This window comes from Ursus arctos, unplaced genomic scaffold (assembly GCF_023065955.2).
Source record: "Ursus arctos isolate Adak ecotype North America unplaced genomic scaffold, UrsArc2.0 scaffold_25, whole genome shotgun sequence".
In the NCBI taxonomy this organism is placed as follows: domain Eukaryota; kingdom Metazoa; phylum Chordata; class Mammalia; order Carnivora; family Ursidae; genus Ursus; species Ursus arctos.
In genome coordinates, this window is record NW_026622930.1 from 42,177,971 (window position 1) to 42,249,898 (window position 71,928).

The following is a 71,928-nucleotide window of genomic DNA, read 5'->3' on the forward strand; positions in this document are numbered from 1 at the left end:
TTTAAAGAACAAGATGAAATACGCAACTAATGAATCATCGAACTTTACATCGGAAACCGGGGATGTACTGTATGGTGACTAACATAATATAATAAAAAAAAAAAAAACATTAAAAAAAATAAAAAAGAAGATTAAGGCCAGCATGGCTCGGGTGTAGTGGGCTAGGAGAATAGGCCAAAATGAGTTCAGAGAAGTACGCAGCGGCTAGATCTGAGAGCTGCCCCCGATGGCAGAGGAAGTAAACTGTCCCCTCCTTGATGGCAGCAAAGCAAAGACGCATGCTTCTTGTGGGCCAGTATGAACCCTGAGGCAGGGAGCTAAACGGGGAACACAGCTCAAGACGCCAGTCTGCAGAAGTGAGGTGCCTGTGACCGAGCTGACGAGCAGAAGCCAAGAGCTGGGAGGGGTGTTTGTAAAGCCACTAGCCGTAGAAGACATGACCCATGTCAAAGGGCTTCCAGCCAAAATCCCCGGTGGGAATTGGCACGGAACTCACGGAAGCATGCAATGAGGAAGAAGAATTGAGACTTGACATCAGCCACAGCCCAGAGGGCACCCACTCCAGATTACATCTGTACCAGGTTAATGAGTTTTTTCCTGCTCCCTTACATTGCCCCCCTTCGCCAATCCCAGAGGGCCTAGAGACAACTAGTGAATGGGGGAGCAAGGCAGGAGGGCGATAATGAGGGACAGACCACACCCCATCCCCATCCCCATCCCCGTGGTGGGTTCCCAGCCTGAAGTGGATTTGATGGAAGCGGAGTGAGAGGAAAGAGGGAGATGAGGGAGGGAGCCTTAAACAAAGTAAGATATTGAAGTTTTGACATTTGACTAGACTGGAATTTTTATTACCTGCAAAAATGAGTGTAACTCCATTATTCTTTAGGGTGCCTAAAAAAGCTATGGGGTTGGAGAATTCCTCCACAGACGGGGAAAGAGATAACCAAAAACGTCCCAATGGATTTCTTGGGGCAGTAGACGTGTTCTTCCTGTTGCTTGTCTGTATTTTCTGATTTTTCTCTAATGACACTGGTTTAATAGAAGTTTTGTGGGTTTTTTCCTATATTTAGCTCAACTAACAATCGACTTCATGTTATAAATGGCATTTGAGGTAATTATTGAAGACTTGATTTTGACAGGCAGCACCCGCCTGGGGAGTGTGTTTGTGTCCGTAGGGATGAGGCCCAGAGCATGCTTGCATGAAAGAAGGGTGTTCAGTTAGGCCGGGGTATAAATGTAGGGGATGGTGGCAGGTGAAACCAGAGGTCCTACTAGAATTAGCTTCTCTGGCATGCAAGTAAACAGACATGTTCACATTAACTTAATTTCGGGGGGCGGGGGGTAGACATGCAGAGGAACCCAGAAAGCAACCAACCAGGCCTCAGAAAGAGGGAACTCTGAGGAGGGGCCCTGGGTCAGAGGAGGCCCTGGGAACCTACGGGGCGGGTGTGTGGCTCTTCAGCTTGGAGCTCCGCCTTTAGTGTGCTTCGGCTGCTGGGCATGCCTGCTTCTACTCGGCCCCAGCCCCCAGCCCCCATCTCCTCTCCCTCTTCTCCACCTCATGGCCTTCTTCCGAGCTCAGTTCCCACTTCATGACAACGGGCTCCTCTTTCCAACGTCAAGAACTGAACTGTGAAGTACCTCTTGGTGCCTGACACTGGGAGAGATGGGCCCAGCTCATTGTTTGGTACCAGTCGCAAACATCTTAGAGGAGAGGCTCTAGAGTTCAACCAGGGGGTGCTGGCAGCGAGGGTCCTGTGTGTATTGAGGCTGGGGAGGGGCTGAGGACGGGCAAGTACAGCCATGTGGGACAAATCATGGCGACCTAAAGGCCAAGGAGCAGTGGCTGGGGCATTTCTACCTAACAAAGGGCTGCATCACACCTGGGCTTGACTGTCCACCACAGGTGAGGAGTGGGCCAAGATGTTGAGGGCCTTACATTCTAGGAAGACAACCTGTGCTTAATTATGTAGGTGGTAGGGACAAGGAGCGTCTTGCTGGCGCACGCTCTCACACACACGCACATACACACGCTTTCTCTGGGGACTACAGCATGGCTTTTCGATGCAACACAGGCATTCTGCTCTTTCTTTCCTGTAACTGTACCATGTCACCTGGGGACAGATCTCAAAGAACAAGACGATGTGAAAACTCCCTGATGCTCAGCAGGAAGATCTTTAATCTACTTGGCTCCCCAACATAGCCAAAAATATTACCATAAAGGATCCAATATCCACTCAGGGTGTGTTCTCATGCGAATGAGAATGGGCCCGCCCTGTGACATTCAGTGGTTAGAAATGCTTTTTGCTGCTGAAAAGGACCAAAAAAAAAAAAAAATTTATATATAGATATAAAAAAATTTAGGACCTGGCTGTTTTGAATAGGTAAATGAACAAATTTGAGAAATAAGACATGTTTCCAAGCTCTGGCCAACTCTCCTTGTGAGATTCTTGAAGACAAGAAGGCAAGAAACTACTCCTTTCACAAACATGAACAAATCGTGACTTTTATCATGTACTCAATCACAAGAAGTGTATGGTAGACTCTAAAAATTAAGTAGTGGTGACTTGTATTCTTTCGATAGATAGCTATGAAACACAAATCACGCAGAATAGCCTAAAACAAAGGCAAGATGGTCTTCTATGGATGTTTAATAAACAGTGACATACTATATTCAATAAAAGATCCTTCAATTTGATTTCTTAGGAAGTACACAGCCCTTCTAACTTACGGTTTTCCCTTTGAGAGCAAGAGTTCATTTGAGATAATGCCCTCTGCCCCTACAAACAAATTATTTTAGCCTCAGAACAAGCTTGAGGAATTTTTATAATCTTGTTACATTCTCCCTCACCCAATCCTATCTTTGCCAAGTGATTCCTGTTTATTTTGCCTCTCAGTTTTTCCAGAGAAAATAAACTGCTGAATCCGTGTGGCTCACGCAAAGGCCACAATTGAGCCAGGCAGGTAACAGTAACTCCAAAAAGGGAGAGGAGGTGAGAAAAAAATGAAAAGCCAGAAGTCCTTTCATGTTAACATTTTATTTAAACCAGTACAAGCACCATGCTTAACAGAAGACTGTCCAAAGTAAACATGCAGAGTATGAACTAGCAGAGCCTGAAATCACAGCTTAAGAAGTTGGGCCAGTTGTTGAGTTTGTTAAATGAGGACAGGGAACTGTTAAAATTCACAAGACTAAACCATTACTGTTTCAAGCCTCCTGAATGAGATTCTGTTGGACCATCTAGATAAGCGGGAACTGCCCTGGCAAGTTAGTGATCTCAAACAACATTCAAGTAATATATGTGTATGAATTATATTCCAAAAAGCAAGAAAACACAGTTTCTATCACAACCTTAACACAGTTGTTTCGAATATTACAGGAACATGGTCACTGATTTGAAATGTCAAATGGCACAACAAGAAACAAATTTCTCAAGAATATTCAACTTGGGACCAGTGGTGTTAAGTGGCCTAAGAATATTTACATTCTTCCAGAAATACAAAATAAGATTTGTCCAGAAATGTTTGAGACACTTCTTCACATAAGTTGTAAAGGCTCAAATTCTATAGATTCCAGTATTATCAGTATATTGAACAAACTGGGAAAGCAACCATACTAAGAATATTTGAATTGATAGAATACAAGTTACTCTCTACTTCCACCGAATATCAGCATTTAAACTCTTATGAAAATATCTATTCATCACTAGTCCACGTTATGGATTAATGACATTGCTCAGGTCTTAAAGTAGTCCAAACATTTTTTAAAGTATACCTTCCTTACTATCTATATAGGTGGGTAATAAAGACAGCCAAATTTAATTTGGCAATAAACTCCTCTAAATGGAATTTTTTAGTTAAAAGTGTCAGACCAGGATACAGTTTATGGCTACCTTTGACTCCTGAAAATAGGAGATAAAAGGGGAGAGAAAAGTGCTGACAGACATTTTGCTACAAAGATGATTTAGTAATGATAATAAAAAATTTAGCAACACCCTCTTAAACAAGAGTATGTTTAACTGCACTAGGCATATGGTAAACTTTTTAGAAATAAGACAAGTTGAACATTTATTTTAGAAGTCAATTAAACAAAAACAATCTAACAACCTTTCTCCTAACATGACTGCTTCAATACCAAAACAAAGTGAAGACTATTCAAAACCCTGACATTTGGGGATTTCAGCATAGTAACCTGAGAACAGTTTTCTTCATATGTCATTTATGTTGCCACAAAAACCATACTAAAAACATGCTAGGATTACTAGTTGGCTCTATTGTGACAACATTAGATGCTATGCAGAACGTATCCAAGGCCAACAATTTCAAAACGAATGCTGACTTAGAAGACCATGAAGGAGGTTCCCAGGAAAAAAGCTGATGCCAAAAGGGAAAGATTAAGATATGAATGGGAATGGCTGCACCAGAAAGCTATGGAATGTAAAGACTGGAATTATCCAATCTGGAGTTACTATTTCAGAGAAGGCAGAAAAAGAGAGCAAACTGAACTTATACTTGAAAAGAACAGTGCAAAATTTGATTACTGGAAGGGAAATTTATATAAAAGTCTGAGAACACTCTAGAGCATAGGATTTGTAAATCTCCCAATAGGACAGAGGGAGTCGAAACATGTTCTCCTGATTCCCCAATCGTAATCTATTGTCTTGCAAGATACATGTTATTGATAAGGAGTCAAACAAGCTCAAAAAAGCATGATTTATCACAGCTCTTTGTCCCTGTTAGAGAACAGGGGAACTAAGTTCTGTTTATGGAAGTCAGTGTCATCTGACAATATGAAGGACTTTCAAATTTAAAAACAAAACAAAACAAAACATGCAAGACAAAATAAGGAACCTCATTAAAAAATACATTCTTGCAGCACTAGTTTCTCTTATTGCTGCAAACATGGTGACATGAAATCGCATTTCCTTCATTTAAAAACATTAAAAACACTCCGTGTTCACTTGGGTTATATTTGCATTTCCGTAGAATTATAAGCATTATTCTCCAATATCAAAATAGCTGTTTAAAGAATTTGTAAACTTCCTGGGTGAAGTTCTCTCTCTCTCTCTCTGGAAATTGGAATAAAGAATCCTTCCCATTCATTAACCAAAATAAATGCCCACTTCTAGCACTTCCTCATCTCCAACTAACTTCCTATTGCTTCCTGTTTTTTAAATTAGTGAAGCCAAACAGTGTTGGCAACAGAAGATTTAATATCATGAAAATTCCAACTATCTTTACCTCTTTATTAGTGTTGGCACAGAAACCTCAAAAAAATGCAAAGAATATATAAATGAAAAATATGCCAACATAAAATAATGCCTTTCTAGTTTTGAAATGACTAAGATATTCTTAATATAAGAATTTGCTCACCAAATTTGGTTAGTCTTTACAGTATCAAGACCTTTTGTCAAATTAATGTTAAACAGTTACTTATATGTTGTTCTTAAAGTACACTATAAATTAGAATCCTTGCTTTATGCCAAGGATGCCAACAAGACAGATATCCAGTTCAGAATATCTTCTGACGTTTAGGATATAAGATGCAATTTCTATTAATATGTTAACGTTATTAACTCTGGCCAAGGTTTTAAGATAAGTAATTTTTCCTATGGCACAAAGGTAATCATCATAAATACACCCCAAATTATAACTCTCGACTGCCATATATTCACCAATGCAAGCAGATAGTTGGAATTTTTAAAAATATGAAGTTGATTTTATTACAAATTTCAGATACACACATTAGAAAATTGTTTTACTTGGACCCTTTACAAAAGTATTAATTTCACCAAATCTGGAATACTGGCAGTGTAAAAGTCTTAAACTAACCTTAAAGCTAACAAATCAAAGGCACAGTATTAACACATTTAAAATAACTTGTGTTCACAGGACAACATTAAGAGGTGCTTTATAAATAAAGTGTTATTAACCTAGATCCAAAACTATCTAGCTATGACACAACCAGGAATGAAGCCCTTGATTAGTTCCAGCTTATCAATTTCCAAGACTAAGATGCTACTTTCTGTAAGGAGAAAACATAATAGTCATAACTACTATAAAATCTAACTCCCAGACCTTAAGAATGAATGACTGATGAACAAAGTTTCTGGACTTGATTAAAAAGATACAGGAAACCAAAAAAGGTATGGAATTGATGACAAGTATACTTGTAATGCAGCTTACACTAAATTATTTTTCATGGCTCTAAATTGGGTCATTCAAGTCTTTTACCCCAAATTAATTTTAAAGATTTGACAAGTGATAATATGCTATTTTCATATATAAACTGCTAATATCCAGTATTTGTCAAAAGGAGGCAACTGTTGTCTATCACAATCTAATACCCACTTTCCAATGGTGTCTGTAAATAGTAACAAATTCTGAACCGTAAGTTATAGAAATTAGTCACAAGAGTGCAAAAAGTCCCTGGAAAGAAGTAGTCCACCTAACAATTACAAATATAAGGAAACACTTTACAAAGTTTCATTACTATGAAGATGATTTCCCCTTTGTTCAAACTTTGAACAAATGAAGAATTTTTCTTTACTGCAGGAAACAAACTGTAAGTAACAGTGCATTTTTAGGCATAAGTATTTATGTCTGGTTCCAGTATGGTCAGGTTAATACATAAATACTTTAGAAACACAGAAGTTCACATTAGTGGAAAAATCCAAGTTTCTCACGTAACCATTCTTCAGTCAGGTCTTCAGTATTTCTTATTTCAAATACCTTAAGAAAGAAACCTTAGGTCATACTTTGACACTCTTAAAAAAAAAATCAGACACATTGTATATGTGAATATTACATACCAAATTCTCCTTCCTTTCATTCATGTTGGTCATGACGTATCTTTGTAAATTAGATATACCTTTACTTTTTTTAAATGCTAAGTACTGAGTTACCAAAGCTTAGCAATCAAGATGGCATAAAACCAGAACTCTCTTAAAACCTACGAATATTCTAAAAGAATCTACGAACCTACGAATCAAATCTACGAATATTCTAAAAGGACAGTTCTGTTACATCTTACCCACTAGAAGAGATACCCCCAGGTACACACAACTGAAATCAATCTAGTTAGTTAGGAAGTGGAGAACATATGCTGGTCTTCCATAGTTGGAGGAAATACGAGCTGTAGATTGTTTTGAAAAGGATGGACTACAGGTCCACAGCCACAAACCTCTGCAAGAATCTGTACACGCAGGCCCAGTAAGTATAACGGCTATCCAGAAACAACGTAACAGAGCAGAAAGGATGGGATTGAGGCCAATGTGGGTTTGAATCCTGGCTCTGTCACTAAGCAACCCGGGGCAAGTCTTTCATCTTCTGAACCTCAGTTCTCCCATCTATAGAATAGGAATATCACCATCAACCTCACAGGGTTGTGGTCAGGATTCAATGTGATTATCTGTTACTAGTAACTTATAAATTGTAATGCCTTAATTCCAGCACTTGATGGTGTGCTGTGGGATTAGAATGGAAATGAGGCTGTTAACAGAGCTCCCTCCTAGTCACCCAACCCTCTTAGAGCAACTCCAGGGTGTTCCTATACAAATGAGAAAAAGTAGTGTCTGTAAGTTGGTGGTGTCAATGACAATCACATGAGCTAAAGGGAAAAGGCAGAGGGCACTTAAAGACATCTCCTAGATTGATGGTTAAGCACCTAAGGGGAAAACACTGATGCTGTCCTTAAAACCTGAAAGGAAATGTTATTTAATATAGTTTTAGTGAATAATATTCCATTTCAAAACCTTAAAAGTATATACTTTTTCAACTCAAACTGTATAATACGTGGAAGTTAAATAAAGTTTGAGAGTTTACCATTTAACTTCAACAATGCCATAAAACAATGGGGACATGTTAAATCTTAAGTAAAGTGTCCCATATAAAACAGAATGATCTAGCTTAATAAAGCTAGTAAGTATTCTTAACAATTTCAGACTTGGGAACAAGACACAGTTAACTGCATAATATGGAATTCCTGCACAGAAGTTGGTTCATTTAGCCTATGGTAAAGAGCTCTGAGAAGCTTCAATGCTTTCTTTTATCTACTAGAAACTACATTGTGGAAGATGAAAAACTTTCAATGGATTGAATAGTGGCAGTGGATTTTCTAAAGCTGCCTATATTTTAAATGTGATTTCTTCTAATCAACTTATAATTTACATTCAAAAAAACACACTTTGATTAAAGACTCCTATCATTCTATTTCCAAACAGTAAAACTCTCTAAAATGTACTGCTCTGTTATATATAACTTTTACCTGCATAAAAAAAACTTAACTCTTCTGATGACTTTAGCTAATGCTCTAATAGTGTGGGAAAAATATTGTCTCAACAAGCAAGTAAAACACAGATACCACCTTGGTTAGTTCAGCTGTTTGGACTAGCTTATTCTTACTCCCAGCATACATCATCTGTTGTTCAGGCTTACACCCTGGAAAAGAGATTAGTATAGAAACGAGACTTAGATTTTGAAAAAGTGACGGGTTTTCGTTTTTTACTTCTAAAATGACATTTTTAGGATTTTCTTATCCAACAGGTTTACAAAAAACTTCAGTCCAACTGTGAATGGGTGTATTTCAAGAGTCTTACACTGCATACTGCCTACATGAAGCCACAGCTAAATGACAAACAAGTCCCTGGGGTCGATAAAAATAAATATGGCTAGATCTCTGTGTATCTTCTAGAACTCTGTAAATACTTAAGAACTTTTCAGTGCAATCTTAATTTTGACATCGGATATCAAGATCAATTTTATGGATGCCTCATATATAAAGGTTTGGGGATGGGGATGGATCAGTGTGGGGTGATCTGCCCTGAAAAAAAGTTACAGGCTGCTTACATATAAAGTTAAAAACGTACTGCAGTTATTTTAAGTGCTAAATAAATAATACAAATAATAAAGTTTAGAGAAGATTCAGGGAGTTTACGGTGGGCTTAAATGGTAGTGGTACTGGGAGTTCTGATGGTAATGGATATATCCTAAATAACAATAAGCCACTTCAATATCCAATGTAAGCTATTCTGGGACGATTCTTAAGGTTACAGGAACATTATCAAGTACTATTTTAAAGATAAACACAAATAAATATCATGATAATACATGAAGTTCACGTACTCATACACAAAACCTAAAAAGAAAATGTACGTTGGTGTTTTAAAATGTCACTACATATCAAATTCCATAAAATGCATGTATGATTTGACCAAACACTTACACTTCTAGAAATTTATCCTAAGAAAACAAGCAAGTTCTCAGAAAGGACGCTTTATAGCAACTCCTTTCTAGGGATGAATTCATGTGCACATATATACCTCTATTTAAGTTATTCAACACTTTACATCTTTAAAAGAAGCATAAAATGTCTCCTATAAAAATGGTTTAATTAGATCAAAACCAAATATGCACTATTTAAAGAAATTCACTCACCAACAGGACTGGAGAAAATAAAGCACAGAGGATATGAAACTCTTCCATCATCATGTTGGTATTTATAACTATACACAATGAAGGTTTTTCTCAAGTTAAAGAAACTAAAATTACTGCTATATTTGACTCAAGTACTTACCAACAAAGTTCTGAAAGAAAATACACACCTGGGGAGCTAGTGAGTGGTAAATTTCTGTCCTCTCCATTTGAGCCATACCTTTATTATCATTATCTTTCCACAAAAGTATACATGAGCCCCAAAGATAAGGTATAAAAACATATAAGCTCTCAAAAATAAACTTATTAAAAGTAAATGGATACAGTATGGATTTTTTTCTCTTCCTAAATTTTTACCTGTAAACACATAATAATAAAAGGAATTTTTTAAAAAGGAAATAATTCATCCCACTAGTATGTCAGCTTCCCATTTTTCTCAGTCCACGATGGGCATACATGTTTTGATTTTGATCATGGTGTAGGAGAAATTTTTGTAAAATACAGGGCTTTTAAAAATTGAAAAAAAAAAAAAAAAAACGGGGGCGCCTGGGTAGCGCAGTCGTTAAGCGTCTGCCTTTGGCTCAGGGCGTGATCCTGGCGTTCCGGGATCGAGTCCCACATCAGGCTCCTCCGCTGGGAGCCTGCTTCTTCCTCTCCCTCTCCCCTGCTGTGTTCCCTCTCTCACTGGCTGTCTCTCTGTCACATAAATAAATAAAATCTTTAAAAAAAAAAAAAATTGAAAAACACCAACTTCATAATAAAATTCTGACCACAAAAGAAAACACATCTTTTTAAAGCACTAAGAAAAGGATATCGAGGTTGTCGTTCGGGCAGTTCATCTTTAAGTTCATCCGGGGAAATGCCCTGGCACCATGAAGAAAAACAACTTTTAAGCATTTTCTGACCCATAAATCCTTAAGAGATATACCAAGCACGCATTCTACTAACAGACAGAAATTCATAACCATATAACACAACATAAAATCTTATGTTACTAAATTGTATATCACCTGAATTACTAAACCCTCAAACTACTGAATGCCCACTCAGTTTAGTTCCATTGATTAACAAAATAGTCGTGGCTCATGTTCCAGTTCAGGAAAAACTGAGTAAGATAATAAGCCACCCCTCAAAGGAAACATCAATGTCTAATTTAGGGTGAAAAAAGCGAATTTCTTTCCGGTCTAAATTAGTTACTTAATTTGACAAACTAAATGCTTAGGTCATAGCATTTTAGTTTTGCATTATCGGCCAAGCAATTTAGAAGTTACACTGGACATGTAGCCTTAACTTCTACCACTTATTACACTGGATTTCAGTAATGTTTTAAAGAAGGTGATTCAGTTAGCAAGACACTGTGCTACATAATAATTAGCACATGCTTTTCATGCATAATGAGCGTGTACTTAGACTCATTTTAAAAGTACATGTAACTAACATAGCATCTTTTAGGCAATAATAATTGCTTAACTATAGAAATGTACTTAGCTGTTGAAACAAACCTCAAGCTCTTCATCCAGTACCACCAGGCGTTTATCCTTATCAATTTTCACTAAAATAAAAATATAGTATAAGTAAACTGTGATTTTTTTTTTAATGTAAACTGTGATTCTAATGTGACCTTGATCTACCCAACCCACAGGGTCTCAGCCCTTTTCTTCTGGCATCTAAAATTAAAACATTAGGGACGCCTGGGTGGCTCAGTCGGTTAAGCATCTGCCTTCAGCTCAGGTATGATCTCAGGGTCCTGGGATCAAGTCCCGCATCCGGCTCCCTGCTCAGCAGGGAGCCTGCTTCTCCCTCTGCTCCTTGCCCCTTGCTTGTGCGCTCTCTCTCTCTGACAAATAAATAAATAAAATCTTAAAAAAAATAAAAATAAAATAAAAATTAAATTAAATTAAAACATTATGAAACAAACATAAAACTCATTTGCAGTTTAGTTTATGGTCTGTTAGCTAGCTGTGCTTTTCAAGCAGTCAGCATTTAAAGGCTTTTACCCACAATTCCCATCACATAACTTGCTTATTTAGAATTTTATGTCAACTCCTTACATTTTCCACGTATCCGAAGAATTGTGTAACTCATATGCAACTTTCTACATAATAAGGTCCGAAAGGGTGACTGTAAATGAGATTGGTCTATGTAACATGGTTAGAACTCCAAGGGAAAAGCAGACCAGGGGTTAAGATAGAACCACCACCACCAATTCCCAGCTTCTCCAGAGTCAAGATTTCATAGTGCAATAGATTATTATGAGATAGCAGAAAACCAACTGGCAGTGATATCTATATTTAAATATATGTAACATAATCCAAAGCCAAACTGAAATATGTTTAGATAATCTATGCCTTTATTCTTTTCCATTACTCTGAAAAGTTGGCCATTTTTGGTTTTACACTAATTTCATAGTAAATTCTGTAAGATATGGTAAGATCTCATACAGCTTTACCTTTTGCAGCACAATGGAACAGATACGAATTTTCACTTTTAAGAACTGTATGCCTATGTTGTAGTATTTATTTGTAATTGAACCAAAGCTCATTACAAGTTGTCACTACCTCGTTAATTCACATCTGCCAGATGCCTCTCTGTGAAGCACAGTCTATAGAGATCTATACTGTGACCCACCTGCCCTTCCTTCATCTTTCTAAGTCATCACCCACATATTAAATATTATTTAAGAATATAAAAGAAATCTGAATAACATCAGATAAGTTCACAGTGGAAGAAGTCATAGGCAAATCATTCTTTCCATTGTCAGAAGTCAGTGACGCTTAAAAGTACTCTCCATGAAACTGGGGTTCAAGTCTAGAATTGAAATAAGGTCCCAAATCACTGTGAAGACAATGCTGAACACTTTACCATTTTAGGTGCAGGGAAAGGTTTCTGGCTGAGATTGAATGACCGGTCAATTTTTAGTCTCCTGAGAAGTTAAAGGATGGAGCTGGATGGGTCACTACAATGACCAGGTGGCTAAGATCATCTTCTCCAGAGCTGTACAGGCAGCTGAGGAGGGAGGTAGGACACTCCACCTCTGTTCTAGGGTAACAGCTGTTACTTGTTTTTTAAAGTGATCTAAAAGCAAGGGGAAGGGACACCTGGGTGGCTCAGGTCATGATCTCAGGGTTCTGGGATGGAGTCTGTCCTATACCCCCACCCCTCGGTCAGCAGGGACCCTGCTTCTCTCTCTGCCTGCCACTTCCCCTGCTTCTGCACACATGCTCTCTCTCTGACAAATAAATAAATAAATAACATCTTTAAAATAAATAAATAAAAGTAAGGGGGAAGATTAAAACAGAAGGAGGCAAATTATTTCCTAACGGCCCAGTTTATTCAATGTAGCTATAAGATAAAAATCAACAAAGACCATGGAACTGAGGCAATCACATTTAGCTTACTTATAATGGCAGCATTATTCGTTTCTTTGCGAAAACGAAACTTTCTCAGCTTTTCCACTAAATCTTCAGCGACATCACAAACCACCAAAGACTCACTCTAGAAAAGAAAAAAAAATCATGTATAAAATGTCATGACTTCAATATGTGGACGTGTTAAAGTTATAAAACTTAATACCTTTAAAAACACACAATGACATCTATAAACGTCACGTCACAATTATGTGAGTTAACATGAAACACATGAATATTTAAAGAGCTTTTAAATCTACCAACCTTTGTATCTAGGTTAATTATACACATTTGTTCACATAGACTATATATATATATATATGGGCTACACTTTAACTTTCTCTTTGGCTAATAAGTATCTTAAAGAACTATCTAAACTAATGTGCTACTTCATCAGAACCGGAGAGGAGGAGAAGAATATAGGAAATTCAAGGATCGCTGTCTGCTGTCAGAAAGTCTAACATTTTTGCACTATGCAGGAAAGTAATCTTTATTAGAATTAATAAGACCTTAGTACATTTTTATGTCTCACAACTCTGAAAAAATACAAATCAAGTATGAAAGATAAACCACAAGAGTAAAGACCAGTAACATTTTATATCTTAATGAAATGACAATGGGAATTTTAAAAAAGAAGTTATCGGGGCGCCTGGGTGGCTCAGCCATTAAGCGTCTGCCTTCGGCTCAGGTCATGATCCCAGGGTCCTGGGATCGAGCCCCACATTGGGCTCCCTGCTCGGCGGGAAACCTGCTTCTCTCTCTCACACTCCCCTTGCTTGTGTTCCCTCTCTCGCTGTCTCTCCCTCTCTGTCAAATAAATACATAAAATCTTTTAAAAAAATAAAAAAATAAACATAAAAATAAAAAAAGAAGTTACTAAGAATTATGAAAGTGAGATGCCTGGCTGGCTCAGTCTGTAGAGCATATAACTCTTGATCTTGGGGTCATGAGTTCAAGACCCGCACTGGGTGCAGAGATTACTTAAAAAAAAAAAGAATTATGAAAGCAAAACCAGATGGAACAAATACAAAAACTAAAAGAACCTTTTATAAATTATGAAAAAATGTACGAGATTCTTCTCCAGAAATGTGGCAAGGAAATAACCAAAGGACTCTTCTCTTAGTAATGCAAATGTATTACTGATTGCAAACACAAGCATGGAAATGGTTATTTTTCCCTTTTTTTTTTAATGTGTAAAACTTTGAACACGTACTAAAGGAGGGAATAGTATAGTGGAACCCTATGCACCTATAGTTCAGCTTCAAACATTATTAACACACAGCCAATCTTATTACATCAACACTCTCAATACTGCCCAACGGACTGTCACACAGCAAAGGCCTGAAGTCATTTCAACTGTGAATATTTTAGTATGTCTCATTAAAATGACAGTTTGTGCCATTAAGAATATAAGGACAATAACATTATCTTACCTTAAAAAACTAACAATAATTCCAGTCTCAAATAATCAAACAATTCAAATTCCCCTCAATGTTTTTTGTTTTGTTTTCCCTGTTGTTGGTTTGATAGACTCAGGTACCAAATAAGGTCCACATGCTTTGATCTTTTCATACATAAGGTCCCCCCCTCCTTCAAGAGAATTAGAACAGTTCTGAGACCAATGCTAAATACACATTTCTCATTATAACCCAAAAAGATTAAGGTTTTCAATTTTAAGTTAAAACATAAATTTAATAAAAGCCTGCTTTGACCCCATGTTGGGTAAATGAGAGTGTAAGTTAAAGCAGGAAATAGCTGTCAATTTTAAATTGTCCTTTAAATTCAGAACACTGCTAATATGTAAGGTATGATATACCATAGGATATGCTATTTACAATTAGAAAGGACATCCCACCAATAAGTATTATCCAATGAATAAGGCTCCTGTAGGAGTCAGGTATATGCGTCCTATTAGTTCTCCTTAGAGAAAGAGATGCTAAGACAGTCATATGGAGTTTCCTGAAGGTAGTATTCAATCCTAGTTTATTTTTTTCTATCTTTCAAGAAAGGTAGAGTCAAAAAACTAGAATTTTCATTTTCTATTCAACAAAGGTAGAAACCATTAGTGAAACTAATAAATATTTTAGATTCCTCTTTAGGCAAAGACCAATTTATCACAAAAGTCTTATCTTCCAGCTCTGATACTCAGAGCTGCTTGTGCAATCCTGACATTCTAAGGACCAGGAACCAAGTGAAAAACATGCTGTGATTTAATTTATATAGCCTTTTGGGGGGCATTTTCACCCCTCCCAATACCATAATAAGGTCAAAAATTCCTTCCTACAAGAAAAGGGACCCAGGTTCAGTCAATTCTAATTGCTTACAGTTAGTAGAAGGATTTACGAATGAGTGTAACACCCTGCAAACAACTCCACCTGGGTAAATATTAACACACAGTTAAGTGGAGTGTTGAGCTCAAGTGTTCACTTACTGGTTTATCCATGTAAGGAACATTTAATGAGTGTAAGCACTGTGCTAAGTGCTAGGGATACAATCCTATAAAATAAATAAATAATATGGGCCTGCCCTCAGGAAGCTTCTAATATAGTCTAGTAGAGAACACACTTATAGAGAACAGACCTACATCAAAAGGAACAGGTAAGAAAACATACTTGTTTGCACCTGTGATAAGAACTAGACAGGAGAGACACAGCTGCTGTAAGAACTTAGGACTAGGGAAGAACACCATGGTCACAATAGGTCTGCCTGAAAAAGGTATTTGAAGGACCAAAACTGCCTATGCAAAGACCCTTTGAGTAAAGGGATCATGGCACATCTAAGTTAATGAAAGGCCACTGTGACTCAAGCACAAGCAGGAACATGGTATAACAGAAGGTTGGGTAGGGGCTGGACCACACAGGGCACAGCAGGTCATGCTTTGGTCTTTATCCTATGAGCAAAGGGAAGCCACTAAAGTGTTTTAAGCAGAGTGATGATGGGAAACGTGACCAGATTTGCATGCAGGAAACAGGCAGAGTGCCAAGAAGAATAGAGCAAGGCTAGTTAGTTGGCAAGCTTAGTACAAGGGAGAGATGAAAAGTAGCTTAGGCTGATGAAGATCAAAGAGAAGTAGGGAAATACTGCTAGTAACAGTTAACATGTATTAAACACTATGACAGAAACACGGTGCTATGTCCTTTACATACATCTCCCCTCATACTCAAAACAATCCCTTAGGATGAGTTTTTCTTATCCCCATTTTGCAAGAAACTAAGGCTTAGAGAGGTTGTTTCTTCCCCAAAGTTACACAACTAGTGAAGCCTGATCTCTAGCCACTCTCAACCACTACAAAGGCGGTAGTGACAAATTGGGTCTTAGAGGTGTGAGTTAGGAAAAAGGGTTCCAGATGACCCCAAAGCTTCTCACTTCGTGTTAACAGACTAAATGATACCTTTCACGGAGTTAAGAACCTGAGGAAGAACAGGTTTGCAGGGAAAAAGCATGAGTTCTATTTTGGACAAATTGAGGTGGCCTTAAGGCACCCAAGTGGGGAAAAGCTCCTAGAGGATAACTAAATAGTGGAATATACAGATCTGGACTGGATCTCAGAAGCAAGTGTAATAAAAATTCACAAGTCATCTCCTTACAGGCAGGAGGTAACTGAAGCGATGAGTGTTAAGAAAGGATGGAGAAAGTATACAGAATGGAAAACAAAGCATTAGATTGGAGCCTAGGACTCCTACATGTGATATCCAGGTAAGGAGAATAGTCTGCATGGGACACAAATGGGCCAACAGGAAAAGCAGGAGAAAAAACAGAACCCAAGGGGAAGGCATGTAGGAAGAGAAGCTTCAAAAAGGAGAGTAGTCAACTGCGTGGAATGCAGATGAAAAGTCAGGAAAGATGAGAATTGAAGGCAGTCCCTTGGTTCTGGTGACCATGACAAGATCTATTCGAGGGAGGTGGGTTGAGAAATGAGTGGGAGGTCAGAGATAGGACAGTGGGGGATTGTGTTTTGTTTCTAATTAAAGAAAAGAGTATATTTAAACACCCGATAGGAAAGATCCAGAAAATTCTTGTTAGGCAATTTACTTAATTCTTCACTTTATTTTTGAGCGAGGCGTTCAACTCATTCGAGTATGGAAGCCAAAGCCCCGAGAACAAACTAAAGCTTTTGACGGTCACTTTAAGGCTAAGGACCAAAACCTTAGGCCAAAAAGACTTCCAACTGCCGTAACTGGAAGAAAGCAAGAATACGGAAAAATCTTTAGAGGCAGGCTGGGGAAGGAGGAGGCAAAAGCTAAAGGCGAGGCCGCAAGAATGGAATCTGAAATTTCGAGCTCTCCCTGGAAAGGCCGCCAGGCGGAAGGTGCTCAGCGCCTGTCTGCCCCCTCAGGCCTGGCCCGGGTCCTGGCAAAGAAACCGGCGTTTGGGGCAGCCCTTCGCTGGGCCAGAACGCCGGCCCCTCCGACCCTGCAGTTCAGGAGCTGGAAGCCTCCATCCAGAAAGACCGAGAGAGAATGACCCAGCCGTACTGGCCGCACCCCAGTCCCTGGATCCACTGGGCGGATCGACCCCAGGGCCGCTTCGAGGATGCTGCCCTTAAGCGGGTTGGCAGCGGCGGCGGGGGGAGGCCAAGTCCCTGGCTGTGGGCACGCGCCAGCAGCCGGGACGGAAGCGGCCGCCGACCCACCCCGGGCGCTGCCCGCCGAGCCCGGCTCTGGCAAACGAGAGAGCCCGGCTGGCTGGCCCAGCCCTCCGGCCCCCGCCCTCCCGGCGGCAACTCACCATTTTCCTTCCGGCCGTCAGCGGCTCCTCGCCTTCCCTCGGGCCCCTTTAAGAATGGCACGGCTGCCGCCTCCCTTCCTGCCCCGGCGCCTGGCAGAGTCGCCCCCACCCATCAACGCGACCGGGGCGGGCCGGCACGTGACGGCGGACGGCGGGAGGCGCGGCTCAAAATTAGTCGAATCGCGAGCGCCTGCTGGTTCCTGTTCCTTTTAGGAAAGAAGGTTCTGCCCGTTTGAGAATGGGGCCATCTTGCAGAAATGCACTCTTAACATTCAAGCCCGTTCTTGCTCCTTTTTAACTTTACTCTGAGAGCATTTCATAGTGATATGATTAAGTCCATCATTTCAATGGCAAATATGTGCGTTGACCACGGTCTACCTTCCAAATGCAACTCTCCACTTTATTTTTGAGCGTGGAGTTCAACCCATTGGAGAAGTGAAACCAAAGCACCCAAGTCCCTCAAATGTCCCTCAAACCTAGGCACGCCTGCCTTTCCTCCCACCCTCTCTGAGCCCCCACACCCCCACCGCGGATCCCCACGACTTTCCAGGACTTGATGAATACATTCCTTTTCTCAATGGTGTTTATTTATTGAAGTATGAATGATGACTGCTATCTATATGGGTGTTACGAACTACTGCCTAAGGACACTTCTAGAAGTTTCTGTAGGCGGTGCAGACTTACTGGAGCAAGCTAATTTTTGAATGTGGTGAGGAAAGTAGTTTGGAAGAAGTAAAGTTTGAACTCTAGAATTCATACAGTTGCTTTCAATAAAGAAACTTCCTGGGGTAGGATATCATGGTGTTTACCGCGTAGTGCTAGCCTGGTGCCTGGTCCACAATAGGTGCTCAGTTAATATTTGCAGAATGAGTAAAAGAACCAAAGAAAAAGATAATTCCAGAACGTGCTCCCACTGCCGTTGTTCTTCATTAGTATTAAACTGAATTATTGGAATTTTTATTTTTTTAAAGATTTTTATTTATTTGAGAGAGAGAGAGCTGAAGTGCGCGACGGATGGGTGTAGGGAGGAGGGGTAGAGGGGGAGGAAGAGGAACGAGCAGACATCCCTTCTGAGGACCCTGTGATCCTGATCTGAGCTGAAATCAGGATTCCGTTGCTCAAGGACTGAAACACCAGGTGCCCCCCTGAATTATTAAAATTTTTAAAGTTTGTATTAATGTTTAAATTTAATGAATTGTTAGCATGTTAATAAATAACATTAAGTCAGGGTTCAAAATACAGAAACTAATTTGACACAATACCCACATTTGCGCAAAAATTAGAAAAATAAAAGTATTAGCTATAAGAAATTCCACAGCTCAACTACATTCTCATAGTGATCTGCCCCCATAAAACTTTTTGCTATGAGAAGGGGACTGTTAAGTTTGACCGATAGTACCATGTAATAAACGATGGAAGAGAAAATGATGTTAGTGGTCCATGAGCTTATATTTGACTTTAACATAGATTCTCCCCCCAACCCTCACTTTTTCCTGATCTCCTCTCTCCACCTATAGGAGGAATTGGAGGAAAAGGTGAAAAAATTAACATTAAGCTACATGACATCACACCTGATAAAGGGCAAATCCAATCCATTGTGGTTTTTCCCCCCTTTCATTCCATTTTTTTTTTCTTTAATGTTTCCCAAGTGTTATTGGCAATGAAATGGGCTGGCCTTATATTACACAGAAGAGAGGTTGGACTGGGTATACTGACAAGATAAGAACACTGGTGAAAATGTGATTTATTTTATTTTATGGGCAGTAAAAAATTAATGTAGACTATATACAGAAGCTTCAAACTCAGTCCTTAGAACATGTTTTACACACACAAAAAAAATATTATAGCTATTTTAAATGGGGTTTGGAAATGCCATCTGGCTTGGGTTATTCATGGAGCGGGGGCGGGGGGGTGGCGGCACAAAGTTCTGGAAGGTTTTCGAAAACTTTCTGCCTGACTAACCTGTATAAAAAAGTCAAGAACCTATCAATACTACGCTGTATTGAAGTCACTGAAATGTGTTTTATCCCTGGGAAGCATTTGACATGAAGACAAGATCAGGGTCAATAGTAAAGAAGTATTCTAAGTAAAAATTGATGGAAGATCAGAGCTAGAATAATCTTTTCTGGCCTGAATTTCTTCTAAGTCTTTTTTTCTCTATAACACACCCTTGCTATAGTGCATTTGTATTATTTATATATTCCCACCTGTTTACTCCACCAATAAATATTTACTGAGGGCCCATTATCCAAAACAGATTAAAAATCCCCACCATCCTGGAACTAACATTCTAATAGGGAGGACGAGGTAACAGACAATAAGAATAATAAATTAGTAAACAATATTGTATGTTAGAAGGTGATTAGTGGGGGCGGGGATACGAAAAGAGAGATTGGGAGTGCAGGGGTGAGGGATTTGTGATTTTAAATTGGGTAGTAGTCCTAGTCTCATTACGAAGGTCATCTCTGAACAAAGATTTGAAGCTGTGGAGATTAGCCACGTCTGGAGGAACATTTCACACAGAGGATACAACACTGCAAAGGCCCAGAGGCAGAAGCATACATGTTGTTACAGGGGACAAAAAAAGCAATCAAATGACTGGAGTGGATGAGCTGGGGTGAGTCATAGAGGGGTTGGAGGGCTGGATCCTAAGTCTCGTAAATGATCATAAAGACTCTGGCTTTTACAGAGTCAAAATATAGTGTTGGAGTGTTGGAGAGATTGAGCTGGGGAATGATGCGGTCTGTTACGCATTTTAGCAGGCTCATTCTGACTTCAGCGTCCTTTTAAGAAGATGCTTCTGCTGTTGTGTTAGACTGCAGGGACAGAAGGACTTCCAGAGCCAGCCAAGATACAGTAACCAAGCCGTAGTCTCTCTCACCGATTACAACTAAAAGCTCTGGGCAGAATATAAACAGAACTACCTGAGGACTCTAAAGAGTAAATAAAACAAAATAGCCAGTGACTTGAAGAAGGAAATGTTTTGGTGGCCTCCTCTTCGTCCTGTTTGGGAAGGAGGGATTCCTGTCCTAGGGTTGTGGGGAGAGCCAAACACATAACACTCAACACTAGACAGATGAAACTGATAGCAGTTTTTTAGTCATATATACTCACAGTCCAGGGAGGGGGGGACACCAAATGCCATGCAGGGCCAGGGAGTTGCCCTTGGGAACCCAGTGAACAACTAGAGGCTGTGTGAGGCAGGCTTAAAGCGGGTGTAGTGCCCAGGCTGGTGGGGACCTGAAACCTGCCACTGAAGAATAAGCAGGGACTGGGCCTGGTCCCCATGACGAGAGTTGTAGGGTTAGAGGACCTTATCCATGCGAGCAGAGTAGGGAGCCGGCACTTCAGTCATGCCCAATGTCACCAAATGTCATGGCAGCACATAATATGAGACCTTAATTTTAGGCCTTCCACCACAAGAAGGTAGAACCTGAAGAATGACCAGTAGGGTACCAGTGAATTTTCTTGTTCTTTTTTCCTCTTCTACTGCCTGACAGGAGAGCAGGCTGGATCAGGGAGGAGTGTGGAACAGGAGAATGTGGAAGGAATTGCCCCCCCCTTCCCCCTTTATTCTCTCCTCGCCCTGCCCCAAGGGCAACACCATCCACCACAATTGTTAGCTCTGTCTCAGCAGGGCAGGAGCACAGGCACCTAAAACCTGAGAGAAAAGCTATCTTTCTATGAGGAATTTGGAAAGCAGCCCTGTTGTGCATAGAGTGAAGGAGGTATGCCAGTTACTTTTTTTTCTTCCTTTTCTCTTGCTATCTCACCTGAAGGATAGGCTCAGTCACACAGAACTGCACAACAGGGTAGAATGGAGAGCCCCATCTTTCAGACCAGAAGAACAGGGAAAGGGAGTCCAGGGGTGTAAGGGAATTCCTGAAGAGCAGAGTTTGAAACTGACACAGCACACACACCCTAGCTCCATATGGGCAGAACACACCCACAGAAGCATAGCAAAGACTATGAGAACTTACCTACAATATAAAATACGTTGCCAAGACTCAGACTAACTCCAGCGTGGCTCCTGTGAGGGACAGAACAAAAAACCACAATAAAGACTTGGAAATTTGAGCTACTATTCTGTATCTTGATGGTGCTAATATTCTATGGCTTCCACACATTTGTTAAAACTCATAGAACTGTACATGAGATGTAATGATTTTTAGTGCATGTAAATGAAAAATTAAATTTTAAAAAAGTAAAACAAATTTAAAAAGAATACACTATGGGAGAGAGAGAAACAAGAAAGCCATTTAGGAGACTATTGTGGTAATCCAGGACCAACAGGGAAACAGTGATTTGGTGAGAAGTGCCCAGAACCAAAAGAATCTTCTGTATCAGGGTTTCTCAGCTTCAGCAATACCGACATTTGGAGTTAAATAACTCTTTGTTGTGGGCGCACTGTGCTGTGCGTTGTAGGGTGTTCAGCAGAATACCAAATGCCATGCAGGGCCACGGAGGGGGGCGGTGCGCTAGAGGCCAGTAGCACCTCCCACATTGGGAACCAAAACGTGTCCAGACATTGTCAAATGTTGCCAGGGCACAGAGGTGGGAAATCAACCCCAGTTGAGAACCACTGTTCTAGATGAATGTCCTAAGCTTTGGGCCACAGACCATGTACCACATAAATGATCAGCGTCAGCTCAGTTGGAGTGAGCTTCAGGTAGCCTCCTGCCACACGGTATATATAGATGACAGCAGCCCAACAGCTAAGACCATGAGAGGTTTTTACTAGAGGGACTTGGAAGTTCAATGGGCTACTAGGAGTCAGGTTCTGCCAAGGTACTACATACAAGATTTTCCACGACTCCTGTCATCTATGGGATCATACCCAATTGCACATTCATTCAGTTCTGTTGGGCAAAAGTTGTCTCAAAGTTTGAAACTCAGAGTTATGATGTTTATTACATTCCTACTGGTGTCTTCAAATAGACATAAATTTGCCCTTCCAAGAAATAATGTAGGCTATAGAGAGACCATATAAAATGAAAGGGTTAACAGCTCCAAGAAAATTATATAATGCAGATAATAATTTCTTAAAAACAAGTTAATATTTGCTTGCATTTCTCTTATAAGACCTTCTCCTTGGTTAGTCAGAAGCATATATAAGCCTCAAAGGATAAATAGAACTGTGATGTTAGGAATGCAGAAAAAAGCAAGCAGCTTTTGACTACCAAAATAGGATTTTTGAATCCCCAGATACACAGTAATCTAGAAAAAGGCAGATACCACCGAGAAAGGTTTTATGAAGTTTTCAAGCTCTATTACATTTCAAAATCCAGACCATGGCAAAATTAAAAGTGGCATTTAGTCTATGCCATGTAGTAGAGGAAACCGAGGCCAGTACAGAAGGCCTGTATCTGCTGAGTGGGAAGGAGGGGAAGTCTTTCCCTCCCAGTGTGCTGGAGCGTGGCAAGAAGGAGGGGCTCGACTAAGTACAGCAGGCCACACTGTACTGAGGTTCTGGTTTCCCCTTCAGGCTGCAGTCTCAGAATGGGAAGGGGTGGGAGCTGGAAGGGATTGGAGTAAAGCGTCCAAACAGGTATGGTATTCGAGAAGCTAAAGAGACCGAAATTGGTAGTCCACTTTCTCTTTAAGAAAGAAGGAAAGGGGGTGCCTGGGTGGCTCAGTCTTTATGGCTCAGGTCATGATCCCAGCATTCTGGGATGGAGCCCCAGCCCCGCAGCAGGCTCCCTGCTCAGCGGGAAGCCTGCTTCTCCCTCTCCTACTCCCCTTGCTTGTGTTCCCTCTCTCGCTGCCTCTCTCTGTGTCAAATAAATAAATAAAATCTTGAAGAAGAAGGGGAGAAGGAAAGGCGGGGCACCTGGGGGCCCAGTCAGTTAAGCAACCAACTCTTGATTTAGGCTCTGGTCACGATCTCAGGGTTGTAAGATAAGAGCCCTGCATCATTGTCCAGCTCCTCGCTGGGGCATGGAGCCTGCTTAAGATTCTCTCTCTCCCTCTGCCACTCCTACCCCCCTATCTCCCTCTCTGTCCCTAAAAAGAGAGAGAGAGAGGATTTGCATTTGGCTCTGCACCACCTTGAACAGGAGCAACAGTGTTCAACAGCAGAGGTGGCTGCCCTGAACAAAGACTGTATTTTCCAACCTTCCTTGCAGTTAAAGGTGGACATGAGGCTGAGTTGTGGCCAATGGAATGAGTGGTGCATCCTTACGGTTTCCTTAAACTGATTTACTGTCTCATTCTCCCTCTCTTTCCTCCTTTCTGCTAGCAAGAATATGAAATGATGGCTGGAGCTGCAACAAGCATTTTGAACCATGAGGCGACCTTAGAAATGGGGGTTACACACGTGGAGCAAAATAGAAGCCTGGGTCCCTTGCACTGTGGAGCACCGTATCAGTCCTACATTGACCTACCTCTAGACTTTTGCCTAAAAGAGAACTACATCTCTATCTCAAATGAATTACAAATGCAATAATTTCTAACAAATAATTCACTTCACTGCAAGCCCTCATCACTATCCTCATCAGAGTTACCAGTACTTCTTGCCTGGACTTTTTGAAGAATCTGTGGATTGATATCCCCATATTTACTTATATCCATCCCGGCCTCCTTCCAAAAAGTTTTCTAGACAATAGCCTAATTGAAAATCCAAACGGAATGTCACTCCCTGTATTAGTCTCCCTAGCTACCATAATAGAACACCACAGACCAAATGGCTAAAACAAAAGAAATTAGTTTTTTCACAGTCCTTGAGGTGAGAAGTCCAAGATCAAGATTCCAGCAGGCTTTCTGGGGAGAACCCTCTCCTTGGTTAGCAGACAGCTGCCTTCTCACTGTGTCCCACATGGACTTTTCTCTATATACACCTGCACAGAGAGAGTGATCTCTGGTGTCTCTTTCTCTCTCTTTTTTAAAAAATAAGGACACTAGTCCTATTGAATTAGCATCCTACCCTATGACTTCACTTAACCTTAATTACTTCCTTAAAGGCTCCATCTCCAAATACAGTCACATTGGGGACTAGAACTTCAGCATACGAATTTTAGGGGGACACAATTCAGTCCATAACATGCCCCTTTTTCAATCACATCGGTGGTTTCTCATTGCTCTAAGGGCACAGTTGAGTAGTTAAAATAGCAAGACTCATGCATGGCCTGGGCCACCTATCTCTCCTTTTCATCCCCTAGCATGCTCCTCCTCACTCTCCATGCTCTAGTCACATTGGCTTTTCATCTTCTCGGGTATGCTATGATTTCTCCCACCTCAGGGCCTTTGCACATGCTAGAGCTTCTGTCCTAAATGCTTTCTCCCCTCCTGTCCCTTTGCCTGGTAAATCTCTCTCCATCAGCTCTCAGCTCAATCATCTGTTTTTCAGGGAAAACTTTCCTGATCTTCCTTATGTTTCACCATTCTCCCATTATATGCCCTCATAACTCAGGTACCTCTTTTTAATAGCACTTATTATAATTTTACCTTTGTATTTTGTTCAAGACTCTTTGCTTAATGTTTGTCTTTTCCATTATATGGTAAATTCCATGAGAACAGAGATATGTCATTTTTGGCTTACTATTGTAGCCCTAATGCCTTCTACAGTGTCTGGCCCATATCTAACACTCAGCAAACATTTTGTGAATGAGTAAGTAAGAGGTAAGTGGAAGTCAGATCATGTAGAGGTGGATATGTCAGACAAGGAACTTAAGATTTCATTCTCAAGGATATAGAGCATGGCAATCAAAGATTTGGGGTGGTGGAATGAAATAAGATATGTGTTTTGAAAATAAAGGGTACGTGTTAAAAAAATATTTTTTGCCTGCACTGTGTATCATGTATTATGTGTTAGAATCAATGTTGAAAGCTAAGTGACAAGTTGAAATGGCTGTAGCAGATATCTGAATGGGAAATAAAGGCTTGAATTAAATTTGTGTTAGTTCCTGTTCTTTTTGAGAATTCTTCAGTGTGAATCAAGTTGAGTCAGTTTTCTCCACTGCTGGTTGGGGATTTGACTTTCATGGGCTGGTTAGTGAATTATCCTTGTTTGGCTGTTTTCCATCTTCCAGTAGGCGCTGCTGTTATTTTATTTCCTGTTCTTGTTTTTGTTGATTTATTTTTTACATCCCTTTACTGTAGTTTTAGTGGAGTGTGGGGAGAGAACAAAATTATAGGCATATGTTTTATATGCCACTTTAACTTGGAACTCCCTGTTTTCATTATGAAAACTCTTTATTGTTTACTGCAATAAAATTGCCTTTCCCATTGGCCAAGCTTTTTAAGTGACAATATCAAATGATTGCAAAACTGAGGATGAAAGGGTGTGAGCATAAATCAGTACAATATTTCTGGACAGCATTGTTTTCCTAAAGGCTTAAAATGTACGTACTTTTTGAACTAAAAGTTCCACATCTAGGACTTCACCTAAGGAAATGATTTAACTTTAAGAATGTTCATTGTAGGGGCGCCTGTGTGGCTCAGTCATTAAGCCTCTGCCTTCGGCTCAGGGCGTGATCCCAGAGTCCTGGGATCGAGCCCCACACCAGGGTCCTCCGCTGGGAGCCTGCTTCTTCCTCTCCCACTCCCCCTGCCTGTGTTCCCTCTCTCGCTGGCTGTCTCTCTCTCTGTCAAATAAAAAAATAAATAAATAAATAAACAAATAAATAAAATCTTTAAAAAAAAAGAATGTTCATTGTAGTGTCATTTATAAAAAAAATTGTCCAACAATAAATAAACTATATACTTTCACAAATCATATATGTAATTGTTAAAAAATTATGCTGGTGAACCAAGCTGCTTACACAGCACTACTTCAGAGAGTACACAACACATGGTCATTTGCCAAGAGATCTGTGAAGCCACAGAACAAATTTAGCTCGTCTTTCTCCAGCATTAATTTTACTAGTGATTTGGGAGTGTGGAGGGGCTACTAGTTATCTATCCCACGGTCCTCTGTTCCTTTCTTGCCTGGTAACAAAACCCTGATTTGTAGCAGGGGGTGTTGCTGCTCGGAATAAAAGACTACATTTCCCTGTCTCTGTGGTAACTGGGTGTGGCCAAGGGCTAAAGGCAAACCGATTAGCTGTCAGCGGAGGTGTGAGAGACTTCCAGGGAGACTACCTTGATGGAGCTGGCTGAACGGAGATGAGGAGAGGGGATGCGCATTTCGCTCCTTTATTTAAAGGCTTCTGCTACGCTAAATATATACATATATATACACACACATATATATATACTTAAATTATTATTAAAGCAAAAATGAATATAAAGAAGTTCAAATATCTAATTCTAATTTGAGGGAGGTGGGGGGGAGGAGAGGGAGGAAAGGAAGGGGAGAGGGAGGCAGTCGATTTACTTCTATGAGAATCTTGATACGCAATGCTAATTGTCCTCTATCATTAAACCTAACTTGAGAAGGCCGACAAGGCTCGTATAAAGTACTCGTGAGCCTCCTTAAGGTCTTTCGTAGTCTCTAACTGTAACTTTTCTTGATAAAAGGAGCAGGTGCGGGGTTACTTCACTTTGTAGAACCCAAGATGCCGGCTCTTCTCCTCTCAAATTTGCCGCGGATCCAAGATGCGGGATTTAGACTCTGTGACGTGGATTTCGGACTGTGCCTCCTCTCTGTGTCATCAGAAAACCTTACCTGAGCCTTGGACAGATTTGGCCGCGACGCGTATTTAGAATTTGCCGCAGAAAAGCCTTGACCGCTAGGACAGACAGACGCTCTCTGGGTACCAATCCCGTGAGTCCAGTCAGGGCACCGCCCCTCTGCGAAGCCAATACCTCGGGTCGGGGGCAGGAGGGGCGGGGCGAGCCCTGCAGGCGACGTCGTGATTGGCACTCTGGCTCCCGCAGCCGGCGATGTTGCCCCGACGTCTAGCCTTAGAACCCCGGCCGAGTGCGTATCCACAAAGTTTGTCAGCTACGAGGCTCCGTAGTGGCTTTTACCCCGGCCGGGTGGGTTGGGCTGGGCGGCTGAAGCTCGGCTCAGTTTAGGACATCCCGATGGCTGCGGTGTTTCTGGTAACGCTGTATGAATATTCGCCGCTTTTCTACATAGCGGTGGTCTTTACCTGCTTCATCGTGACCACCGGCCTGGTATTGGGATGGTAAGTGCCCCACGGTTAGAAACAAGGGAGTAGGGGCGGACCGCTGGGGCAGTGTGGTCGCGGAGAGCAGCGGAGGGGGGGGGCATTGGAGCCGGGGGGTTGCGGAGCTGGGGCGCCTGGGGCTGTGGGGGAGCTGGTGCCTCGAACTCCGACTGGCTCCGGGAGCAAAACAAGGTGCGCTGTGCACCTGCATCACTGCTTTGCCTCACTGCAGTCCCCGTCGCTGCGGGTATCTGGGGGTGGTGCCGGATCGAGGTATAATACCACCTTTGTTTCTAAGAGATAAAGCGGTCGGTGAGGGCCTGGTCTCAGTGTTGGGATAGAGTGTTTGACCAGCAGGCTTCTGTCCCGGATCGGGGCCTGCTGTGTGCCCAGAGTGAATCAGTCACCTGCGGTACAGTGCACAGACGTGGACAGTAAACACAGTTGATTGTTAATCTCACCAGAACTGAGCACTTGGCCTCAGATCTTTCAGCGTAACTTATAACTGAACTCCGTTACCGTTTGCGAATGTAATGGTTTCTAGATACATTCCACGCCTTTTGAAGTAATGTTTAGTCGGTAGAACCACAAAGTCATAATTTTAGAGCTGGAAAAGACCTTTGAGATAAGTTACATTAACGGGTAGGGGCAGTTTACCCATTGGAGACAGGGAGAATAGACTGTTAGATAATCCCTGAGCAATTCTTCTAGCTCAGAGATTCTAAAATTTCTCTCTTGAGGAGATGCCATTGTATCATGTTTAGAGAAGTCTTATAAATAGGGCTAGTGGAAACCATCTTACTAATTCATCCATTGAGGAGACATACATGAACTGGATTTTGAAGAATAAGTATTTTGAGATATAAATGAAGTTAAGTGTGTATGGTAGAGAATAGAAGGCATTTCAGGGATACAACATGAGCAGAAGTACAGAGGAAACGTGTGAGTGAATAGATCAGCCTGTGTAAAACGAATCTAAAAATATGCTTTGATCAAGTATATAGGATTACTTTACAGAAAGGAAACAAGCCCTTGTTAATTTCTGAAACTATATGTCATCTTTAGAAACTAAGCCCAGTCTTAATATTTCCATACTGCCCCTCACCGGGGCAGTTCTAGAGCACAAAATTCCTTGTTTGTGGGTGGGAGAGGACTAAGACCAATCTTATGCAATTTGTTATTATTGACCTATCAAATTTTATTGCTATTTTTTGTTCATTTCAAGAAAGTTTGTAGTTGGAATTTGCAACTTGGTTGCCTAGTTGAATAAAGTCTTAACACAGGATTTTCTCTCTCTCTTTCTTTCTTTCTAAAGATTTTATTTATTTATTGGACAGAGAGAGACACAGCGAGAGAGGGAACACCAGCGGGGGTGGGGGGGAGAGGGAGAAGCAGGCTCCCCACTGAGCAGGGATCCCAATGTAGGGCTCCATCCCAGGACCCTGAGATCACGACCCAAGCCGAAGGTAGATGCTTAACAACTGAGCTCCCAGGCGCTCCTTAACACAGGATTTCTTAATGACTATAATGTTAGTGTTATTCTCTTAGAGAAATGTAATTTTCCTCCATTAACAAAAATAGGTAACTAGTTGATCATTCTGTTATATCCTTAATTTTAATTTTCTGTGGGCCAGCTAATTAGATATCTTAGATATCTATCTGTAGTATTGGGAAGAGGAGAATGAGTGAGGACCAGATGGATAATGATGGCCACATCTGTGGGTAAGGGTAGTCAGGAACCTCATGTTTGTAGTGGTTAAGAGACAGACTTTGGAGTCAGACAGACCTAGATTCAGTTTCTGGCTCTGCCAACTTTAACACTTGTTTTTGAAAACTGAATGATTGCCTAACCACTCCATTTGGGTATGACTTTGGAAGGGTGGAAGGCCAGATAACTGTAGAATTTTTGGAAGTCTGGGCTAAACATTGCTGAGGCCCCAAGACCGTGTAAGTGCCAATCACGTTCATTCTGATTTGGGCCTAACTAGTTATCTTGAACCTAACCCAGCCATTCTCTTTAGCTGGGTTAGCTTTGTCCAACTTTTTACTAGTGTTTATTTGCTAACCTAAGTCAAGGCAACAGATACATTGAGTAGAAACAAAGAAAACTGTTTAGATCTCATAAAAGCAACTTTCTAATAGTACCCTAGACAGAAGGTAAACCCATGAATCCACTTTTCACCTGTGTCATTTTTTTAACCTCCCAAAATATAATCCCTATTGGTTTTGTGTCTTCGCCATTATCTCAGTACTGCTCTAATTTTCTTTCCCACTGCTTCTTTCTACTGTTCTCCTTGTCTGCTTGCACTGTGTGGGAGTGGAAAAAGAACAGGAACATCTGAATATTGGAAGCCCAATAGCAGTAGCAAAGAATCACGCCACTAAAATACGGCTTTTCTCTTTAACTCTTGGTGGTTTTGTGAGCTCTGATAGCTCACATTTACTAAGCTCTTGCTATTTGCCAGGCACTGTGCAGAAAGGAAACCAAAATGCCATACATCCTTTAACAGTTTCAAATGATCGGGAACCCGGACTCCACAGCTGCTCCCTGCTTCCTCTTGACTACCGGTTATTAAGCTATTGTCCTTCAGCTTCATAGCACCCCTTTAGATTCTGTTTTGTGAATCTGGGGCAGAATCCTAAACTATATTTCTTCTTTGCTAGCTGGCTGCCCAGCAGGCTTTGCCAGCAGGGGAGGGAGAGTAGAAGGGGAGAGGACAAAAGGGCTTGCTGCTTCCTGTGTGATTCTTTTCTTGTCTGTCTCGCCACAGTGATAGTGCCTCACTCTGGCATTAACAGTTGGCCCCAGTTTTTCCAGTTTGTAGTTTTCCACTCTCTTAGAATCAACCTATTGCACCCCTTCAAAGATATCAATACCCTTCCCTCAGATCTGAGTTCCAGTTCCATGGCAGTCCTTCCTCCAAATTTCTCAGCTGTAGTAATTCTCTTTATTCCTGTTTTAGAGTGATAGCTGCTTCCTCCTGGTAGTACTTCTGTGATACTCACTGTCCCCCTTTAGCTTATTCAGTTCTTCAGCATATGGTTAACAATTACTCATATTAAATTCCCTCTGTTAAAATAACCAGTGTGGTTTAGGTCTCCTGATTGGACTTATAAAAGGTATTAATAAAGAAATTGTTACTACAGTTGGGATCCCCGGGGAGAAACTCTCAAAGATGGTCTTCATGGGTTGCTTTGGTCACATCATCAGCTCCTTGCCAACAGCATATAAGGTCCCCATGGCATGTATTGGCATCATGATTCATCAGATTACTACCTTTGATTGATCGTGATAAAATGATTTCTGAAGTGTTTGGGGAACCTAGTGGCTAAAGCACTTTTTGACTGTAAAGACTGAGGGATGGTGGGATGGTTGCTTCTGAGATCACTGGAGCCCTTAGAAAGAAAATGATAAGATCTTAAAACACTCAGGTCAACTCCTAGAGAATCAGAGAGGTTCTGAGTTCTAAAGCACTTTACTTCATGTAGCCACAGAACTAAACATTGAACACAGTTTTAATTGTGCTGGTAATAGAACTACACAGCCTTGTTGATGTCTCATTTAGGACACTGAGTGGAAAGAACCAGAGTCTTAAGACTTGGAATGGGAATATCTAAATGATTTGGATAAAACTGAGAGGCTTAAAACCCTGGTCATTCTGACTCTCCCTTGTTCACGGAAGCAGCCTGCTTTGCTTTCCATGTCCAGGAAAACTGGCCCTCCTTTGCTTGAAGGTCCTGTAATAACCTTTCGTAGAGTAATTGCTTTGCAAAGGATGTCTGTGCTCAAGACCTATATCTATAACCTTTGCTATGAGGCCCAGATCTCTTCATGCTCCAGAGGACAGGGACAGAATCCAACCTGGTTGGAAAGAGCCTAGCCTCTAAAAGATTTGCAAAATTTTGCTAATTTGTATCATTGGGAAGGAGCAGTATCTATAAGAATGGAGTGTAAATAGGTTAGGCCAGAAAGGATAAAATGTAATACTAAATCAGTTAAAATGTATTTAATTTTTATTTTATTTATTTATTTTTTACTAGGCTCCACATTCAGTGTGGAGCCCAAGCCCCTGAGACCAAGACCTGAGCTGAGATCAAGAATCAGATGCTTAACCAACTGAGCCACCTAGGTGCCCCAGATAAAATTTATTGATCTGGGTGTGTTCTCAAGAAATTCTGAATCTAAAGTATTAACTCAGATTTGGTTGACTAAAACTTGGTCTCAGTGGTGGCCTATATGTAATAAGGTTAAAGTGCTAGAACTTTCCTGGCATAATGAGGAAGGAATCTGAAGGCTTAGAAAGATTGGAATATTGGACTGGATTTATTATGTGCAACCTGCACACCCACCCACCAACTGCATCTTTTAAGACTGCAAGGAAGACACACTTTTCACAAAGGCACTGAGAAATAAATTGCTGAGAGGAGACTCGTATCCTTGAAAATCTCTGTTCTCTGTAGGCTGTTTATGCTGGTGGGAGCTCCTGACTTGAGGTCCAGTGGCACCTCACAGGAGTTGAGGTGGACATGTGTTCCTAATGGGCATTGGAGGACAAAGCAGATGATGTTTTGGCTCACACGGAGTTTTGGTGGTGGCTGATGGATTACAGTGTCTCTAGGAATAAAATAGATGGGCAGCCTACTAAATGCTACGTGATCTACATAGAAGGAAAAACTCCATGTCTGGAGGCAGAAGCCTGACTTGAGTCATCACAATGGAGAGTTACACCTTTCACCCAGTTTACAGATATAAGCCAATCCAAAGACCTGGAGCGTCTGATTAAAGGGGAGGTCGGGGGGCACCTGGGTGGCACAGCGGTTAAGCGTCTGCCTTCAGCTCAGGGCATGATCCCGGCGTTCTGGGATCGAGCCCCACATCAGGCTCCTCCGCTATGAGCCTGCTTCTTCCTCTCCCACTCCCCCTGCTTGTGTTCCCTCTCTCGCTGGCTGTCTCTATCTCTGTTGAATAAATAAATAAATAAAATCTCTAAAAATAAATAAATAAATAAATAAATAAAATAAAGGGGAGGTCAGGCCCCCTAGAGGAAGGACCCTGTATCCGTCAGTGCTGCCACAAGGACATACTATACATCATCCTCCAGATCTTTCTCAAAGGCTGTTGTGTCTCAGAAGCAAACATGCTCTTCTATACTCTGCTTGGTAATACTGGGGCTGGGACTTTGCACTTTTCTCTTGTCTGCTCCTTATTAGAATCTGCCAATAGAAGACGCTAGAAAGAGACTGGAAGGCTGGAGGAGGAGGAAGGAACTTCCTCTTAACAGTTTGCTTCCTTTTCCTGGTCTGCATTCCTGCAGCACTGACCTTTGCCCTGGCAGTGGCAGTTGGCCCCAGTAGCAGCAGTTTATTTAGTTGACGATTTCCCCTCAGACCTAGAACAGCCTTATCGCACTCCTTCAGAGATACCAGCGCCAGCTGGCCAGCTCTCCGACCACAAAGGTCTGCATGCCAGCTCTGGGGGTTCCCTTATCCAAGCTTCGAAATCGTAATAATCCCACTCTTCGCTTTGTTTCTCCAACATGAGGAGTGATAACTGCTTTGTGCCACGACCCCTCAATGTCCCCTTCTTGCATTTTCAGTCTTCAGTACTTGACTAACAGTTCTTTATATTAGTATTAAATTCTTGATGTTTAAAGAACAGATGTGGCTTCCTGCCAACCCTGCCTGATAGGCTGACCTCGACTGTTTCTTATCTCAGTTGTTGAATGCGGTAGCTTGTGTGTGTGATGAGGTTGGTGACAAGGTACACGTTCCTCCCTAGGAAAAGAGTATGACTTTAGTTTGTGTTGCTTAGGGTGCACGATACTTGACGCTTGCACTGGCAAGAATGTTTGTAGAACAATCTAGAAGGAAACACAAAGCTGTTAGAAATGACATTTCAAACCTTTGTAGGGCCTTAAGGTCACTTATTTGAACCCCTCATTTTACAAGTAAAGGCACAGAATTTTAGAGACTGATTCATTTTCCCAAAGTCATATCATTAGCACAGCAGTTCCCTCAGACAATCCTCCCCTACCAAGGGTTTCCCCGTGGATGGTTATTATATCCTGATCCAGTGTCAGAATCCAGCAAGCTGTGTGAGACTGTCTTTGGGAGATCACCCTGAAGAGAAGGCCCCCCAAATTAACAATTGCATGTCTGTTTTATGATTGGCTTGAGAACTCAAGGTTGAAGGGGTAATAAAAATTCTTTACTGCTGAGCCTAAAATTTTAGCTTCAAAGTAACCTTTATTCAGGAGGAGCTCCATGAGACTCCAAACACAAGGAAAGGAGGTCCAGTCTACCAATTCGGCCTCTGATTAGAAGCTTTGAAGGTGTGTGCAGGGTAAGACATATAGGCAATAAGAAAAATGTGGTCAGAATTGGAAGTCCACAGATTATTGCTGTGCTAGAAGTTTAAACATTATGAACAGGTGTAACAAACAATTTAGAAATGGGAAAAACCAGAGGTGTCTGGGTGGCTCAGTTGGTTGGGCATCTGCCTTCTGCTTAGGTCATGGTCCCAGGACCCTGGGATTGAGCCCTGCATTGGGCTCACCGCTTGGCGGGGAGTCTTCTTTTCCCTCTGCCTGCTGCTCCCCCTGCTTGTGCGCACATGCTCACTCTTTCTCTATGTCAAATAAATAAACAAAAATATTTTAAAAAAAAGAGAAAGAAATGGGAAAAACCAGAATTATAGAAAAATCCAGGAGGAATAAGAATTAAATTGTAACACTAAAAGAGAATGGAAAATTATCTTTATGGAAAAAGGGGGGGATTACGTTTATATAAAAGAAAATAATGAATGTTTAGAAACATTTATTTAGTTGGTATTCCATTACTAACAGTTGCCAACATGACTTTGAGTCGAAAAAGATAAAGATGAAATTTGATTGAAAAGAAAATGTGTCAGTTTTCCCTTTTACTATTTTATTATTTCTTGTATTGTCATATCAGCCATGATGTGATACATAGGGCATCAATGTCTTTATTCTAGTTTTTGATTAAAAATGTGGAAAAGCCCAGATATTGGGATGGTGGCCAGAGACACGTCACTGGGTTTGTTTACCAGTATTTTACAGAACCATTTGTCAGCACCAATTATGGATTACTGTTTGACCAGTCTCCAATTTTTAACCTTATTCCAGGTCATCTCTGCATACAGGCTTTTGAGTAATATGTTAAAGATAGAAATATTGGTCCACATCAAACAGGTTAAAACTGGAAGTTGTGGGGTTTTGTGCAAAAATGAGCAAGTTCATGCTGGGTCAGGTATGTGAAAAGGTTTGGGATTATACTAGGCTGAAAGGTCAACATGAGTCATCTGTGTGTCTGCTGCCCCAAAACCGGCTTACATGATCTCAGACATTAAACGTAATGCTTAGGACAAGAGGTGTGGTTAGACTGCGACATGTCTCTATTATATAGTGAATTCTACCCTCCCCTCAACCCTTGTTTCCCCCAAAGCATTAGGATATTGGGGTAACAGGGCTGATGAAGTCAGATACAGACCCAGAACCTTGATTCAGCATTGGCTGCTCTAGTCGTGCTTGGCTAAGTCCTTTAAGAGGACAGGAATGCAAAAATGTCTGAGATCATAATTCAGAAACGTGGCAGTGTCAGGACATAATTCAGATAAGTCAGTAATGAAAAGCCAAAGAGCAAGAGCGTTAACCTTAAAGGAAAAGGTTAATAACTGTTAAAATTAAGAACTCTGTTCATCAAAAGATACCATTATGAATGTGAAAGGCAAGATGTAGGAGGGGTGAAGCTATATCCAACAAAGGGCTTGTATTTAGGACATATAAAGAATTTCTATAAATAAGAATAATCAGTCATCTGAGAAATAGAAATTAAAACCATAATCCAGTGCCACCACATACCTACCAGGTGGCTAATAAGGTTTTGGCAAGGATTTGGCGCAAGGGCAACGTGGGAGTGTAAACTGATGGTACTCCATAGAATCATTGTCGGCATTATCCTCTGAAGTTGGAGAAGCACAGACCTTATGGCTGAGAAATACCATTCTCAGCATGTGTGGACCTAACAAAAATGCAGGTACACGCATGGGCACCGAGTGCCTTGTATGAAAATGTTTGTTTAGGCATTATTCATAATGGCCAAAATGTGAGCACAACTTAAATGTCCGTTAAGAGTAGAGCAAGTAAGCAAGGTAGAGCACGTTTACTGTACAGCAGAATACTACCCAGCCGCAGAACACGCTAAGTAGAGCTACCGAGGATCTGCAAGCATAATGTTGTAAAATAGGAAATAAATGTGTGCACAGCATCCTTCCACTTACATAATAATTCAGAACACTAAATTATAGTAATTGAAGTCAAGATAGTGGAGAGGGAAGGGGTAGTGCCTGGCAGGCGACACACGAGACTTTCTGAGGATATTGTTTGAGTTGTTAACCCAAAGGCCAGTTACTTTCTCATTCATTGAACAATGTTTTGTGTACTTTTCTGTATGTTATTTTTCATGGTAAAAAGGTTATGTAGGATAAAAAGGCCAAGGGTTTAGCACAATTCATATTACCAATTTTAAAAGTTATATTTGACTCAAATCAAGGGCCTTAGGCTATTAGAAAATGTAGACCCAAGATTAAGCATGAGGTGGAGAAATAAAAAATCTAAGGAGATGAATTTCTTTAATAATAGTGCTTTGGCATCTCTTGATATGATGCTGGGCCAAGCAGCCTTGGATAAGCATGTTTGAAAAGAAGCAACACTTTACATCTCAAATTATTTGTTCCATTCTGAGGTGTATTCAAAGCCACAGAACAGATATGGTATATCTTCCTACAACACTGATTTTATATAAAGATTTGGAGAAATAATACTTTTTACATTAAAACCAGATATATCATGGAATAAATAAAGCATATTGCAAAGGAATTCCATGCTTAACAACAGGCTGCTTCCAGAGATTTCTCCAAAGCCCTGCTTTTTGGGTTTCTGGCTCTTACATCTTTAAAGATTCTCTAATTGAAATTTTTAGGTACAACATGATAAAGTATCTGAAATATAATGCTTGAATCTACAGTAGAACTGAACACAATGAGCTCTGAATTCCAGTGTTTACTGCTGGGAGTGTGGGTGTAAGGAGCCAGGTGGTGGGGGTAAAGGAAAAAAAAGGGGCAGGGGATGGTAGGGAGAATTAAAATGATGAAGGGGCCAGGAAATAGAATGAGTATGTATAGCATGGAATGGTGTTTCCTCCCTTTGTTTTTGGTTTGTTTGTTTGTTTCTTTGTTTGTTTGTTGTTTTCACTCCAAGGGATGAAGAAAAGAAGAGGAGGTGTTATAGCTCTTGTGGGAAGATTATATCTTGTGTCCTACCATTTCACGTTCCTGACTTAACCGCTAAAAGGCACTGGGACGATGTTGGGCAGTGGACATAGAGGCCACGGGGTAACTGATTCTGAGGTTCAAAAAGGAGAAATTACTGGATTTGTTCTTTCTCTCTAGCTCTTCTGTCAACCCCTACGTCTGCTCCATCATCAGCATTATCATTGCTAGCACTTACGTAGTGCCGTAAGCCCTGTTATAAAGGTTTCCCAGATGGGAAACCAGTAACACAGAGGTTGAGCGATTGCTTAAGGACACGTAGCTATTAAGTGTCTTGTTCCTGATTTTAGGAGGAAAGCAGTTTTTCATTAAGAAAGTTGTTAGCTCTGCATATTTATTGCTGCTCTTTATCAGGTTAAGTTCCTTTACATTCCTAGTTTGCTTACGGTTTTTATCAGGACTAGACATTGGATTTTAGCAAGTGCTTTTTCTGCATGTATTGAGATGATCGTATGGTTTTTCTTTCTTATTCTGTTAATATGATGAATTACATTAAATTTTTAATGTTATGTTAAGCCGTCAGTAGGTCATGATTATTAGCTTTTTAATATATTGTTGGATTTCATTTGTTAACATTTTACTAAGAAGTTTTGCATCTGTGTTCCTGAGTGATACACGTCTGTAGTTTTCTTGTACGTCTCTGCCCCTTATCTGCAAACTGCATCAAGTTGTCCATCGGCTCACTGATGTTTTGGGGTTCTTTTATCCAGCATTTTTTTCCTCTCTGTGTTTCATATTGGATCCTTTCTGTTGATAAATCTTCAAATATACTAATCTTTTGTTCTGTAATGTTAAGTCAGCGAGTAATCTCATCCACTGTATTTTTCATCTCAGATGTTGTATTTTTTCATCTTCAGAAATGGATTTGGGTCTTTTTAAATATCTTCCATGTCTCCATATAATATGCTCAACCTTTACTTACTTTTTGAAAATATGGAGTATAGTTATATAACAATTGTTTTGATGTTCTTGTCCACTAGTTCTAGTATCCATGTTATTTTTGGGGTCTATTTCTTTCTATTAGTTTCTCTTCTCATTATGAGTCATATTTTCTTCTTTGCATGGCTGTTAACTTTTTATTGGATGCTAAACACTGTGAATTTTACTTTAGGGTGCTGGATGTTTTTGTATTCATGGATATTTTCTTGAGCTTTGTTTTGGGTTACAGTTAACTTACTTGGAAACAGTTTCATCTGCTAGAGGCCCGCTTTTCAGCTTTCTTAAGCAGGACCAGAACAGCCTTTTCTAACTGTTCCATAAAATTAAATTCATCTAGAGTATAACTTTGTTCCATGTGTTACTTTTATTGGCCTTCTCTTGGCATTAGATTTATTCATGTGTTTTGAAATTTTGGTTTGCAACCTAAATTTTCGTAGAAGTTTTCTTCCCCACCCTTTGCCATCACCCTTGCTGTTTAACCATTTTACAATCGTCTCCAACCAGATTCCTAGATGCCTGCTAGTCAAGGAGCAGGTCTTAATAATGACAGTTCTGTTCCATATTGATATTGGCCTAACCCAGCTCCTGGATTCAAATTCTGAACCTCTCTTTGGCTCTTGTTTCGAATGGACAACCTATAAAGTCCTCTTACTGTGGGAAGGCTTACTTGCCACTGCCTGCTGCCAGACTCGGGACCCATCAAATCATGGCATTAACCTTACTCACTACTTTGTATTTCTTTCCCTTTTCAGAGCCATAAAGATTTGTCTTTGAACCTGCTCTGTCTCTTTTTTCCCATTTTATTAAAATTTTCGAACATACAGAAAACTTGAAAAAATTATACAGTGAACATATATATGCCCATCACTTAGGTTCTACAATCAGTATTTTGCTATGGAGTCTTTATTACATATTTGTCCGTCTTATTTCTTGATCACTTCACAGTAAGTTGTTAGCCTTCCTGTAAACACTAAAGCATTCCATGTTATTAGCTGGAGCTCAACATTTAGGGTTTTTTTGTTTTGTTTTGTTTTGTTTTTTTGGAAGTGGGAGGGAGAGAAAAAGAATGGGGGAGGGGCAGAGAGAGAGCCCGATGCGAGGCTTGACCCTGAGATCATGACCTGAGCCGAAACCAAGAGTCCGATACTTAACCAACTGAGCACGTCCCTCAACATTTGTTTTTGTTTATAGTTCCTTTTTTTTCTTTTGAAGTAATATTCGCACACAATGAAATGTACAAGTCTGCAGTGTTATCAAGCACATCACCTCTACTCAAACCTCTCTCAAGATATGCAACATTACCATCACCAGAGAAAGTTTCCTCGTGCCCTTTCCTGGTCAGTCCATACCCCTCCACCCCCCAGAAGCAACCATTGCCCTGTTTTTTATTTCTACTATGGATTAGTTTTGCCTGCTTTCGAATTTTATATTACGGAATCACATGTGTAAGACTTCTTTTGCTCAGTATGTTGTTTTTGAGGAATAAATTATTCCTTTTCATTACTAAGTACTACTATTCCTTTGTTTCAACACACCACAGTTCGTTTGCTCATTTCAGTGGGGTCCTTTTGATTTCTCTGTTTATTTTTTATCCAGCACTGCTAAGTGTCTGGAGAGAAGAGAGTGCATCAGAGTATGAATGCCATCTTAACCGAATGTCCCCTGGTTTAACAATGTGTATTCATTTTAAGTTACTTTTTTTTAATCGAGTGAACTTAGCTGCTTTCTAATTTGATAAGGAATTGAGTTTGGTCCCTTTCATTTTCCTTCTAATCTGTTCAATGTGCACTATCACATTTTTACCTAAAATTTAAAAGTAGAAAATATGTTATATAAATGAAGTGCTGTATTTGGTGTTTAAAAGTTCTCCTATTCCATAAATAATATCAAATAGTCTGCATCATATTAAATATGAATTTGTTTTTTATATCATGTAAAAAATTCAATAATTCTTACCGTGTTTTTCTGTTATATTAAGTACAGTTTATCTGTAATGACTGTACTACTTTGTTATCATCAATAATATTAACAGTAGAACTCTTTGTTTTCAGGAGTATGTCAGTTCAGCCAGCTGAACAATATATTGCAATCGTATGGGGCCTCTAATCTCTCAATTCTAGGTTAATTCTGTAATATAATGTAAACTGAATAAATTAATCTCTTTTCGTGGCGCTTGTTTAAAAAGGAATAACTAATGAAGCACAGCATACTTCACATATAACAAAGTTTCAGCATTTGCTAAAATTACGTATTATTTTCTTTTTCTTTTTCTTCAGGTTTGGTTGGGATGTTCCAGTAATTTTGAGAAATTCAGAAGAGACCCTGTTCAACACAAGAGTTTTCAAAAAGCAAATGAGACAAGTCAAGAATCCTTTTGGCTTAGAGATCACTAATCCATCTTCAGCTTCAATTACAAGTTGGTGGCTATTTTCCAAAGATCTTTTTCTTTCTATGCCCCTTGCTTAGCATTTTTCTTTCTGTATTGCTTTCTCTTCATTAGACTTAACAGGTATTCATTGAGCACCTATTTTATTCTGGGAGCCGTACTATGTAGTACTTTGTACTACAAATACAAAGACTAATAATTCACCAAACTTGCTCCTCAGTAATTTATCAACTAACAAACAGGCATTTGTGTGAGAAAAATAAAGTATCTTAACTGTTAATAAGAGAAGTTTGTTAGGACACTGCCATTTTCACGGGTCCTGAGTGCAGCAAGAAACATATGGATGGTATAGCATAAACAGTTACTGTAAGGTTGCTAACATCAAGAACAAGTATTTTTAATCTGAAATTATGATATTTTGGGTATAAGTTATTTTGGTATAAAATGTTATTTTGGGAGATGGTAATAATAGATGATAGCACTTTGTTTCTGTGCTTACTTGGAAAAATGAATTGTCTGCAAGACTATCTAGGAACCACTGGAGTGAAAGGAAGGAAGGAAGGGAAGAAAGAAAGAGAGAGAAAGAAATGGTTAAGTTTGCTGAGGTGGGGAAGCATATTCAGGAAAAGCCTTGTTAAAGGATGTGCTGAATCTATCTTATTAATTTATCTATTTGTTTTTTTAGTAGAGTCTTGAAAGATAAGTAGATGTTTACCTCATGGGGTTGGGAGGAATTCTAGGTAGACGGAGAAGTATGAACAAAGCACCGATATAGAAACAAAACAATACAGTAGAGAAACAAGAAGTAATTTGTTGTGGATAAAACCCAGGGTGGGACAGGTAAGAGAGCAGAGTGGGGAAGACTCAGGCTCTTCGCAGGGGCCCTCCTCAGACAGATCCTTTTACCAGGATAAAGAATACAGGAGGGGCAGCAGGTTTTGGAAGAAAGGTAATGAATTCAGTTGTGAACTTCTGGACTTTGAAATGCTTTTGTAGCAGGTAAGTAGAGACACAGAGTGGGCAGTTCTAGGTATAGTTCCGTGGCTCCACAAAGATTTCTGGACTGAGACCCTATCACCTTTTACACTTGCTCGGATTTCCGGGATCTTAAAAACAACTCCAGTCTCTGTCAGCGTTTTATCTTACTGTGGCTGCTGCCCTGTCTCTCTTCCCCTCACAGCCAGGCTTCTCAAAAGCAGGCTGCATTTGTCTTCGTCCTTAGCCAGCTCTACTTTCACTCCTCAGATGAGTGCAGTCTGATTTTTCCCAAATCCCCCTGCTGAAATGGCTTTCCCCAAGGTCACTGATCATCCCCTCTGCCCCTACCCTGACCTGCAGCAGTCATAAAACCTGGTGGATGCTTTGTAGGCCTGAGTTAACAGTGTCTCTGCAGAGTTTAACAGAGTTGACCAATCCTTCCTTCTTGATGCCCTGCTTCCTTGGCTTCTGTGACCCTTCTTGTGTAGTCATCTTCCTGTCTCTAACTTCCAGAATCACATGTCAAAAATCAGTGTACCGGGGCACCAGGGTGGCTCAGTTGGTTAAATGTCCGACTCTTGATTTCGGCTCAGGTCATAATCTCAGGGTTGTGAGATCGAGCCCTAAGTCAGGCTCTGTGCTCAGCGTGGAGTTTGCTAGAGGTTCTTTCTTTTGCCTTCTGCCCCTCCCCTGCTCATGCATGCTAAATAAATAAATAAATAAATAAATAAAATCTTAAAAAATAAATCAGTGTACTTAGTCAATGGGGATTATCAGCCTTAAGTAAATACTAATTCATAATGAGGCAGTACAAAGTTTCTTATTCTTCCTTAGCTGTAAATAGTATACTAGCACCCTATGAATTAAAGAGAACTAAGGACCTCTTTTTTTTCCCTCTAATGGTAGGTAAGGGGTTCATTCTTTTTTTTTAAAGATTTTATTTATTCGACAGAGATAGAGACAGCCAGCGAGAGAGGGAACACAAGCAGGGGGAGTGGGAGAGGAAGAAGCAGGCTCATAGAGGAGGAGCCTGATGTGGGGCTCGATCCCATAATGCCAGGATCACGCCCTGAGCCGAAGGCAGACGCTTAACCGCGTGCCACCCAGGCGCCCCCCGCCCTTTTTTTTTTTTTAAGATTTTACGGGGGTTCATTCTGACATTTTTCACTTGGGAAGACCAAATTTCAAGATATGATAGAGAAAATTAACCTGTTTAGAAAACATGCCTAATTAAAATGTACAGAACAGTGGTAGTTTGGTGACCTCTGACCTCTGTGGTCCGGCACTCGGACCTGTTGCCATGTCATATGTGGGTCTTGAGTAGGACTGCTAATACAAAAAGCTGCCAGTACACAGCTGTCCTTCCTGCTACATAGTTCCACAAGCTGGGAAATGCTGAAAAAGTAAGATCTGATAAATTGTGAGCAAACAAACACAGGATACTTGTGAGCTAGAAAGTGCGAGGAAATCCGCCAATCTTCCTTTCAGGCAGAAATAATATCAAAAAGTGCCCCTTTTGCCCCCCTGTAAATGTTAGAAGCAAATGAAAAGACATCCAGTAACTAGAAGACCTCTCAGCTGCCAACCAACAATAGCATTACTGAAGTACCCAAAAAATTTTTTAAATGTGTGGTTTATACCGTACTTAGTGAAGTCTTTTAATTTTTAAAATACCAATGCCAGTGTGTCTGGGTGGCTCAGTCTGTTAGGCATCTGCCTTCAGCTGAGGTCATGATCTCGGGGTCCTGGAATCAAGCCCCGAGTTGGGCTCCCTGTTCAGCGGGGAGTCTGCTTCTCCATTTCCCTTTGCCCTTCCCCACCTCATGCTCCCTCCCTCTCTCTCTCTCCCTCTCAAATAAATAAAATCTTTAAAAAAATAAAATACCAGTGCCTATCACTCATTATCTGTCTTCTGTGGGTAAATAAGGAGAAGGATTTTGGTGGGAATTACATTTGGCGGAATAAAATTCATTTGTTTAAACTGTGTAGCAGTGTATATCATTAAAGATGTCTAACCAAGACGTTACGATAAGATTCTGAGCAATAATTGTGACATTTTAAAAGGTTATTTCATTAGATGTGTAGGTAGTTTAAAATTCTAGGTCTTTTATCACCACTGTACCCAAGGTGCCTGGCATGAAGGGAGGGAAGGAGAATACCTGGAGACGTGATTTACTTGAAAACGAACAAGAAAATCAATTTTAATCTTAATCATTTAGTTCTCTTCACTATGGGCGGATTGTTGGGATTTCTTTTGTTGTTATATGGTAATACTGGATTTGGATTTATGATATTTCCATGTCCCCAATGTAAAAGGCTCTACTGAAATTGAAAGGAAGTACTCAGGATATGCTAGTTGAGTTTAATTCATTTGGTTCAGAAATTCTCCTGTCCCTTTCTAACAGCTTCCTCATATTTTGGTTTATTCACCCTGGTGAGACCTAACAAAGGTAAAAGGGTTAGACAAAATGACACATGTAGCATTTTCAGAGGAACTTGTGAACCTCTATTCTCTACAACGTAAAATTTTCATCTCCCAATACTCTGGATTTATTATCCTCATGCATGGTCACCTTGGACATTATTTCTTCTTCCTCAGGGATTCTTCTCAAGAAAGTTTGTCGCTTGGGGCGCCTTCGTGGCGCAGTCATTGGGCATCTGCCTTCGGCTCAGGGCGTGATCCCGGCGTTATGGGACCGAGCCCCACATCAGGCTCCTCCGCTATGAGCCTGCTTCTTCCTCTGCCACTCCCCCTGCTGTGTTCCCTCTCTTGCTGGCTGTCTCTCTCTCTGTCAAATAAATAAATAAAATCTTTAAAAGAAAAAAAAAAAGAAAGTTTGTGGCTTTTCTGCTCTATTGTTTCTCCTTTTTTTTAATGCCTCAACTCTTTGACTGTAGTCATTTTTTTTTTTTTTTGCAAGTGTTTTCATGGCTGTCTCTTACGCAGGGCTTTATTTGGCTGTTACAGCTAGGCACGTAGGGCAGGTTGAGGGAGATCACCCGCATGCTCTTTCAGTTAGCTTCAGTTTTGAATTTTCTGGTTTAAGGCTGTGTTCCAAGTCTGCTGTTGCTGTTGATCTGAGATGGCATTGTGTTTGCACTGAATTTTAGAAGACTGAGAAAATGGAAGAATGAGAACTGTCTGCAGGAGAAGTGGGAAAAACAAAAGGGAGACAGTTTTGCCTGGGGGGATTTGTACTGCCATCAATTAGTGTAAATCAGTACGTTCTCTTCTCAGTCTATGCCATGGACAAGTGTAGGAGAGATTGTGGAGGGTAGAATTTGGAGATTGTATTCTCCCTTCTCATTAACTTGTAATGTTAATTTCAGAGGCATACTCTGTTGAAGTCTGATCTCCAGTTGTCCGTAGTCTCTGACACTCTCCCCACTTCAGTCACGTATATGCAGTCTGTAAACAAGCTCTTAGGCAGCTCTGAATCTCTGGAACTCTGCTGCTTTTTACAGAGCAGATAAACTAGGTAGTTTAACATGTTTTAGGGCTTACCCTTCCATGGTTCTTTTGTAGTGTAAACAACCATGTAGATATGGATATCCCTCCTGTGAGGTAAACAGGAATATGCTGTATACTTGCCTCCATCTTGCTTTTTTCATCTGTATGTATTCTGAAGATCATCCCACAGTCGCATATGCAGATATTTTGCCATGCCTCAGTTCTTTTTTAAGAGCTCCAGAATACTTCGTTATAGAATATTCCATATTTTATTCATTGAATCCCCTATTGTTGGACATTTGGGTAGATTCCAGCATTTTGATATAACTAGAGCTCCATACATAACATCTTTTCACATTTTCACATTTCTGCCAAGGATATTAAGAAATCATTTTCTGGGTTCCTTTTTTTCTTTTTCCACTTTCTTTTATATGCCTTTTCTATTTCTCCCTTTCATATCTACTTCAGCTTTTTTTCCTTACCTCATGTTGTATGGTTCTGTGGTGACATAGAGAAAAGGACCTATGATTTTTAATATGTATATTAACTTTCAATGTATAAACATTGTTATGTAACATAATATAAATAGTATATATGAACATGACATATTAACATGTTTTAATATATAATATACCAATTAACATAATCACTGTATATTAAAAGTATATAAATATATATTTAAATTTGTATTGATTGAGTGTCTTTCTTTAGCTATTTAATAGCTAATTGAAAAATAATAACTAATTAAATTTCCCATTCTTGAATAATACCTGATGATTGGAATCATATAAAACTTTGAAATCAAATTCTGTTCCAATTACCTATTGCAGAGTTCCTGACAATTAAACGTTTTGCTTAACTATGATTGGAAATTATCCTATGTCACTGCTACTGTGCGTACTCCAAATCTGAAACTCTGTGTACATACTACAACTACGGAGGAGAAAAGTAAAAAACTGAATTTTTGCTATCCTGTAAGCGTCTGCTTGTGTTTGTGTGTATCCTTGTAACACGTATTCTTGATCACCTTTTAATTTTTTTTAAAGGGATGATTTATATATTTTTTTAAAGATTCATTTATTTATTTTAGAGAGAGAGAGAGAGTGAGTGTGGGGCAGTGGCAGAGGGAGAGGGAGAGAGAGAAAATCTCAAGCAGAATCCCTTCTGAGTGCAGAGCTCAATTCAGGGCTCCATCCCACGACCCTGAGATCATGACCTGAGCCAAAATCAAGAGTCAGACACCCAACTGATTGAGCTACCCAGCCACCCATTGATCACATTTTTATTTATTTATTTTTTTAAGGAATATTCTTTTTTTTTTTTTTTTAAGATTTTTTAAAATTCACTTGAGACAGAGAGATAGAGAGCATGTACAGGGGAGAGGCAGAGGGAGAGGGAGAAGCAGACTCCCCTTTAAGCCAGGAGCCCAACACGGGGCTCGATCCCAGGACCTGAGGTCATGACCTGAGCCGAAGGCAGACGCTCAACCATCTGAGCCACCCAGGTGCCCCTGATCACCTTTTTAAAACTTCATAATGGGGGCGCCTGGGTGGCACAGTGGTTAAGCGTCTGCCTTCGGCTCAGGGCGTGATCCCGGCGTTCTGGGTTCAAGCCCCACATCAGGCTCCTCCGCTATGAGCCTGCTTCTTCCTCTCCCACTCCCCCTGCTTGTCTTCCCTCTCTTGCTGGCTGTCTCTATCTCTGTTAAATAAATAAATAAATAATCTTTAAAAAAAAAAAAACTGATTTAGTATCTTAAAAAATAAATAAATAAAAATAAAACTTCATAATGTATCCATCAGAATTTCTATTAGCAAATAACAGAAATGACTGCAATCAAAGGATACTGGATAGCTTACAGAATTACATAGGTTTGGAGACCCAGAATCAGAGACCGAGGCTGTTCAGCCAGGAGCAGTGCCCCAGACCGTGTACTTTTGGTCTTGTAAGTCCACCACTGCCACTGAGCACTAGGTGCTACCCTTTCCACTGCCAGAGGTATAAGACCCTAGATGTTGCTGCCCTTGAACTTGATATTGCTACAACTGCCATGAGCAAGGGGAAAAATCTTATGGGTGGTAATAGTAAGTCCTATGTGAGTGTTTAATAAATAGGTAAAAAATATGATTTGTATGTCCACTTATAATTTATTTTTCCACTTAATCAGGTTTACTTAAATTGTAATAAGTTTTATTATGCTGAAAACAAATAAATGAATGAGGGCATTGCTATTAAGCCCTTCATGTTTTAGAATTCCTACTCTTTCCTTGGGATGTTTTGCATATTATATAGGACATTAACTGTGTGACAAGAGTATATATTAATGTTGTCAATGTCTATATTAATATTAGTAAGGCTTGATTTCTTTTTCATATTTTTTCTACTCCAGTGATCACCTTGTGGACCCTGTGAGTTAGTCTGTCCACTTTCAGAGACAGTCCTGCTCTGTTTCTTACAGGTCAAGGTTGCGTATTCCACTTGTGAAGACAGCTCTACTATTTCTTGTAGTTAGGATCATATATGCTGTTAGAGTGGTAGGTTATCAATAGTGAACTATATTTCAGTTTTTAAACTCTGTGTGGGAGAAGTCTCTAAGTCACACATGAAAAACTAACTTGGTGATTTCCAAGTGTAAATGTGTAAATAATAAGAGTTTACTGATAGTGCTTCAAAACTGTGTAGATGTTGAGGTTTTTCTATCGCTTGTTTAGGGCCCAGTTCCTTCATTTACAGGCACGTACCCTTTAATGAGTTCCTATAACTGCCATCAGCCTGGCCAGCCTCCAAATGAAGCTTTTGTTATTCACCGTGTAATTGTATGAGAAATTGCATTAGGTAATTTTCCTCTCTTTGTCTTCTTCTCTTCTTTGTTTTCTACAGCTGGCATAACTTTGACAACAGATTGCCTTGAAGATAGCCTCCTGACATGCTACTGGGGGTGCAGTGTTCAGAAATTATATGAAGCTCTGCAGAAGCACTTTTACTGCTTCCGAATAAGCACTCCCCAAGCCCTGGAAGATGCTCTCTATAGTGAATACCTCTATCAAGAACAGTATTTGTATCCTTTTATCTGATATATCCGTTAACAAATGAAAATTTTAGACATTAGACTCTTTTATGGATAAAATAAAGTATTTGCTAAGTTATTATTCATCACCTTTGGTGTATTATTAGATTTTTGATCATAGTGGCAATTTACCTTTACATTTTCAAAAAGTATTAAAAAGGACAGCAAAGAAGAAATATATTGCCAGTTACCAAGAGATACTAAAATTGAAGACTTTGGTACAGTGCCCAGATCTCGCTATCCATTGGTAGCACTGTTGACCCTAGCTGGTGAGGATGACCGCGAAATTTACGATATTGTAAGTAATTTTAAAATTCTGGAAGCATTCCTTTAAGTGATTTGGGTGATGGGTTGTAATTATTTGTTGAATAGAAAAGTCTTATTTTAATGTCCGAGGATATACATTTGGCCCAGACACATTTTTCTTGGAAAAGGAATACCTGGGAAGTACACCTGTGTGATTATTATATATCTAACAGCTGCTTCAGAGTATGACTTCTTTCCCATATGAGTTACAAGAATATGATATTAGAGAACAAAAGGTATGTTATAGTTGCATTAGTTAATTTTATCATTCTGTATTCTGTCATGTTTGCTGGATAGAAAAAGTCTTTTGGGAAGCATGTTTATTCTTAGCATTTTTAGCACTGAATGAATAAGCATTATAATCATCTGAAGTGCTCAGTTTTAAGACCCTCTTTTCTTTACATGCTTGTTTCCATCGTAGCCCTTGCAGCACCTACATCTTCTGTGTATTTGATCCCTGTATTTTCAGTAATTGTAGTAATCTCCTTTTCTCATGATGTGCTCATTATTTCTTTAGTCTGGTTGTTTGTCCCTATTAGTAAGATAAAAGCATCTTAGGGATCTAAGAGGACCTGAGCCCTGACATTCCTCTGAGTATGGTAGAAGCTTATACATTGAAATAAACTTTTGGTGAAACTGTTTCATGGTAAGAATGCCCTTATAACCCAATTTCCTACTTTTCTGAAGTGCATGATATCGATATGTTTATTAATAAAGATATGGTAATATTTTCATGATACATCATAATATATAGTACATTTGCAAACATTAACTTATTTATTCCTTCTAACGACCTTGTGTGTTAGGGTAAATACTCTTCTTAGAGACTGAAATGGGAGTCTGAAGAAAACTCCCAGTCATTCAGGAAGAGATGGAAACAGTAAGCCTCTGTCATCCTGTGTCAGTACCTTAGGAAAAAAAAATTTTAATAGAATATCTCCTTGAAACAAGTGTACATTTTCTTGCATTTGGAAAGTGCAGACCCTTATTGGGAAATCTAGACCCTGCTCATACACAATTTGGGGTTTTAATCTTACCAAATTGAAATTCCATTGAGCTAAAGTCAATTTGTTTTTTCCAAATAAGTCATACTAAAAACAGTATGCTTCCATAACCTAACACAGTCTTGGAACTTAATAGGTGCTCAATAAACGTGCTAAGTGAAAAAAACCCCAACAACCCAAAGTCATACTGAGCAATGTTAGCGAGCCTCATAGAGCTTGACAACAATCCCTTGTTCCCTCCCCCTCCTCCCCTCCTCCCCCTCACCCTGTTCAGTTGAAGATCAATAAGTACTGTTAGGTTGATGTTTCATATTTCCAGCCTCTGTTCTTTACCCCACCCACCCCAGCAAGGTAATCCTTCTGTCACCACCATGTCACCCGTGTCTTCTAAGCTCCCTTCCTTCCTTCCTTTCCTACAAAACAAAAAGGGTCAGATCTGTCACCTTCCTCCCAGTCTCCCCTTTTGGCTTCTTTCCCCCCTCACTGAGGGTGATCTTTATCTATTTAAGGTACCCAGAGTCTTCTTTGTTTTCTGACTTTCTTCCTCAGTCTAAACAGGGGCACACGCACGCACGCCTGTGTGTGTATGTGTGTTACAATACATATAACATAAAATTTACCATTTTAACCACTTTCCAGTGTCTATGTCAATGGCACTATAAACAGGGAAAGATTTGTTCTCAGCCCCTGGATCTGACTGGAACGAGGACAACATGGCCCAGCCGTACTTGCGGCAGGTGCATTCCCACAGGGGAGCTGGGGTGGCCGGCCCTCAGGGGTTAATAGGTATTTTCTCTTTTCCTTTTAAAGTCTTCTCTGGGTCTTTTCTTCTCATCGGCTGGTGCCCTACCTTTATTCCTGTTAAACCTTTCTTCTCTATCTCTTATCACTGAGACTGGGCCTAAGTCGGAATTAAAGCATATTTTTAGCATGGTTTGTATTAATGTTCTGTGTTCTGAATTTTAAAAGCAAACCGAGCATTTGGTTTTTCAGTATTTTTTCTGGGGGTCAGAGTCTAAATCTGAAGAAAAAAACATTAAACTCTACCATTCCTGTTGTAACAGTAAAAATTACATTTTGCTAGTGTAGTCAGTTTGTTATTTTAGGTAGAAGCGGGGGTTGTTATTGCATTATTTTGATTTTGACATTTTTTTCATTTTACTCAATTATATTTTCCCTATTACTCAAGTAATACATGTTTGTGGCAGGAAATAGAATGAGAAAATCTAGATAAGTCAAAAGGAAAAATACATAATCACCTATATTCTATCATCCAACGTTAACCACTGTGAATGTTTGTATCTTTGCAGACCTTTATATATGTAATTTTTAAACAAAAACAGGATTGAATTATATGTACTATTTTGTGACCTATTTTTATTTAGTATATTTTGAGCATCTTTTCTATATCAAATATATATCTATAGCTACATATAAATTTATATATGTAGACATATACATGTACATACATGTTTATAACTAGCATGATAGTAGCTTCCGAAGCTTTTAATACTAACTTGAATGGCAGGATTGTTTGTGTGAGGTGATAATATTACTCTCTTCTACCAGTCCTGTCATTTTGGTTCAGTATTGCAACCCTCTGAAGCCATTGCCAAATTATTAAATCTTTATAAAGCCCTAAAGAATATTATGTTTACAACCATAGTAGGATTCTTTCTTTAGACTTTTCATTTGGACACAATTTTAGAAACTTGCAAAAATAGAAAAACAAAAGAACACCCCTATACCTTTTACCCAGATCTCCTAATGTTAATTGTTGACATTTTCATTATTGGCACTATTTTTTGCCCACGTGTGTGTGTGTGTGTGTGTGTGTGTGTGTATTTTAATGAATCAAGAATAAGTTGTATGCGTGATTCTTTACCCCCAAATACCTTAGTGTGTATTTCCTAATAATAGGAATGTTCTCTGATATAAACCCAATTTAGTCATCAACTTTATAAATCTAACCTTGATAAAATATTTTATCCAATCTATGACCTATATGCCAATATGTCAGTGGATTTATCCGTCTTCTTTACAGCATGTTTCCCTCTCCAGTGCAGGTTCTAGTCTACAGTCAGTCTATTTATCATGTACCTTTAGCCTCCTTTAATCTAGAACATTGCCACAGCCTGGGTTTGTCTTTTACAATATTAGCATTTTTGAAGAATACAGTCACATACACCCTTTTTGTAAAATAGGACTCTTCCCATTGTTTGTCCAGTGTTTCATCATGATCAGATTGGAGTTGTGCGTTTCAGCCAATCTACTCTACAGGTGATGATGTATGCTTTTCAGGGTGTCACCTTTGGAGGCACACGCAGTTCTTTCCCCTCATTGGTGATGTTAATTTCGATCTCTCGGCAAGGTGTTACCTCATTTCTCCTCTGTTCTATTTTTTGGGGGGGCACTTTTAAGACCACACAAAATCCCAGTCTTTATGAAAATTCCCCCCCTGGATTTAATATCCATTGATAATTCTTAACAGATTTTATCTTTACCATGATGATTGCAAAATGATTATTTTCCAATTCCAGCCCTTCGGTCAGCCCTCAGTATTCTGTAAGTAATAGAACTCCCATTTATTTCTTTATTTATTATCCATATGGCTTCATGAATTCCTTTTTTTCCCAGCGATTTATAATTCATTACTGAATTTATTTTGGTACTCAACTGCCCTCTCCTTATTTGCTGCCCAAGGGTTTATAGTCAAATTCTGTGTCCATAAATTACTTGGATTAGTTCTCCTAAAAGTCAAAAAAATGTGTAAAGAGGAAGTGTACTCAGATGCTGTCATCCCTTCTCATAATGCCTTTTTTTTAAATTTTTTTTTACGATTTTATTTTTAAGTAACCCCCACACCCAACTTGAGGGTCAAACTCACAACCCTGAGGTCAAGAGTTGCATGCTCCACCCGGCCAGGTGCCCCCCATTCTTATATACCCCAATTCTTGTAGATAACCAAGTTTATTGTTTTTTGGTTTATTCTTCCTATGTTTCTTATTGTGATGATGAGAAGATACAGATGTTTATATGTCTTCTTTTCTTTTCTTTCTTACTCAAAAGGTATTACACTTTATATATATTTATATACATGTTCCTGTTTTTTTCACTTCATAATATCTCTGGAAATCACTCCAGATCAGTCCATAGAGCTCTTCCTCACATTTTTTTCCATGGCTGCATAGCACTCAATGGTATGTAGGGTGTATAGGTACCATAGTTATTTAACCAATCTCCTGTGGCTGGACATTCAGGTAATTTCCAGTATTCTGCAGTAACAAATAATTTTGCACTGAATAGCCTGTGCATATATATTTTCATATTGTTGAGGTTGTATGGCTGAAGGGTAAAGGTATGTCATTTTGATACATATCACCAAATTCCCCTCCATTGGGGTTATATCCTTGCAGTGGAGTTGTACCTTTTTATCTTTTTTAATACATTTCCACCAGCAATATATGAAAGTGACTATTTCTCCATAAACTATATTGATAAACGTTTGAAATCTATTAATCCAATGAGTGGGAAATGATATCTCAATGAAGTTTTAATTTGTATTTATCATCTTGTGAGTGAAATTGAACATCTTTTAATATGGCTAAGGACCATGTTTATAATTTTGTGTGAATTGTCTGTTCATGTCTTTTGCCCATTTTTTAATAGGATTTTTGGTTACTTTTTTTCAATATTGGAACGTTTTTCATTAATTAGGGATATTGTAAATATTTTATTCCAGTTCATCAGATGTCTTTTGACTTTGCCTATGGGGCTTTTGGTCATACACGCTTTAAATTTTTATACAGTCAAATGCATCTGCCTCTGGGTTTGAGTCATAGTTAGAAAGTCTTTCCCTACACTGAGAGTAAAAAGGAATTCACATGTTTTCTTCTAGTGCTTGCATAGTTTTATTTTTTATAATTAGGTTTCTTATGCTTTTGGGGTTTATTCTTACATATGGTTTGAGGAGTGCATCTAATTATATATTTTTCCAAATAGCTATCCAGTTGTCCCAATACTTTTAATTAAAAAGACTGTTTGCCCAGTGATTTCAGATGATACCCTCATCATATTTGTATAGATAGTTGGGTCTGTTTCTGGACTGTTTGTTCTGTTCTAGCCACCTGTCCATGTCCTGTACTATTTTAATTTTAGAGGCTTTGTACTATGTCTTAATATCTGACTGGGCTCAATCCTCCCACAGCTTTTTTTTCTAGTATTTTCGTAGCTATTCTTATGTGTTATTTTTCCACAGGAGAATTTTAGAGTCAACTCATATAACTCTATGAAAAAGCTCATTGGAATTTTTGTTAGGATTGCATTAAATTTGTAACTTCGAGTAAAATTAAAAATAACTCTGGCAAAAATATGTTCTGTAACTGGTTCCTCTTTAGTGACTATGATTTAAATCAATTATTGTAAGTTTTCCAATTTATCAACCTTTTGTTTTTCTTTTGTTTCACATGCCTGTGAAATAATATAAGGAGGTTAAGTATTGACTGGTATTCAATTTTTATTTTAGATTTCCATGGTGTCAGTAATTCATATTCCTGATAAGACTTATAAACTTTCCTGTAGAATGTTGTATCAATATTTACTCCTGGCTCAAGGTCAATTTCATGATCTTAAGGTAAGTACCCTGTCGTCTTATCTCTGTCCCTTTTATTTGCAGTTTCAAAGAATGACCATGTATAAAGAGATAATATTTTTCAGTTAGTTATCACAGAAGTTAGCTATTTTTGCTATTGGATTTGCTAGCTCACAAATTTTTAGCAGCTTTTATGACTCCCAGATTTAAAGAGTAATTGTCGGGGCTCAGTTGGTTGGGCATCTGACTCTTGATTTCAGCTCAGGTCATGATCTTGGGGTCATGGGATTGGGCCCACATCAGGCTCCGTGCTCAGCGCAGAGTCTGCTTCCCTCTCCCTCTCTCTCTCCCTCTCTCTCAAATAAATAAATAAAATCTTAAAAAAAAAAAAAGAGGTATTGTCATTTGTGATTATCCTTAACCTTGTTGCTTTGATTTTCAGCAACTTTTCATGTCTGCAAATAATAATTCCACTCCCTCCAGCACTTCCTCTCCAGAAGAAAAAAGCATAGAGCGCAGTTTGCTGGAAAAGGCCGGACTGTCTGAGAGTGAAGCGGAGCCTCCGGAGGAGAACAGCAAGGACTGTGTGGTTTGCCAGAACGGAACTGTGAACTGGGTGCTTCTGCCGTGTCGACACACGTGCTTGTGTGACGGCTGTGTTCGGTATTTTCAGCAGTGCCCAATGTGCAGGCAGTTTGTTCAGGAATCTTTTACACTTTGCAGTCAAAAGGAGCAAGAGAAAGACAAACTGAAAGCTCTTTGAGATTGTTGTTACGACTGAAAAGTATACGTTCCACTGAAGATGTAGAAATTTGTGTTCTTGAAATTAATCATAACGTGGAATCTGCAGTGTTGACCGTCAGCGAAAATTCTATTTTAATTTCACATTTGTACGGTACGTGGATGATGAAAATGAATCCCTTCCTGTTCAGTATGATAAATACTGGAATGCCATCTGTGCTAATACATACAAATTCATTCAACTCTTGAGAAGAATGTAAATGTTTGGCCTTTTATCAGCTAGAGGATTTCATACAGTTTTGATTAGGAAAATTCTGAAAAGCAATTGTCTAAAATCTGAGGCGGTAAAAGTCAAGGTCTCTGGATGTTTTGCCTTTCCCATCATTTGGAGTGCGATTGGGAAAAAACGGAATTCTTCCTAAAGGAATTGTATGTTCCCCAGTTTATAAAGGAGTTGGAAAGGGCTTCTAACTCTAAATCTTTTCCTAAAATAACAGCTTTCATAAATATCCATCTAATTTTCTTTATAGTCACATAAACACAAGTCTTAATTTTTATATAGCATCTTAAATCATAAACAAGATACAATTATTGTCTGTTCTCAGTGTATCATAGATTAAAATCACACTCCTCTATAGGAAGCAGATATATAAGACTTGGATAATAAATTTCTTGGATAACTAAATTTATTGTCAAATATGATTAGGTTAGCAGAATGTGACCTATCGGGGAAGAACTGTGAGACTCGTAATGCCTTACCTTCGATTTCCTCCTGCATAACAAATCCATCTAAAACCAGAGAGGTTTTGGAGCCAGAAAAACCGCTAAGAGAAACAAATAACTATTTTTTTCTACTGTATTTTTATTCCAAATAAACCCAGGTCCTCCAGAATAGTAACCTGATAGGCAAAAAGCCCCATCCCCCTGCTTTCCAAGATGACAAAAAAAAGGTTAAATCAGAGCTTTCTGTGTCTTCAGGACATATTACCTTCCACTCACCAAGAAATTAGATCATGGCAAGTAAACTGAACTTCAGGGAAACTTTCAAGGCTTCTTTGTCCTGTTTGTATGAAGAATAATGCCTTACGTTTGTATCAGTGTTTTTACATAGCATCGTTTCATTCTAATCAGATATAACACTCGGAAGAAGACATTACCTATTCTCCATTTTAGAAACCAAATCAAACTTTCATCTCTGCTCAGTAGCTATGTATTAAATACCTTCTAAGGGCCAGATACCTTTTGGCAGTCTGGGCCACAAAGAATCGGGCAAGACTTACAGAGTATCTGTACCTCACAGCAACATTGGCAGCATTGCAGAAACTCGTCCCCACCTCGGACATTCTAGAGCTCTGTTCCAACCCTGCCGCTGGAAGCAGGGGCAGTCGAAAGCTACAGTCTCTGCAGCAGTTAGCTAGCAACAGCTTATCTGGGAAACTCACCCTGTGGAGTAAATTGGGGGAATCCTCAAGGATCTCTTTGTCCGTCTCAGCCAGCGCTTCTCCTTCCAGATCCGTTTGTCCTGAAACTGTCTGAGACATATGGTTGCTTTCTCATCTGCGATAGATTCCACCTGCAGTCTTCCTCCATTCCTTGTAACTGTTTTATTGTAGTAAAATATACATAACAGGAAATTTACCGTTTTAACTGTGTTTTAAGTGTACAGTTCAGTGACATTAAGTCCGTCCACATTGTTGTATGACCATCGTCAGTAACCATCTTTAGAATGTTTTTATCACCCCAAACTGAAACTAGACCCATTAAACACTGACTCCCCATTCTTCCTCTTTTCAGCCCCTGGTAACCACCATTCTACTTTCTGTCTCTATGAATTTGACTACTCCAGGTATTTCAGATATCTGGAATCACACAATATTAGTCCTTTTGGGTCTGATTTGTCTCACTGGGTATAATGTCTTCAAGATTCATCTGTGCTATGGCAGCAGTCAGAATTTCCTTCATTTTTAAGGCTAGTATTTCAGGGTATGTGTAGACCACATTTTGTTTATCTATTCGCCCATCATTTTTTATAACTCTTAAAGATGATTTGCCCTTAGCTTCTCTTGCTGTGACTGAAGTAATTGATCTTCGTCCCTTTGGTGGTAATAATGAGGAATTCGGTAGGTAACCAAGTAAAAACAAGTACACTGACTCCTAGAGGCTTATGTCAGAATTTCCCAGTAGCAGTGAACAAGTGACATTTTGTGAGAACATCTACAAAAGCATTTTGTTTGCATGGGTTATTAGAGAAAATATTTGGTTGATATAAATTAGTTGCTACTTTCCAAAAATCCCACCTAGGGCTACATTAAGCAGACTTGACCAGTGATTGGCCACCTTCTCCTTTTTCCCAACTCAGTGCCTAGCAGGGCTCTTCATGTCCAAACCAGTTCCAGAGGAGGAACCTAAAAACTCAAGGACTCAACACAAGTCATTGAACTATCTCCCATGGGGCTGTTGTATTTTGTAAGCCTTCCCATTTTTGTGGCGTGAAGAGCCTTGCCTTGGGCATTTGAAGCATCAGCGTAGATAGTCTAGGATTAGGAAGGGTAGGAGGAGATGATTTCAGCCTCTTGTTCTGCCTCAGGCCCTATCTCTGGGTAATTCCCTAACTCCATTTCCTGGATTTTGAACATGCCTCTCTATATTATATTCCTCCTGAATCTTCATCCTTGTCATCATGACCTCTAGTTCCTGGGTCCTTGAGTTTATTCTGATAATTCATTAACTTGCTCCTGCTCAACTATTTCAAATGTGTTTGTTTTCCTTTTCAAGTTTTTATTTAAATTCTGGTTAATTAACATATAGTATAATATTGATTTCAGGAGTAGAATTTAGTGATTCATTACTTACATATAACACCCAGTGCTCATCATAACAAGTGCCCTTCTTAATGCCCATCACCCATCTAGCCCATCCCCCTCCCCACTCCCTCCATCAACCCTCAGTTCTCTATCGTTTCGAGTGTCTTATGGTTTGCTTCCTTCTATCTCTCATTTTTCCCTTCCCATATGCTCATCTGTTTTGTTTCTTAAACTCCACATATGAGTGAAATCATATGGTATTTGTCTTTCTCTAACTGACTTATTTCGCTTAGCATATTACACTCTAGCTCCATCCATGTCGTTGCAAATGGCCAGATTTCATTCTTTTTGATGGCTGAGTAATATTCCATTGTATGTATATGCCACATTAGTCGATGGGCATTTGGGCTCTTTCCATAGTTTGGCTAAAGTTGATAATGCTGCTATAAACATCGGGGTGCATGTACCCCTTTGAATCTGTATTTTTTTATCCTTTGGTTAAACAAATGTGTTTTTATCTTAGTTTGCTTTCTTGATCTCTCTGCTCTACCTGCCCCATCAACCCACAAACTTGGCTGGACTCAACTGTGTTTCTTTACTGCCATTACCACAGAAGGTCAAGTGAACTAACCAATTAATGAAATCTTCCACAGAGCCACGTTGTTTAGTTGTGTCTAGGCCTTCACTGCTGCTCAACAGTCCTTTCAATTGTTTTCCCCTTTTGGAAAATAGTTTCCCTATTCAAAGTGTGCCATTCAATAGTTTTAGTATAGTGACTAGTTTTAGTATAGAGTTTTAGTATAGTATAGAGTGACTGAACTCTCAATAGCTACTGCAAAGCGTCTCCACTATTCTCATGTTCTGTATCCCACCAGTCCTGTATCTCTTCTAGCAAAGAATCTTCAAGAGGTAGTATGGTATGGAGGTTAAGGTGATAGAGCCTGAAGTCCTATATCTTGGGTATTTATCCCAGCTCTGCCACTTGGCCCTTGGACAAGTTACTTACCACTCTGCTTCAGTTTCCTCATCTATTGAAATGGTGATAATAGAACCTACCTATAGACTCTTGAGAGAATTAGCCCAGTTAATATGTGTAAAGTGCTTAGACCTGGGCAGAGCACAGAGGAAGCCCTGTATGTGATACATACTCCTGTTACTACTTTGTTTAGATGGTTAGAGCCAGTGGACTTTCTTTTCTCTCTTCCCTAAAAGAGGAGGTGTATTATATCTACTTTCGAGGCCAACACTCTACTTGTGTTCTTGACCTCATCTCTGCTTCCTGAACTCATTTGATTATTCATTCAATAATTAATCACTGAGGGCCAAAGACATTGCACATTGTTTGGGCATGAGAATACAGCAGTGAAAATAATAGGCAAGACCGTTACCTTTGTGGCACTTACATTCTAGTAGAGAGAAAGAGATAGAGAGAGGGAGAGAAATTAGTAAAAGATACAGCAGATCAGATGGAGGGAAGGGCTATGGAGAAAAAGCTCGGTTAGGCGCATAGGGAATGTGAAGGTTGGAAGTGGGGGTATTTACTTCAAATAGGATGTCAAGGAAGCGCCCACCAGTTTTAGTGGAGGCCTGAAGGAGGCCAGGAAGTGAACCATGTGAACTTCTAGGCAAAGAGGCCTTAACAACTACAAGGCTGAGATGGAGCCAGTTGGAAAAAGAGCATGTTTGGAGGAAAAGAGGAATTTTGTTTTTGTGCCGTTTTAGATACTAGTTGGAAACCAAGTAAGAATGTCAAATAAACAGGTGAATATAGTACTCTACAGTTCAGGGGAGAGGTCCAGCTGAAAATATAAATTTGGGGGTCATCAGCATGGTATGTAAAGCCATGGATCTGTGTGAGGTGGCTGCAGGAGCACACCCAGGAACAGAAGTCCCTATACCGAGCACATACTCTAACATTCAGGGAAAGTAGGGAGGAACCAGTGGACTGAGAAGTAGACAGTGAGGTGGGAGGAAAGCCAGAAGAGTGTTATTTACAAACCATCCCAAAGCAGAGTGGTATAACACAAGCACCATTTTATTATGCTCACGGATTCAATGGTCAGGTATCGGGGCAGAATATAGTGGGCATGGGCCTACCTGGGAGTAATGTTGGGAAAACTCAAATGATTGGGAGTGTGACTCAAAGGTCAGAGGGCTGAAATCATCTGAAGTCTTCTTCGTTCACATATTTGGTGCCTGGGTCGTGATGACTTCAAAGCGGGGCTGATAGAGGACATGCGGCCTCCTCTTGTGGCTTGGGCTTTGTCACAGCTGGTGGTCTCAGGATAGTCAGATTTCTGAAAAGGGGGCTCAGGATTCCAAGAGCAAGTGTTCCTAGTGAACAGGGCAAAAGCTGCATGGCCTTTTTTGTTTTGTCTTTTTTCTTTTTAAGAGCTTAATGGAGATATAATTTACACGCCTACAGTTTCCCTATTCAAAGTGGGCCATTCAATAGTTTTAGTATAGTGACTAGTTTTAGTATAGGGTTTTAGTATAGTATAGAGTTTTCTGACCACCACTACAATTTCAGAACATTTTAATCACCCCCCAAAAGAAACCTTGCGCTCATTAGCAGTCACCCCCGATCCCTGCCATCTTGTTCCAACTCCAGGCAACTGCTGATCTCCTTCCTGTCTCTATAGATTTGTCTGTTCTGAATGGTTCATGGAACGGAATCACATGTAGAATCTCAAATGGCATTATACAATACGTGACTTGTTGTGATTGGCCACAAAACACCATTTCACATAATGTTTTTAAGGTTTATCCAAATTAAAGCATGAGTCAGCATTTTTTATTGCCCAATAATATTTCATTACATAGATATACCACATTATGTTTATCCATTTATTAATTGATAGACATTTGGATTTTTCTACTTTTTTGCTCTCATGAGTAATGCTGCTGTGAACAGTGGTTACAAGTTTTGTGTGGACATATGTTTTAATTCTTCTTGGGTATATAGCAACAAGTGGAAGTGCTGGGTCATATTATCCTATTTTGAACATTTTAAGGAACTTCCCAAATGTTTTTCAAAGTAGCTGCACCATTTTACATTCTTACCAGCAATGCAGAGAGGTTCCAATCTCTCCACATCCTCACCAACATTCATTATCTTTTTGATTATTGCCATCCTTGTGGGTAGAAGTGGTATAATTGTGGAGTTTTAAAAATAATTAATTGTGGTTAAAAAATATATAATATAAAATTTATCATCCCAACCATTTTTAAATGTACAGTTTAGTAGTGTTAAGTATATTCACATTCTTGAGCAAGGAATCTCCAGAACTTTTTTATTTTGCAAAACTGAAGCTCTATAGTCATTAAACTCTACCAGCCTCACTCCAGCCCCTGGCAACCACCATTCACAGTATAATTGTGGTTTTGATTTGCATGTTTCCTAATGGTTTTGATTTGCATTTTCCTAAATTAAACATCTTTTCATGTGTTTATTAGTCATTTGTATACCTATTCAGATCTTTTGCCCATTGGGTTGACTTTTTATTATTGGCCTCTAAGAGCTTATATTCTAGATAGAAGTCTTTTATCAGAAATATGATTTGCAAATATTTTCCTATTCTTTGGGTTGTCTTTTCACTTTCTTGGTGGTGTCCTTTAAAGCACAGAAGTTTTTAACTTTGATGAAGTCCAACTTATCTATTTGTTCTCTTGTTACTTGTGCTTTTGGTGTCATATCTAAGAAGACTTGGCCTAAGTCAAGATCATAAAGATTTACTCCTATAGTTTCTTCCAAGGGTTTTATCATGTAGGTCTATGAATAATTTTGAGTTAAATTTTATATATGGTTTGAGGAAAGGGGTTCAACTACATTCTTTTCCATGTAGAAATCCTCAAAACATATTAGGAAACTAAATTCAACAACACATAAAGCAATCATCCACCATGATCAAAGAAATTTATTCAAGGGATGTAAGGATGTTTCAACATGCAAGTCAATGATTGTGATACACCACATTAACAAAATGAGGGATAAAAATCATAAGATCATCTTAATAGACGCAGAAAAAGCCCTTGACAAAATGTTGAATATAAGTGACAAGAGTGGGTATCATTGGATAAACTGAGGCAAGATCAGGAAGGGCTTGATAAGAGTTAAGCTTTATCATGAAATAAAGAGGAGTCATTGAAGGGTTTTAATCAGAAGTAACTTGATTTGTTTTATTAAAAAAAAAAAACAGTAATGGGAAAACATTGGAGAGTTAAAGCAAGGAGGTGACCTTGTCTGAGTTGCTCTTTACAAAAATAAAAAAGCTAGCTGGCTGAATGTGGAGAATGAACTGATATGTTTTGGGAAGGAAGAGGTCAAGACAGAAGGCCCAGGGACTGATAGGAGACCAGTCATCTGGTGGTGGTGGTGGTAAGTCTGGCACTTGGGTGGAAGAATTGAAAAGTGCAATGGCTCAAATGAAAAAGAGCTTGGGTGTTGGAGGAACAGAGAGAAGGCTTGTGTGACTGGAATTGAATAAATGAGGAGGATCCATGTGGATGGGGTTGAAAAGAGGACAGGCCTTATTAGCCATGGCAGGAGCTGGGACTCTCTTCTATGCAGTGGGAAGTTATTAGAGTCAAATAGGAAGGTGACCTTGTTTGAATTGCGCATTTAAAAGACCACAGAGGAACACATCTGGGGAAGGGGCTGTGCAAAATTGAGAGTTCCATTTTAGACATTTTAAGTTTAAGATGTGACCTTATGCCTACCTTGTTTGTTTTATGTAATTGGTTGAATCTCTAGCATTTAAGCTCTTCTGTGTTTATCATAGCTACGTCCTACAGAAATTCTGCAAATCTGTACCAGGTATAGTCAGGTGAGGAGGAGGACGAGGGAGAGCTGCCCTATAGTTTCTGTGATCTAAGCACTTTGTGTTTGTGCCAGTGATGAAGCTATTGCCGCTCGGCTCCAGACCCGCCCTTCTATTCTCTGCTTGGTGACGCTGGGTAAGACTCTGTAGACCACGTTTATGCTTCCCCGGTGGGCTGCCTATAAAGCTTTGCAAATCAGAGCAACAGAGGGAGACTGGCGGATAAGAGGAAGAAAAGACTTGGTCTTTCCTGTCTCTGTCCTGTGGGCTCCCTGTTCTGGGGAGCGTTACCTCAGTCTACGTGGCAGGAGCAGCAGCCGAACCCCCACTGCCCATGGCTGTTCTTCCCACATTTGCCAAACCTGCTTCCTCACCTCCCCGCTCAGGACACCAGCCCCAGCCCAGCAGCACCCGTCCTCGGTGGTCTGAGAGGTTCAGCTCTGGGAGACCCCTCCTCCAAACTTCTCAGTTTTTATAATTCTGACTTCTTTACGTTGTTTCTCCAGCCCTGGGGATGGTAGCTGCTTTCTACAGTTGTTACCTCTGAAACACCTTCATGTTTGCCTTTCGACTTTTCAGTTAGCAACTCTTTATATTAATAATCTCTGATAAAATGATTGTTGTGTTTTTTTTGTCTCCTGGCTATACTCTAATTGATACAATTAGATATTATCTCCCATAATCCTGGCTCAATTTACGAAGGTAGACAGAAAACTGAGACCAACAGGCTAAATAGCCCATATTACACAGCTACTTGATGGTAGAGTGGGGATTTGAATCCAGTTTTGCTGTATTTTATTTTGCCTGAAGCTTGTACTCTTAGTCACTAGTCGCCTTCCTACATCGTCTGAGAAACACATGGTCTCTCATCACTGAACTGTAGATACAATTTAAAAATTCTTTCATCATTTTTATTGCTTTTCGCGAGCCTATTATCAGAGCCAAGCATTTCCTAACAGATATTCCAGGCAACACTACACTACAAGACTACACTATGAAGAATGGGTTCCGGGCTCAAGTAAATTTAGGGCCTGCCCTAGACTCTACTCTCCAGAAGAGGCATAATGAACATGAGCTTAATAAAGGCTTTGAAAAATCTTGCAATAAAATTTAAATATGTAACCAGGCCGTTTCTCATAACTTTTCTGACTGGGAACATTCTGAGGATGTGGAAAATGTGGGATTAATCAATATTTAATCTAACATATCCTGTGCAACAGTAGTTGTTGGTGCCAGCAAGGGTGGGATCTTCTCATCATACAGAGGTTGCTGCAAAGAGTACCGGGGGAAAATACAACAAATTACAAATATCACAAAGCTGACTAATACCACAAGTATCACAAAATCTATAAGCAAACATAATATTAAATACGTTTTAAAAAGAATATTGGGGAAGGGGAGTCTGATCTTTGATTAGTTTGTAGAAATATGACCGGAGGGGCGCCTGGGTGGCTCAGTCGGTTAAGTGTCCAGCTCCTGATTTCAGCTCAGGTCATGATCTCAGGGTCGTGAGAGAAGCCCTGCATCAGCCTCCACGCTCAGGGCGAGTCTGCTCGAGATTCTCTCTCTCCCTCTCCCTCTGACCCTCCCCTCCCCTCACTCTCTCTCTCTCTAAAAAAGAAATATGGGGCGCCTGGGTGGCTTAGTCATTAAGCATCTGCCTTTGGCTCAGGTCATGATCCCAGGGTCCTGGGATGGAGCCCCGTGTTGGGCTCCCTGCTCAGTGGGAAGCCTGCTTCTCCCTCTCCCTCTGCCCCTGCTTGTGTTCCCTCTCTCACTGTCTCTTTCTGTCGAATAAATAAAATCTTTAAAAAAATAAAAAAAGAAGAAAGAAAGAAAGAAAGAAAGAAAGAAAGAAAATATGACCCTAGATTTGTACATTTAAAAATTTCAACTATTCAAATCTGTGGACACATTTCAATGGCACTTTTAGTTGAAAAGATATGACAATTCTTATATTAAACCAAGATTAGAATAAAGATTTGATGAGAACAAGTGATTTTTACTCTCTTCTGCCAATCTGGGACACATTGTCCCTCCAGAAGGTCTGCGGTCGCACTTTCGTAATTCTGACCTATATAAATCCTGTAAATAGGAGTAGTTTTGCAATGCTTACATTTAACCTTCTGACTGTATTTATTCGAAAATTTATCTATGACACCCTGTGAGATGTTTTACTGTAAAAAAACTATAATTAATACTTCACACATTTGTTTATTTTTAAAAAGTGTGAATCCATCTGCGTTTGTATTTGAAACCGTGGTTCATTTGCTAGTATTTATATTTTATTTAAATAACCGTACCAGTTAATTGGTTCGAATTATATGGTTTAGAAGTCAGTAAAAAATGTAGTGTTCCTGACTGTTTCTAAAAACTAGAGTTCACCGCCTCTGTCTAACCCCATCTTAGAGAAAGCTGTTTCAAAAGATTTCTTCATAGAATATTCTTCAGTCTTAAGAAGGAATGAAATTCTGATACGTACCACAACGTGGATGAGTTTTGAGAGCGCTGTGCTGAGTGAGAGAAGACAGACATAAAAGGAATCATTGTGTGATTCCACTGCTATGAGGTCCCTAGAATAGGCAAATAAATCACAGAGACAGAGACTCGATACTGGTTAGCAAGGGCTGAGGGAATGGGGAGTGGGGGTCGTTTTTTTGATGGGTACAGAGTTTCAGTTTGGGATGGTGAAGAGTTCTGGAAATAGTGGTGATTTGCTGTACAGTGTGAATGTGCTTAAGGCCGCTGAGTGTTACACTTAAGAATCATTTAAGTAAAAAAAAAAATCATTTAATAAAAGGTAAATTTAATGTTTTATTTATATATTTTACCACAATTTTTTAAAAAAAGCCATTTTCTTCCTGGATTCAACATACTTGTCCAGTTCACATTCCAGGTGGACTCTTGAACAATAACTAATCATAATTGCTCATCGGAGCCTTTGGATAGTGGCGTTCTATTTACTAAAATGGGGTTTAAGAAGTCTTTTTTTCTTTTCCGGGAAGAATTCTTTAAATGCAGGAACTGAAGAAAATTTGAAAACTATCCTGAGAGAATCAAGAACTTTAATGAAAAGCAAAAGCCTATTCCCCGAGTCCCCCTGCCTTACGGGAGGCTCGCGTGGCCAGGTTGACCCGGGGCCAGCCGGCGGCTCGGGTTTTGGCCTGGATTGGGCCGTGATCCCACGTGGAAGTGTACTCAGGATGTGGGAGGTTGGTGCAGGCGATCGCCACTCTGCCCTGGGCTCGCAAAAGGCCGGCTTTCTATCCGAATGTGTGCCCCTGCCAGCACCGCGGTGTCTCTGAGCTGAACTCCAGCGCAGTCTCCTAAGCCACGGCTTGCCTTTCACTGTTGCTATCTTAGCAAACCTGACTCCTGATTTAGCCTTCCCACATTCCATCTGTCACCAGTTCTGCGGTTCCTTCCTCCACATCTCTCTCTTCACCCCTCCGATCCTGACTCAAGCCTGGGCAATCCTGTCCTAGGCCTCATCCCATGGATTTTGAGAGAGCATGTCTTTGAGGAGCGAATCAAGCATGTGTCTGTGTGACGCAGACCCAAGATGTAAAGTGGCCAAACAAACACACTCTAACTTGGGCATAGAAAGAAGGAAAATTCATATTTACCAAGTACTTCCTAAGTGCCAAGTAATGTGCCAGATATGTTCAGGCCTCCTAATGAGCTTATGAGAGACAGCATTGCAATTGTGTGTAAATAATGTATTTCTTAAGTAAGCTCTATGCCCAATGTGGGGCTTGACCTCGCCACCCCGAGATCAAGAGTCACGTGCTCCACTCACTGGACCAGGTAGGTGCCCCTAAGTAGTATATATTTTTTAAGACTTTTAATTTATTTATTTGGCACAGAGAGAGAGGGAACACAAGCAGGGGAAATGGGAGAGGAAGAAGCAGGCTCCCAGCGGAGGAGGGAGCCTGATGCGGGGCTCGATCCCAGGATCCTGAGATCACACCCTGAGCCAAAGGCAGACGCTTAACGACTGAGCCACCCAGGCGCTCCCCTAAGAAGTATTTTTAATGCAGAAGTTACTTTACCAGAGCTGTGTCTGCTTTTCAGGAAGCACACTAGACCCCAGCGGCAAAGACAGAGCTCTATCTGATGCAGATGCCGACTTGGTTCACGGTAAATCAGTCTTCAAACTTCCTCAGTCCCAGCATTTCTGTTCACTCACCCAAGTCTAATCTTTTCATGGCCAATTCCCTCTCTGCACCTCCATCGGAACAGCCTACTGTCCCCAGCATGCACGTCAGTGGTTCTGTACCTTTCCTGAGGACAGAGGACAGACAACCACCTGTGTTCGTTTCCTTCCACCAGGAAATGGTTCCCCCACCTGCCAGTGACGTTTCTAGCTCAGCTAAATCCCATTCCTCCCAGACAACTGCCTGATCAACTGCTCTTTGGAAGGTGGAATTTGCACTAGCGCTCATTTTACACGTCTGATATTACACACTGATAACCCTAGGAGACCTTCATTCAGGTCCTTTAAAATGTACAACTTTCAAAAAATCTACACTTCTGTTCTCTTTTCCCTTGAACCTATAAAATGCTTCTTGCTAGATAAGAACAGCGTTTGCACAGATATTTTTGTATCCTAAGGGCAAGGGGGTGTGGGGGTCAGGCCATTGCCATTACTGAGTGTCAGGCCCTGGGAGGCACCACACGTGTTCTTTACTCACATCTTACAACAGCCCTGAGGGATGCGTAGTATTTCCTCCATTTTATAGCGGGTGAAATAAGATTGTCACCTACCCCTGGTTGCACATCTGGTCAGATCACATTTGGAATCCCTTGTCCGATTCCCAGGGTCACTTTAAGCCTGTGGATAGGATGTCTGTTCAGGAAGGTCCTCCAAGAAGCAGATGCCAAGACAAGATTAGAGGTATAAGCCATTTATTAGGGGAAATGCCCACAAAGATTCCATGAGGAGGGAGCAGGACTGGGCAGGGAGAGCCTTCAGACTAGGACACTGAAAGCAGAGAGGGAAGAAGGAGTGGGGAGGAAGGGCTTCAGATCACAGCACAGTTCTGAGAAAGTCCCTACTAAGTGGATGGGGTGTCCCTGAGCAAAGAGGCGGCAGCTGGAGTCGGCCACACCATCCTGTGGCAGACCCTTGAGGGAGAGCTGACCGGTGTGTGTCCATGGCTGCCATGGTGCAAGTTACAGAGACACGAACCAAGGACTTAAAGAAAGCACATTATAATCATCCATGCCAATGGCCACCCCAGGTCATCGAAACAGCCACTTAGAGGGAGTGCTGTGACCTCTGACTTGGCAGACTTCTGAATTTCATGGGCCAGAAAAACCAGGAGACCAACTAAAGTTACCCCCCAATTTTTAAAAATTTCTCCAAATAAGACATTAATAGCCAAATACTCCTTACTACCACCACCATTTATTTATTTATATGTTTTTAAAGAATTTATTTGTCAGAGAAAGAGAGCACAAGCAGCAGGAGCAGCAGGCAGAGGGAGAAGCAGGCTCCCTGCTGAGCGGGGAGCCCAATGTAGGATTTGATCCCAGGACCCTGGTATCATGACCTGAGCTAAAGGTAGATGTTTAACAACTGAGCCACCCAGGCATCCTCTGCCACCGTCATTTAATATAAGATACTTTAATACCCCCCAAAACTAAGAAGAGCATAATCTCTAAGTGAAGCCCTTTGAGTCGAATACATTTAGCACAGTGAAAAAACGTTGTTCTTGCTACGCTTGTTTCGCCGCAGTTTAGGTAAAAACACGCTCATGGACTGGGTCTCAAAACCCAGTCCGGGGTAGTTAAGTAGGGGACGGGGCCCTCAGGCAGCTTCTAACCCTGAGACTGATTCATCCCACTCACAAATATTTACCACGCACGTCGGTGTGGTAGGTCCCGGAAAGACAGCGAGGGTCCGGGGCCGGCCCCTGCGCTGTGGAGCTTCGTACGTGGCGAGTGGAGAGAGAGAAGGAAGCAGCCAACACAGGAATTCGCACTCCAGCCTCGCCTGTGGTCCCTGCCCCCCGAAGGAAAGGGCCGCCACTCAGAGAGTGCGGCCTAAAAAGGCCTCTGTAAGAAGGTGACATTTGAGCGAAGGGAGGAGTCCGCCTTTTGAAATGCCGGATGAGGAGCCAGAAAGACGTAATTCTCCAGGAATAGTAAGTGCAAAGTCCTCCAGAAGAGAGTGAGCTTGGGCCATTTGAGGAACTGAACGTAGGCTTGGGGGGGAGGGGGCTGCAGCATGAAATGAGGTAAAGTGGGGCAGCCGCGGGATCAGGCAGGGCGTATTTCCAGCGTGGTGTCTGGCTGAGAGTCCTCTCTAGGGCTCTAACAACTTTATTTCAGTGACAGATATTCCTCTTTGTCTAAATACGCTAGAAGTTCATGGGAAAGTAGAGTGTGAAATTGCTTGAAGAATGATGTCCGGGTATTTCCCCAGAAACATTCAAAGGGATATACTTACCTTACAAATTCATCAGGGCTTTCCTGTTTGCAGGCTAAAAAAAAAAGAAAAGAAAAAAAGAAAAGGAAAGAATTGTTCCATCTTTCAGGGGCTGACATGTATTTACCACATTTGTGAGATTTTTGCACACATCTAGCATGGCTGGGTATTTACAGTGAGAACTCTGACTTCCAAGGGCGCCCCAAATCTGCACACTCCCACCAGCACATTTTCATCTGTAGGTACTCCGTGTGGGAAACACGCTCTAGTCAGATTCTTGGGACTGGAATGTGGGGACTAGGGTGCTTAGAGACATACCTGAATGACCAAGAAGAGAAAGGTGATATCTTTCATCTGGAGAGAGCTTGCGTGGGCCCTTTCCTCTTATGCTTCTGTGGCTGACCTCAGGGCTTCAAGAGGCCATTCTTTCCCAGAGGGTTTTGCATACCTGTGTGCTGATATCCCCCCAACTTGCCCGATCTCAAGAATCACCAGAGGCTCTTGATAAAAATATGGACTTCCAAGCCCACCCCAGAAGATTCTGTTTAGGAGGTTTTGGTGAAGGCTGCAAATATGAGTGGCTTCTCCCAGCAGCCCAGGTGATTCTTACCAAGTGTGTTTAGGAAACTCTACCTTGAGGGGCGCCTGGGTGGCGCAGTCGTTAAGCGTCTGCCTTCGGCTCGGGGCGTGATCCTGGCGTTCTGGGATCGAGCCCCGCATCAGGCTCCTCCGCTATGAGCCTGCTTCTTCCTCTCCCACTCCCCCTGCTTGTGTTCCCTCTCTCGATGGCTGTCTCTATCTCTGTCAAAATAAATAAATAAAATCTTAAAAAAAAAAAAAAAAAGGAAACTCTACCTTGAGGCTCTTCAGAACTTTCTAGCTCAGTGTTCACCAAACTAATCCAGTCACAAGATAACCTAGAGCATTTTCTGAATATTCAGCTTCTCAAGCCCCAGCCCAAATGAATCAGGATTGTCAGGCAAGGGGCCTGGGAATCTGTTACATTACTGAACAGTCCAGATTCATTTTGTGATAACAGAAGCTTAGTGAGCACTCTGAGGCCCACATAGAAACTTTAAGATGTAAGATTCTGATTCGTGACAGCTATAGAGGAACTCAGAGATCTGCATTTTAAAATAAGCTCCCAGGTGATTCTGACGCACAAGGTTCCTGGACCCCCCACTTTGAGAAATACTACAGTCCATTTAAACTTATTACAACTCGTGCCTTCGTTCTTAACACAAAAGCCTTGACAGCATTTACTATGAACTTGCACATTTCCTGGCCTTTGCAAGTGCTGCTCATAAATCCCACCTCTGTGTTTTAAAACCTTTCAACTTAATTTTGTTTTTCAGTGTTTTATTAAGAAAAATTTCAAACATGGGGTGCCTGGGTGGCTCAGTTGGTTAAGGGTTGGACTCTTGGTTTCAGCTCAGGTTATGATCTCAGGGTTGTGGTATCAAGCCCCACGTCTGACTCCATCCTCAGTGGGGAGTCTGCTTGAGGTTCTCTCTGTCTCTCTGCCTCTGCCTCTCCCCCACTAAGATAAATAAATAAATATTTTTTTAAAAACGAGAAGAAAAATTCCAAACATATGGAAAACTTGGAAGGATAGTTCACATTACACTCACTACCTGGTTCAACATTTGTCACATTCATTTTATCCATGTATCTTTTTGCTGAACTAACTTTCTTTCTTTCTTTCTTTCTTTCTTTCTTTCTTTCTTTCTTTCTTTCTTTCTTTCTTTTTCTTTTCCATTCTTTTCTTTTCTTTTTTCTTTTCTTTTCAAGAAGGCTCCATGCCCATCTTGGAGCCCAAAACGGGGCTTAAACTCACAATCCTGAGATCAAGACCTGAGCCGAGATCCTTAACCCACTGGGTCACCTGGACACCCCTTGCTGAACAATTTCAAAGTAATCTGCAGACATCTTGTCCCCTTGACCCCCTCATCCAAACACCTCAGCATGACTATCCGTAGAAAACAGCAAAAAAGTATTATTTTTCGTAACCACAATATCATAGTCACATCTAACAAAACTATTAATAATTGCCTTAATATCAGGTAATTCCAAGCCTATGCTCAAAATCGCCCCAATTGTCCCCCAAATGTAATATGCCTTATAGCTATTTTTTTCAAACCTGGAGGCAATCAAGGATAACGCACTGCATATGGTTGTTATGTGCCTTTTGTCTCTTTTAATCTAGAACAGTCCTTCCACCATTTTTTCCAGACCGGTTGTCTTGGAGAATGTCCTTCTTTCTGGATTTGTCTGATTGTTCCCTCATGGGGTTCTACCAAACATACTAGCAAGCAAACAGTCTCATATGAATATATGTATATTTGTATTTATAGCATATTTACAGAGACAAAGATTTGTCTGCTCTCTCCCACCCACACAACCTCTTTCCCCTCTCAAACAATCATATTTAATAATAACATTATTGAACTCTTACAATATGCCTGCGCTGTTTTAGAGAAATTTAAATGTATTAACTTATTTACTCATAACAATAATGAGGTAGATTTGTCACCAATGAAACTAAGCACAGAGTGGGAAGTGACTAGTAAAAGGTCAAAGGGCTAGGAAGTGGTAGGGCTGTGTTCCAAGACCCAAGACTCTTGCTCTAGAGGTCGGTCTTTTAACCACAAAAACAGAATTATAGCAGAGACATTATTCTACAATTTTAAAAAAGCTTATTTCTAGGCCAATACATGAAATTTGATTTATCATTTTTATCCCCAACAATTTATTATAAACATGACCATACAAAAAAAAATTGTAAGAATTGAATGTTAAACACCTATACTCAAGATTCTACAATTAACATTTTGTCATATTTATCACATCTTACTTTACCTATGTATCCCTCTATTTGTCCACCAAGCTATCATATTTCTAAGGCATTTTTTCAGACTATAACTCATTTTAAAAAATAGCTGTAAAAGATTTATAGTATGGAGGTTTGCTAATTTATTCACACATTCCTCCACAGATAAGCAGTGTTTTGCTTCATAAACAGTGCTAAAATTGACATTCTTGTACATTTTTGTATACCTTGTAGTAATGATGCTTTAGCTTCGGTAGAATAGATTTCTAAAAAATGCGATCATCACGTTAAAGGATATGCCTAATTTAGTAGATACTGTTGGATCTCTTTCCACAAGTATAATGCCACTAGTAAAGTCTGGGAAGGCCTGCATTTCTTCTCCTTGTTTAATCTTCTTACTGCTAGAAGAAACGTGGACTGCAAGTATAGAAACATGGAGTTCTCAGGACACTTCCCTGGTACAAACATCTATACATCCTGGCCCCCACCAGATGCTAACAGTGTTTAAAAATTTTGCCCATCTCTGTTGAAACTATTCATCCAATGAGCACCAACTCAAAAGATGCATAGTGTCTTTCTGAATTTTCTGGCAAAATTTCTGCCTCCATTG

General features: G+C 40.2%; 2 protein-coding genes across 2 annotated transcripts; one reads left to right on the top strand and one right to left on the bottom strand.

The window, feature by feature from the left end:
- Window positions 1-3,022: 3,022 nt before the first annotated feature.
- Window positions 3,023-17,713, bottom strand: GMFB (glia maturation factor beta). Its single transcript, XM_026480354.4, has 7 exons — window positions 17,568-17,713; window positions 12,831-12,927; window positions 10,935-10,984; window positions 10,247-10,296; window positions 9,436-9,518; window positions 8,366-8,439; window positions 3,023-6,732 (listed from the first exon to the last, which is right to left on the bottom strand). Exons 1-7 carry the CDS (start codon window positions 17,568-17,570, stop codon window positions 6,661-6,663), a joined length of 429 nt encoding a protein of 142 aa, XP_026336139.1. The 5' UTR covers window positions 17,571-17,713; the 3' UTR covers window positions 3,023-6,660.
- Window positions 17,714-27,399: 9,686 nt separating this feature from the next.
- CGRRF1 (cell growth regulator with ring finger domain 1) lies at window positions 27,400-60,691 on the top strand. The gene is made up of 6 exons (XM_026480352.4): window positions 27,400-27,637; window positions 40,184-40,323; window positions 47,603-47,780; window positions 47,940-48,087; window positions 53,625-53,732; window positions 54,133-60,691. The coding sequence occupies exons 1-6, from the start codon at window positions 27,534-27,536 to the stop codon at window positions 54,451-54,453; spliced, it is 999 nt and encodes a 332-aa protein (XP_026336137.1). The 5' UTR covers window positions 27,400-27,533; the 3' UTR covers window positions 54,454-60,691.
- Window positions 60,692-71,928: the final 11,237 nt, after the last annotated feature.

Bases quoted from the DNA above. Each gene is read 5' to 3' on its own strand.
- GMFB (XM_026480354.4), bottom strand. The intron at 10,297-10,934 runs GTTTGTTTCAAC...TCATGGTGCCAG, and splicing joins TACTGGATGAAGAGCTTGAG to GGCATTTCCCCGGATGAACT. The intron at 8,440-9,435 runs GTGAGTGAATTT...TCTCTTTTCCAG, and splicing joins TATTTTCTCCAGTCCTGTTG to GGTGTAAGCCTGAACAACAG.
- CGRRF1 (XM_026480352.4), top strand. From the start codon at position 27,534: ATGGCTGCGGTGTTTCTGGTAACGCTGTATGAATATTCGCCGCTTTTC. The intron at 47,781-47,939 runs GTATCCTTTTAT...ATTTTCAAAAAG, and splicing joins CTCTATCAAGAACAGTATTT to TATTAAAAAGGACAGCAAAG. The intron at 53,733-54,132 runs GTAAGTACCCTG...TTTGATTTTCAG, and splicing joins GTCAATTTCATGATCTTAAG to CAACTTTTCATGTCTGCAAA.